The sequence below is a fragment of the Ranitomeya imitator genome, chromosome 6, assembly GCF_032444005.1.
Source record: "Ranitomeya imitator isolate aRanImi1 chromosome 6, aRanImi1.pri, whole genome shotgun sequence".
NCBI classification, from domain to species: Eukaryota; Metazoa; Chordata; class Amphibia; order Anura; family Dendrobatidae; genus Ranitomeya; species Ranitomeya imitator.
In genome coordinates, this window is record NC_091287.1 from 23,747,590 (window position 1) to 23,819,678 (window position 72,089).

At 46.2% G+C, this 72,089-nt stretch overlaps 1 protein-coding gene across 4 annotated transcripts; it reads right to left on the reverse strand.

Moving 5' to 3' along the window:
• Positions 1-8,905: 8,905 nt before the first annotated feature.
• C6H7orf78 (chromosome 6 C7orf78 homolog) lies at positions 8,906-31,527 on the reverse strand. 4 transcript variants are annotated; one of them, XM_069729321.1, is made up of 6 exons: positions 31,404-31,527; positions 29,061-29,510; positions 19,392-19,476; positions 11,060-11,202; positions 10,363-10,437; positions 8,906-9,135 (listed from the first exon to the last, which is right to left on the reverse strand). In XM_069729321.1, exons 2-6 carry the CDS (start codon positions 29,502-29,504, stop codon positions 9,112-9,114), a joined length of 771 nt encoding a protein of 256 aa, XP_069585422.1. In that variant the 5' UTR covers positions 29,505-29,510; positions 31,404-31,527; the 3' UTR covers positions 8,906-9,111. The 4 variants fall into 4 exon arrangements, with proteins under 4 accessions (XP_069585422.1, XP_069585423.1, XP_069585425.1 ...); XM_069729322.1 differs by having other exon boundaries at positions 31,164-31,527; XM_069729324.1 differs by having other exon boundaries at positions 29,061-29,448; positions 31,404-31,482.
• Positions 31,528-72,089: the final 40,562 nt, after the last annotated feature.

The window sequence follows — 72,089 nt, forward strand, 5'->3', positions numbered from 1 at the left end:
GTCCTCAGGTGTCCCACCGCACAGCCTCACTGTGGTCTGGCCTCTTATTCTTCGTTCTGGTCACCTACGTGGTCTTTATTGGGTCATCTTTGTCGTCTTCTGAGGATGGCCCCTTCAGCTTCGCCGATGATGACCAGGTCACAATGTTGTGATATCAAGTGGCGTATGTTACGGTCTACTCATCACTGGAGATTTTCATGTTAATGGTCACTGGAAGACAACAAAGATGGTCCAGTGAAGACCCTACTGGTGACCAGTCCAAGGAAGACAGGTGAGTAATTTTCGACATCAGACTTCAGCTTTCTCCAAGCAGTGGCGTATCCAGGGGGGGGCAGCCGGGGCATGTGCCCCGGGCGCAGCCAACAAGGGGGCGCCAGCAGGCCACCTGATGCGGTGGTCCAAGGAGGAGGCTCCCCGTCCACGGAATTCTCAAACATGCAGCCCCTGAGGCAAGCATCTGCGGCCCGAGGTGCACGCTAGAAAAGGAGGCGGCACAGAGCTCTGGGACTTTCGCAGCTGCTGGAGACGAGAGCTGCCCACAATGCGTCGCCATGGATACGCAGTGACTTCCGACCCTGTCCAGTGCCCGGAGAATGAGCCGTGCATCGCTAAACAGGAAGTGTGCACTGTGCAGCACCTGGAGCAAAGGATTGCGGGGGCTGGGGGGATGCAGAGCCTGGCTGGAAGGACAAGGTATGGGCTCTAATATACTGCGTGGGCTGCTATATACTACATGGCTGCTATTTATTACGTGGGCTCTGCTATATACTACGTGGACTGCTATATACTACATGGCTGCTATTTACTACGTAGGCTGCTATATACTACATGGCTGCTATATACTACATGGGCTCTGCTATATACTACATGGGCTCTGCTATATACTACATGGGCTCTGCTATATACTACATGGGCTGCTATATACTACATGGCTGCTATTTATTACGTGGGCTCTGCTATATACTACGTGGGCTCTGCTATATACTACGTGGCTGCTATATACTACATGGACTGCTATATACTACATGGCTGCTATTTATTACGTGGGCTGCTATATACTACGTGGGCTGCTATATACTACATGGGCTGCTATTTACTACGTGGGCTCTGCTATATACTACATGGGCTGCTATATACTACATGGGCTGCTATTTACTACGTGGGCTGCTATATACTACATGGCTGCTATTTACTACGTTGGCTGCTATATACTACGTGGGCTGCGCTATATACTACGTGGGCTCTGCTATTTACTACGTGGGCTGCTATATACTACGTGGGCTGCTATTTACTACGTGGGCTGCTATTTACTACGTGGGTGCTGCTATTTACTACATGGGCGCTGCTATTTACTACGTGGGCTGTGTTATATACTACGTGGGCTGCTATATACTACGTGGGCTGTGTTATATACTACGTGGGCTGCTATATACTACGTGGGCTGTGCTGTATACTACTGTGTGGGCTGTGCTGTATACTACTGGGTGGGCTGTGCTGTATACTACTGTGTGGGCTGTGCTGTATATTACTGTGTGGGCTGTGCTGTATACTACTGTTTGGGCTGTCCTATATACTACTATGTGGTCTGTGCTATATACTACTATGTGAGCACTGAAACAATGCCAGGGGGCTGGATGGGTGCAATGTCGTGATTTCTGCCCCCATAATGTGCTCAGATTTCTTCTGCCCCCCCTAATGTCCTGATTTCTGCCCCCATCCCTCCATATGTTCCTCAGATTTCTCCACCACATGCAACTGCACCCGGGAAGGGAGGGGATGGAGGCAGGAATCAGGACATTATGGGGGCAGAAGAAATCTGAGGAGATTATAGGGGGCAGAAATCTGAGGGGGGGGCGCCAAACTGATCTTTTGCCCCGGGTGCAGGAGGAGCTAGATACACCTCTGTCTCCAAGCACGAAACACAAAAGACGTGGAAACGGAAACATAATGTGAAGTCAAAGCAGACTAAGAAGTAGCCACCAGTCATGATCTGTCCATCACTTCCCCATGACTGATGACATAGATCAATGACAGTTATTGTCCCCGGAGAATCATTTTAGAGTTGTGTACATTACTACGAAGTATGTTTTGGTAACGACACTATTGGCAACCAGGAACGCTAACAGTCTGTGAGAAGGACATATAAGCGGCAGGAGATCTTCAGGAGCTTAGTCTGGTTGAGGTCAGGTGTCTATGGTGTGACCAAGCAGAAGGAAATGTTCCAGCTGATGGGTCTTGTGGGAGCAGTTCTCTGACTGAGACCCCTCAGTAACCTGTCATGGAGCTGCTCTTACAAGTGCTGTCTGCGGTTTATCCAGATTCGTCAGAAGCTTCATCACCCATCTCGTACATGAGACGGAATATCTTCTTCATGGTCAATCAAAGAAGGTAAAATTTGTCCATCAAAGTAATAATAATAATAATAATCTTTATTTTTATATAGCGCTAACATATTCCGCAGCGCTTTACAGTTTGCACACATTATTATCGATGTTTCAGATGGGGCTCACAATCTAAATTTCCTATCAGTATGTCTTTGGAATGTGGGAGGAAACCGGAGTGCCCGGAGGAAACCCACGCAAACACGGAGAGAACATACAAACTCTTTGCAGATGTTGTCCTTAGTGGGGCTTGAACCCAGGACTCCAGCGCTGCAAAGTATCAACATTTTTGGCTGTTTTGTCTTTAGGTGACAACTAATTTTGTAAGCCAAAAATGTGCAAAGAGCAGTTGTCACTTCCCTTCCCCCTCTCCACAGCTTATAGCTATATTGTATGTTAGCAATGTTGGAGCATAACTATTATTTCACGTGAACTTTCAGGATAAGCTGTCATGTGTATACATGAAGATTAATGCAATAGCTGGCCATTATATGAGCTGTATCCTGCATTTTTTATCAGTTTTTTCTTTGTCTCCTTCTCTAATTTTCAGTTGTCTCTGAGCTCATGGGTGGAGATTATCTGTTATGATGTCTCCCATACACAACACACACGGGAATGAGGGATTCCTGCTCTCCAGTCTCTGTGTAGCACATGTTCAGAAGCAGTAATAGCCTACAGGATATTATAAAGCAGTAGTGAGCAGTGTAGCTGAGATTCTAATTCTGAAATTAGATAATCACTTAATAGAAAGTGGAAGCAAGGAGGACATGATACAGCAACATTGTGCAGTGTAGCTGGGAATCCATCTCTGAGATAACATAAGCAGAGATGGGCAAACCAAAGCAGTAAAGTTCAGCGTCCATACCGAACAACTACTGTTCGAGCAAGGACTTCACCAGTGTGTTACTGTTCGGGTTCGGCTCCCTTAACACCAGTTGTTTGTCGTGCTGCCATGTGCATGACATCTCGGCAAACACCGCTTCTGATTGGCAGTTAAATCATCACCACTGGTCACAGAGCCGCAGTTCAAATGACAGCATGAACCCACAGCTACAGTATGATCGGAGGTATAATGTTTACCTCCAGTCACTGGTGTCGGCTTATCAGACTACTGATCCCATCAGCCGACGTCTGCTTCCACTAATAGCAGTGAAAGCAGGAGCGGCTGATGGGAGTATTCATCAGCTGATGCCTGCGCTGTAAATAAATAATTAAAAAACCCGGAGTGGGTTCCACTGTATTTTTGATAACCAGCCAGGCAAAACTCACAGCTTGGGACTGCAACCCTCCGCTGTCAGCTTCAGCAAGGCTGGTTAGGCTGGTTATCAAGAATAGAGGGGTCCCCAGGCTGTAATTTTTTAATTATTTAAATGAATAATTAAAAAAAATGGTGTGGGGTCCCCCCTATTTTTGACAACCAGACTTGTTAAAGCAGACAGCTGGGGGCTGGTATTCTCAGGCTGGTAGTGGGCCAGCCATAAATATGTATTTTTTTTTAATTGATGTAATTTCCAGTGTTCTCCTGAATCTGGCAATATTTTACTTTTCTTCCTGCTTCTCTCTCTTCCTGAGATAAGTTTGCTCTTCCTTGTATATAAATTTATTTTTTCTTCCAAGTGGGTGTCCTCCTCAAGAAATTGAGGACCACACCTATTTGGCACAAATACTATATTCATATTCATAGACTGTACTGGGAATAGAGGCCATACCTCAGGAACAGAGAGGAGCAGGAACAAAAGAGAAACATCATTGGGCTTGGAAGAAAAGTGACATTTACACCCGCTAGCAAATTACATAATATTATGTGTTACTCCTACTATTCTACCTTTCTACAGAGATATAGACTTTAGTCCAGAGAGCCTTGCAGCGCTGAAGTCCTGGGTTCTAATCCCACCCTGGACAACATCTGCAAAGAGTTTGTATGTTCTCTCCGTGTTTGCGTGGGTTTCCTCCCACATTCCAAAGACATACTGATAGGGAATTTAGATTGTGAGCCCCATCGGGGACAGCAATGATAATATGTGCAAACTGTAAAGCGCTGCGGAATATGTTAGCGCTATATAAAAATAAAGATTATTATTATTATTCATATTAGGTTTCCAGAGAAATGTAGACTGTATAAGAGAGGATTGGCATTAGGTCCTGGCAATGAGAAACGCCTTAACGTGGATGCCAGGTACACATGAATTGGCCAATTCATGAGCTAGGCATTCTCAATTTTTCATATTTCTAGTGCAATCATGCAATTCAATTTTAATATTTTATGTTTGCATGCTATAACACTACAGAGTGCTGCCTTTCCTGATTTATTTCATTCACTCCTACCATACTGACATCTGTTGTTATTGGAAACCACCAGCATGTAGGCTGAGTTGCACCACCTTGCTCACATTTTCAGCCACACTGCTACTCCCTGTTTGCCATCTGGTCATTTTTTTACCCACCCTTGTGCAATGCATTCCCTTCCTCTTCACTATAGGCTTGAACTCGAGGTCTTGGAGGTCACGAGGCCATGGTGCATGTCTTCACTTCAAGATGTCACGATCTTAAAAAGCAGTGACCTCAGAGGTCCTGGAAATGGCCTTGGCGAATGTCCTAGCTTATGTGAAGAGATTGGATATGTGGTGCAGAAGGGTGGAAAGAAGAGGACAGTGAGTGGCAGGGGGGTGGGAAAGGTGAGCAATGAGGTATTATTTTTTTTTTTTACCATTTGCCGAATCTGTTACAACTTAGTACATGTGATCAGGCAGACGATTCTGTGCAGAATACTAGCTTAAACTGATGGTATCGCTGTCAGAGGTAACATCACCGTGCTGTGACTGAGAGGAGTGATGTTTGGACAGCGCAGTGGCTCAGTGATTAGCACTGGAGCCTTGCAGCTCTGGGGTCCTGGGTTCAAATCTCACCAAGGACAACATCTGCAAGAAGTTTGTACGTTCTCCCCGTGTTTGCATGGGTTTCCTCCAGGTATTCTGGTTTCCTCCCAAATTGCAGAGACATACAGATAGGAAATTTAGATTGTGAGCCCCATTGGGGACAGTGATGATAATGTGTGCAAAACTGCAAAGCTCTGCGGAATATGTGGGTGCTCTATAAATAAAAAAATATTATTATGTGTCATTTATTCCATAACGTCCTACACTAATATGCGTGCTGGAGGTAAAGGACACCAATTCTGCATTTGGTAATACTACCGCCTAGACAGCTGCTGCGTGTCGGTGATTCTACTGCTGCTGCTAGCGGCTCTCACATTCTTAGCCATGATATGTTTTCTATTTCTTTAACACTACTCAATTCATTGCCACTTTTCAATACATCTTGTACAACGCTATAATTAACTTTTGACAATCTTTTCAATCTCAATTATTAAACCCTTCGAAAATAAGACATAACAAGAAATGTGCGGTAGATAGTTATACACTGCTCAAAAAAATAAAGGGAACACTAAAATCCCACATCCTAGATATCACTGAATGAAATATTCCAGTTGTAAATCTTTATTCACTACCACGTGGAATGTGTTGAGAACAATAAAACTTAAAAAATGATCAAAGTAAATCACAACTAATATCCCATGGAGATCTGGAGTTGGAATGATGCTCAAAATCAAAGTGGAAAATGAAGTTACAGGCTGATCCAACTTCAGTGGAAATGCCTCAAGACTATGAAATGATGCTCAGTAGTTTGTATGGCCTCCAAGTGCCTGTATGATCTCCCTACAATGCCTGGCCATCCTCCCAGGTGGGTGGTCTCCTGAGGGATCTCCTCCCAGACCTGGACTAAAGCATCCGCCAACTCCTGGACAGTCTGTGGTGCAACGTGACGTTAGTGGATGGTGCGAGACATGATGTCTCAGATGTGTTCAATCGGATTCAGGTCTGGGGAATGGGCTGGCCAGTCCATAGCTTCACTGACAGTATATCAGAAGAAAAAATATGGCACTCACCCCTAGAAATGCTGTGATGAAGTCCTTTATTTGCTACGGGTCCTGGACCCGTTGAAGCGCTTTGCGCAAAACGGCCGTAGTCCTTACCGGTTCCCCGCACCCTCTCCTGTTCACGTCCTGCCGCCTCTCCATGTGTACCTGATTGCTGTTTGTAGCAAATAAAGGACTTCATCACAGCATTTCTAGGGGTGAGTGCCATATTTTTTCTTCTGATATACCGTCAGTGAAGCCTTTGGTCCTCTGTGGATTGTTCTGTGAGCACCACCCTGAGCTGTTTTCTCTGGATAGTGTTGCAGCCGACGCTGCCGCCGCTCATCCACACACCTGTGAAAAGTTGTGGTTCTAGTGCCGCACGGCTACCATTCTTTGGTTTGGTTCCAGTCCATAGCTTCAATGCCTTCATCTTGCTGACACACTCCAGCCACATGAGGTCTGGCATTGTCCTGCATTAGGAGGAACCCAGGGCCAACCGCACCAGCAAATGGTCTCACAAGTGGTCTGAGGATCTCATCTCGGTACCTAATGGCAGTCAGACTACCTCTGGCGAGCACATGGAGGGCTGTGCGACCCTCCAAAGAAATGCCACCGCACACCACTACTGACCCACTGCCAAACCGGTCATGCTGAAGGGCGTTGCAGGTAGCAGATCGCTCTCCACTGTGTCTCTAGACTCTGTCACATCTGTCACATGTGCTCATTGTGAACCTGCTTTCATCTGTGAAGAGCACAGGGCGCAGTGGCGAATTTGCCAATCCTGGTGTTCTGTGGCAAATGCCAAGCGTCCTGCACGGTGTTGAGCTGTGAGCACAACCCCCATCTGTGGACGTTGGGCACTCAGACCATCCTCATGGAGTCGGTTTCTAACCATTTGTGCAGACACATGCACATTTGTGGCCTGCTGGAGGTCATTTTGCAGGGCTCTGGCAGTGCTCCTCCTGTTCCTCCTTGCACAAAGGCTGAGGTAGCGGTCCTGCTGTTGGGCTGTTGCCCTCCTATGGCCCCCTCCACGTCTCCTGGTGTACTGGCCTGTCTCCTGGTTGCACCTCCAGCATCTGGACACTACACTGACAGACACAGCAAACCTTGCCACAGCTCGCATTGATGTGCCATCCTGGATGAGCTGCACTACCTGAGCCACTTGTGTGGGTTGTAGAGTCCGTCTCATGCTACCACGAGTGTGAAAGCAAAACCAACATTCAAAAGTGACCAAAACATCAGCCAGAAAGCATTGGTACTGAGATGTGGTCTGTGGTCCCCACCTGCAGAACCGCTCCTTTATTGAGTGTGTCTTGATAATTGCCAATAATTTCCATCTGTTGTCTATTCCATTTGCACAACAGCATGTGAAATTGATTGTCAATCAGTGTTGCTTCCTAAGTGGACAGTTTGATTTTACACAAGTTTGATTTACTTGGAGTTATTTTCTGTTGTTTAAGAGTTCCCTTTATTTTTTTGAGCAGTGTACATACAGAAAGCAAAATGTGGCAGCAGTTATGGTGTGTAATGCATGAATGTCAAATAAGACTTGTTAAATCGGTCTGCAGAAACAGACATGCAGAGTTAAATAACTACTTTTTTTAAGGTTTTTCTTTTTCTTTTTTCAGTTTTTTTTCTTTTTGCAAAATTCAACCCTCTTCTCAAAAATGACATTATAAGAAATGTTAGGTAGGTACACATAACAAAATCCAGCATCTGCAACAATCTACTGTGCGACAAGTACAGATGCAAAATTTGACTAGTAAAACCGATGTGCGAAAATAAAAATTTCTTGATACTCTGTGCAATAGACAGCCTGGATTTTCAGTAATTTTCTTTTGTATTTTGTGAAAACAAGTATTCCCCCTTATCAAAAATAAAGGAATGCGTAAGAAATCCATAAACCTAGTACAGTCACTTGTGGCAAGCAAACACATCATCTGACTGCTTTGTGATTTTTTTTTTTCTGTCAAAAATTTTGTGCTGCCTTGCTGTTGCATTCTAGTGCATCAAGAATGAAGAAAATAGGAAATTGTAAATCAAGTGCAGCAAAACAACCTGCCAGCCCCACCATATCCCTGATTAATCACATGAAGTATTTCACTGCTGATGGCAACTCTCCTGTTTCTCTCCTATATCAATTGAATCTCTGTAGCATTCATAGACTATCACACTCGCAAGACATCACTGTCTGGTGTATTTGTGCAATGCTTTATGGCATTTTCTTCCTATCTCTATTTGCTGAGCTCTGACAAACTCCCACTACTCTAAATCTCCTTATAATGGCTGCTGCATTCCCTGCCTTTGCTTTTATACAGGGTATGAAAGGACCTTCTGATTGGCTATGCTACATCATATGATGGGATGGTTGCAAGGTATTATGGGAAAGACCACGGTGTTGTGCCCGAGGTCATGTGAGTCTTCACTGACTGATGTAATTTTCTGCAATGTGTAAAAATTAGGTGGCAAATGGTTCGAATGCAAAGGGACCTGAGAATTTCACAAATTTTAACTCAAGTTTAATTATTTCATCTGTAATAATTGCAGCTATCAATTTTTATGAAACAGAACGTATTAAATTATGATGGCTAAGCAGGGGTGGAACCTTCTAATGACTATTTATTCATTGAGACTGAAAGAACAGATAATCTCACATAGCGCAACATCTATTATCTCTCAACATTCCATCCACAGAATCCGATTGGCTTCTTTCAAGACTGAAGATTCTTCTGGTTGTCTTAGGATCAGTTCTTCTCATTGTCAGACAATTGACCGACCAGCTGCCCCACTAACCGTCCTTGGGTCCTTTCAGTTCCCACAATGAACTTCTTCCTTATGGGAAGAAACCAACAGAATTGTAGTTTTAGCTTTAGATGTGACGGGAAAATAATCTTTGATTGTAACTTAGGACAATGTGAGAAAAACAAAACTTTTGGAAAATTGTTAAACATTTTCTGTACATTTTCTCCGATAGCTGAGTTTTCCCAATTTTATACATGAATATCTCCACTGGAGCAATATGGCGTACTTCTCGGTTGCCATGTTCTAGCAAAACAAATGTACTCCATTCACTGACTGGAGTACATTTCCGCCCAAATTTATACCAATTTTGTGGTAACGCCTCTCTCTCTAAGCTCCACCCTCTCCTCAAAAGTTGGCGAAACTGGATTAAAAACGACATTTACAATATTTGCCCAACTCTAAGCTAGGTAAAAATTCTGCAGACAGTTTTATGCCAGAATTTCTAAAACAAACTGATGAATGGGCCCTGGTATACATATATATATAAAATTTCTTTATGAACATTTTCACCATTTCTTCGGACTTGCATTAAGTTAGATTTCTAAAACAAAAAAAAAATTACAGTAAAAACAGTTAACATTAAAGAAGCAGAAAAAAAGAAACCTATTCATATCCTGCAATGAGCAAGACTTCTGACGGAGTTCATGGACATGGACACCTTCAGAAGAAGAGTTTTATATTTTACTTGAATTCACATATTTTTGGCTAAAAATTATGTTTGCAACTCTGATCCATTAATTATTTTGCACCTTTTTTCTTTTTAAGTCCCTTTTTTTCTGGCAGCAGAATGAATTAACTGAGAATCAGTCAGTGAGCTCCCTCTGTCGGGAGAAATCTCTTAGATACATGATATAGATGATCCGGCTGCAAACCGATTGATAACATTTTTAGTTTATTTTCGTAAGCTGGTAAAATAAAGACTTAAGTTGAACTATCTTGCGTCACTGCCTCATTACCGCTCTGTTGTGCAAGATGCTGCCTTTCACTGGTCATAAATTATCTTAAAAAAAAATTGTTGAGAAGATAAATAAGGAATACAGAAGTGAGAGCGAGCTCATAGGTACAGTAACTCACTCTGCAGTTTGCCATGTACAGTGATACACAGAGGATGTAGAAACCAAGTGGCGCAAAGTTGCTAATGAAATTTTCATGTAACAATGATTTTTAGACAAAATTATGCACATGTAGCTGAAAAAAGTATCTCCGACAGTATCCATATCCTTTAAACAGCCCATAAATTGGGGTTCTGATACTCACTTGATTCCTGGCAGTGAATTTTTCTTCCACCCGATCCATGAATGCGCTGTACACACCGCGCCTTCTTCTATGTCTCTGGAATCAGGATATAATGATGAGAGTTGTAGTAGTAGAGGCGGGTGATGCCTCATGAATATGCAGCTATTCTATCATTCCATATTGTGAAGAAACATGCAAAAGTGCGATATTATGTGACGCTATCAATTCAGAAAACAGAACGTCATCCTGTACCTGAAATAAACAACCGGATGACAAAACCATCTGGCCGGTATTATAAACCTGACCGTTAAGGGATTTTCTCGCCATCATTAAAGGGTAAAATTGCAAAGTGCTATGAAAAATAAGAAACTTTGCAATTTATCGTTTGTTAAAAATTCTCTCAGTTCTCAAGAAAGGAAAGATTTTAATTCTCTAGTTCACCGCTTGATGTCTACCAGAGGTGGCCGACTCCCTAGGCGATGAGCGCTGCGCTTACAAGCTCTCTGAATCTGCGCGGATCGCTGGAACCAACTTCATTGTGTATCTCCGAAGTTAGATCTCGTCTTGCGCCATCGGAGTGTGGACAGTTCGGTTCAGTGGCTCAACCATGCGACTGTCCTGAACTGTCCGCCATTAGGAGCACAGCGGAGGCAGAGGAGCGGTGCGCTCCGGAAGAACAGAGATAAGAACGACTGCAGACATAGCAGCAGGGACTCACAGTGTAAGACGCGGACTTGGGCGGCCAGGGACTCCTGGGTAAAATAAGTCCTGAATCCCACTGTGCCTCGGCAGGCTTATGCAAGGAGAAGCGTTTCACCTTCACCCTCCTCTTCGTGGCATCTATGGGTGGAAGCTGACACGCTGGAAGACCGGATGAAAAATCGGGTTTATAGTCCATATCTCTGCTCATAACGAGCAAAAACATACAATCTGATACAATCACATGGACTGAGGGGAAGCACCACTTTGGTTAATTGGTAATATTGGACACTGTGCAGAGATGCAATACCAGCTCCATCCTATGGACAAGAGGGGCGCAATATTAACTAGCCTTGTCATTTTCATCCCACATAATCCATGGACAACCAGCAAAGATTGACAACTAATGTATAATGGTAGAAATGACATAAAAGTATCAATAGAGGACGGGGCGATCCTCTAATATTACTATGTAATATTACACAAATCATCGCAATTACACCATATAATACAGGGTTAATGTACACACATCTATATATATAATTGTCTAAGGGTCTGTTTGTCTGTAACTGAAATCCCGCGTCACTGATTGGCCTCGACCAATAAGCATTCATAAATAAACTACATACATACACTAGAACGAGAATAGCACGAAGGACATTCTGCGAAGGAGAGAATAACATGGAGGTCAGTTTTTGAGGGTGAGAATAACATGGAGGACAGTGTGTGAGGGAGAGAATAACATGGAGGACAGTCTGTGAGGGAGAAAATAACATGGAGAACAGTCTGTGAGGGAGAGAATAACATGAATGACAGTCTATGAGTGCGAGAATAACATGGAGGACAGTGTTTGAGGGAGAGAATAACATGGAGGACAGTCTGTGAGGGAGAAAATAACATAGAGGACAGTTTGTGAGGGAGAGAATAACATGGAGGACAGTCTGTGAGGGAGAGAATAACATGGAGGACAGTGTGTGAGGAAGAAAATAACATGGAGGACAGTCTGGGAGGGAGAGAATAACATGGAGGACAGTCTGTGAGGGAGAGAATAACATGGAGGACAGTCTGTGAAGGAGAGAATAACAAGGAGGACAGTCTGTGAGGGAGAGAATAACATGGAGGACAGTCTGTGAGGGAGAGAATAACATGGAGGACAGTCTGTGAGGGAGAGAATAACATGAGGACAGTCTGTGAGGGAGAGAATAACATGGAAGACAGTCTGTGAGGGAGAAAATAACATGGAGAACAGTCTGTGAGGGAGAGAATAACATGAATGACAGTCTATGAGTGCGAGAATAACATGGAGGACAGTGTTTGAGGGAGAGAATAACATGGAGGACAGTCTGTGAGGGAGAAAATAACATAGAGGACAGTTTGTGAGGGAGAGAATAACATGGAGGACAGTCTGTGAGGGAGAGAATAACATGGAGGACAGTGTGTGAGGAAGAAAATAACATGGAGGACAGTCTGGGAGGGAGAGAATAACATGGAGGACAGTCTGTGAGGGAGAGAATAACATGGAGGACAGTCTGTGAAGGAGAGAATAACAAGGAGGACAGTCTGTGAGGGAGAGAATAACATGGAGGACAGTCTGTGAGGGAGAGAATAACATGGAGGACAGTCTGTGAGGGAGAGAATAACATGAGGACAGTCTGTGAGGGAGAGAATAACATGGAAGACAGTCTGTGAGGGAGAAAATAACAAGGAGGACAGTGTGTGTTTGAGAGAATAACATGGAGGACAGTCTGTGAGGGAGAGAATAACATGGAGGACAGTGTGTGAGGGAGAGAATAACATGAGGACAGTGTGTGAGGGAAAGAATAACATGGATGACAGTCTGTGAGGGCGAGAATAACATGAAGGACAGTCTGTGAGGGAGATAATAACATGGAGGACAGTCTGTGAGGGAGAGTATAACATGGAGTACAGTCTGTGAGGGAGAGAATAACATGAGGACAGTCTGTGAGGGAGAGAATAACATGGAAGACAGTCTGTGAGGGAGAAAATAACATGGAGGACAGTGTGTGTTTGAGAGAATAACATGGAGGACAGTGTGTGAGGGAGAGAATAACATGGAGGACAGTGTGTGAGGGAGAGAATAACATGGAGGACAGTGTGTGAGGGAAAGAATAACATGGATGACAGTCTGTGAGGGTGAGAATAACATGAAGGACAGTCTGTGAGGGAGATAATAACATGGAGGACAGTCTGTGAGGGAGAGTATAACATGGAGTACAGCCTGTGAGGGAGAAAATAACATGGAGGACAGTCTGTGAGGGAGAGAATAACATGGAGGACAGTCTGTGAGGGAGAGAATAACATGGAGGACAGTCTGTGAGGGACAGAATAACATGAGGACAGTCTGTGAGGGAGAGAATAACATGGAGCACAGTGTGTGAGGGAGAGAATAACATGAAGGACAGTGTGTGAGGGAGAGAATAACATGGAGGACAGTGTGTGAGTGAAAGAATAACATGGATGACAGTCTGTGAGGGCGAGAATAACATGAAGGACAGTCTGTGAGGGAGATAATAACATGGAGGACAGTGTGAGGGAGAGTATAACATGGAGTACAGTCTGTGAGGGAGAGAATAACATGAGGACAGTCTGTGAGGGAGAGAATAACATGGAAGACAGTCTGTGAGGGAGAAAATAACATGGAGGACAGTGTGTGGGTGAGAGAATAACATGGAGGACAGTGTGTGAGGGAAAGAATAACATGGATGACAGTCTGTGAGGGTGAGAATAACATGAAGGACAGTCTGTGAGGGAGATAATAACATGGAGGACAGTCTGTGAGGGAGAGTATAACATGGAGTACAGCCTGTGAGGGAGAAAATAACATGGAGGACAGTCTGTGAGGGAGAGAATAACATGGAGGACAGTCTGTGAGGGAGAGAATAACATGGAGGACAGTCTGTGAGGGAGAGAATAACATGAGGACAGTCTGTGAGGGAGAGAATAACATGGAGGACAGTCTGTGAGGGAGAAAATAACATGGAAGACAGTGTGTGTTTGAGAGAATAGCATGGAGAACAGTGTGTGAGGGAGAGAATAACATGGAGGACAGTGTGTGAGGGAGAGAATAACATGGAGGATAGTGTGTGAGGGAAAGAATAACTTGGAGGACAGTCTGTGAGGGCAAGAATAACATGAAGGACAGTCTGTGAGGGAGATAACATGGAGGACAGTCTGTGAGGGAGAGTATAACATGGAGTACAGTATGTGGGAGAGAATAACATGGAGGACAGTCTGTGAAGGAGAGAATAACATGGAGGACAGTCTGTGAGGCAGAGAATAACATGGAGGACAGTCTGTGAAGGAGAGAATAACATGGAAGACAGTCTGAGAGGGAGAAAATAACATGGAGGACAGTGTGTGTTTGAGAGAATAATATGGAGGACAGTCTTTGAGGGAGAGAATAACATGGAGGACAGTCTGTGAGGGAGAGAATAACATGGAGGACAGTCTGTGAGGGAGAGAATAACATGGAGGACAGTGAGGGAGAGAATAACATGGAGGACAGTGTGTGAGGGAGAGAATAACATAGAGGACAGTCTGTGAGGGCGAGAACAACATGGAGGACAGTCTGTGAGGGAGAGAATAACATGGAGGACAGTCTGTGAGGGAGAGAATAACATGGAGGACAGTCTGTGAGGGAGAGAATAACATAGAGGACAGTGTGTGAGGGAGAGAATAACATGGAGGACAGTCTGTGAGGGACAGAACAACATGAAGGACAGTCTGTGAGGGACAGAACAACATAAAGGACAGTGTGTACGGCTGCCGTCACACTAGCAGTATTTGTTCAGTATTTTACATCAGTATTTGTAAGCCAAAACCAGGAGTGGGTGATAAACGCAGAAGTGGTGCAGATGTTTCTATTATACTTTTCCTCTAATTGTTCCACTCCTGGTTTTGGCTACAAATACTGATGTAAAATACTGACCAAATACTGCTAGTGTGACGGCAGCCTAAGTGAGAGAAAAATTTTTTTTAGCATTTTTAAGTTTATCATATGGTAAAATAAATGGTGTCTTTGAAAACTATAAGTCATCCTGTAGAAAACAAGCTGTCATACAGCGATAGAAGACTAATAAAGTTTTGACTCTTAAAATAAAGACAGGAGAAAAACAATGGCAGTGTGTCCAATGAGTTAAAACATAAATGTATGATACAGGAAAGATATATATCTTGGTACTGTGTTAGCCAGTAGATAGAAAAATATTTAGAAATGAGAGTCCTCAGGGGTTGATACCTTTTAATGGCTAACTGAAAAGATGGTAACAAATTGCAAGCTTTCGAGACTACACAGGTCTCTTCATCAGGCAAAGACTAAAACAAATTCTGAAGAATCACATATTTATGCACAACATAGCACAGAAAAAAAAGGGAGAAACCATGGATTTAGATAGGATATGCTATGTTGTGCATAAATATGTGATTCTTCAGAATTTGTTTTAGTCTTTGCCTGAAGAGACCTGTGTAGTCTCGAAAGCTTGCAATTTGTTACCATCTTTTCAGTTAGCCGTTAAAAGGTATCAACCACTGAGGACTCTCAATTCTAAATATTTTTCTAACATAAATGTAAGCACCAATGTTTATATGAATACTAGATGGTGGCCCGATTCTAACACGTCGGGTATCTACTATATAATTGTCTAATTCTGTCTGTTTGTCTGTAATGGAAATCCCGCGTCGTTGATTGGTCTCGCCAGCTGCCGGCGACCGATCAGCGACAGGCGCAGTCCGGCCGTGAATTGGCACGGGATTTGAACCACGCTTCGCTAATTGGCTTTGCCTGGCCGGCGGCGACCAATCAGCGATATTGGCGCAGTCCGGCCGCGAATTGGCCTGGGATTTGAACCACGCTTCGCTGATTGGTCGCACCCGGCCGGCCACGACCAATCAGCGATATTGGCGTGGGATTTAAACGGCACTTCACTGATTGGTCGCACCCGGCCGGCCAGGCGAAACCAATCAGCGACAGGCGCAGTCCGGCCGCGAATTGGCACGGCATTTGAACCACGCTTCGATGATTGGTCGCGCCCGGCCGCGACCAATCAATGATATTGGCGTGAGATTTAACACCGCATCACTGATAATGTATATATTTTCCCTGGAAAATCCTGTGTATTCATTGCATTATTCTTATATCTTCATAAATAAACTACATACATATTCTAGAATACCAGATGCGTTAGAATCGAGCCACCATCTAGTACATGTTATAAAGGGCATAACTGGTAATAAACGGCTTCATAAACGAATAACTGTCAATTAGTAGAAGAATTTACGAAGATGATTGATATTAAAAGTATGAGATGAACTTTACCCAATAGATAGTGATGAGGAAATCTGAGCCCAACTGTACAGTAAGATCCAAATATAATCTGTGTATAAACCTGAGTCACTGTATAATAGATTACATTACTGATCCTGCATTATACCCCAGAGCTGCACTCACTATTCTGCTGGTGCAGTCACTGTGTACATACATTACATTACTGATCCTGAGTTACCTCCTGTATTATACCCCAGAGCTGCACTCACTATTCTGCTGGTGCAGTCACTGTGTACATACATTACATTACTGATCCTGAGTTACGTCCTGTATTATACCCCAGAGCTGCACTCGCTATTCTGCTGGTGCAGTCACTATGTACATACATTACATTACTGATCCTGAGTTACATCCTGTATTATACCCCAGAGCTGCACTCACTATTCTGCTGGTGCAGTCACTGTGTACATACATTACATTACTGATCCTGAGTTACGTCCTGTATTATACCCCAGAGCTGCACTCACTATTCTGCTGGTGCAGTCACTATGTACATACATTACATTACAGATCCTGAGTTACATCCTGTATTATACCCCAGAGCTGCACTCACTATTCTGCTGGTGCAGTCACTGTGTACATACATTACTGATCCTGAGTTACCTCCTGTATTATACTCCAGAGCTGCACTCACTATTCTGCTGGTGCAGTCACTGTGTACATACATTACATTACAGATCCTGAGTTACCTCCTGTATTATACTCCAGAGCTGCACTCACTATTCTGCTGGTGCAGTCACTGTGTACATACATTACATTACTGATCCTGAGTTACATCCTGTATTATACTCCAGAGCTGCACTCACTATTCTGCTGGTGCAGTCACTGTGCACATACATTACATTACAGATCCTGAGTTACATCCTGTATTATACCCCAGAGCTGCACTCACTATTCTGCTGGTGCAGTCACTGTGTACATACATTACTGATCCTGAGTTACCTCCTGTATTATACTCCAGAGCTGCACTCACTATTCTGCTGGTGCAGTCACTGTGTACATACATTACTGATCCTGAGTTACCTCCTGTATTATACTCCAGAGCTGCACTCACTATTCTGCTGGTGCAGTCACTGTATACATACATTACATTACTGATCCTGAGTTACATCCTGTATTATACTCCAGAGCTGCACTCACTATTCTGCTGGTGCAGTCACTGTGTACATACATTACATTACTGATCCTGAGTTACATCCTGTATTATACTCCAGAGCTGCACTCACTATTCTGCTGGTGCAGTCACTGTGTACATACGTTACATTACTGATCCTGAGTTACATCCTGTATTATACTCCAGAGCTGCACTCACTATTCTTTTCAGTGTTATATTGAACAATCATACATAACTCTAGACCCCAGAGGTCTAATGAATGATCTGTGTGAAGAAGACATTGATGAATCAGGAATTGTGCTGAGATTTCACTTCTGAACCTTGTGAATGAAGCTTCGTACATTGGATAATTTGTAACTAAACACATGATTCTCAAAGTACTAAACCAAAAATCACAGACAGATTCCAAACTGCACAACCTGCTTGTTGATGGTCTCCACCTTACGGCAGTAGGTTCTCTACAGTGGTGCGGAGAGGAGAGCGATGGAGACAATGAAGGAGCCGTTTTCATTGTCTTATTGTAGTCGCCGTCTTATGTGTTTACTAGATGGCAGCCCGATTCTAAAGGATCGGGAGTCTAGAATCCATATATACTTTATTTATTCAAATGTAAGAATAATACAATTAATAAATAATAGTAAGAAAGAACAAAAAATGGCTGCACTCACCAGCTCTTGACAATTCTTGTTATTTAAGGTACAGTTACACAGGATCCATGAACATGCTTATGAGGGGAGGGATGAAAGACATCAGACTTAGCACGCTGTTTGCGCTTACGTGCGGCATCGGCGGCTTTTCGCTCTGCATCATTACCATACTTTATATCAGACCTGATCTTACGTGCGCCATCATAAGCTTTGGACTCTGTGTCATTAGTATACTTAACAGTGTCCATGCACTTGCATCTATCCTCTGTACTCTTGTTAGCACGCTGTTTGCGCTTACGTGCGGCATCGGCGTCTTTTTGCTCTGCATTATTAGTATACTTTCTATCAGACCTAATCTTACGTGCGCCATCAGCAGCTTTGGGCTCTGTGTCATTAGTATCCTTACTATTAGAGCTCATGTTGGCTAAGCTAAACAGCTTTAAGCGTGGTGGTGGCAAACAACAGGTTAATAAGAGGCAGTGTCAGGTAGTAGGAAAATAGCCAGTTAATAATAGGCAATAGTTCTTTGCAGGAATGCAGATATTAATAAATAGGCAGTTTACATTGCAATATACCCAATGTGGCAAAGAAGAGGTTAATAAACGGCAGTCTCTCAGTATAACAGTCAGTGAATAATAGGCAGTATATGGAGAAAACACCAAACAAAAGTTCAAAATTGGTGTGAAAATGTCACTGAACCACTTCACAACTAAATATATATAGTTTTGGTAAATGGTATTATCATTTTTTTGACGAAATTCGGCAGGAGCTTGAAGAGAAACGTCACTGGGCCCGCCTCCACGCAGTAGAAACTTGCTGTGAGGTAAAAATTCAAAAATCACACCAAAATGGCGGGCGGAGTGTGTCACAGTACGGCACGTTTCTGATTGGTCGCTCGCAGCAGGCGGCAACCAATCAGACGCTGGACACTGTTGACGTCAGTTATCTCCGGACATTAGCTCCGGACATTATCTCCGGACATTATCTCCGCACATTAGCTCCGGACATTATCTCCGGACATTATCTCCGGACATTATCTCCGCACATTAGCTCCGGACATTAGCTCCGGACATTATCTCCGGACATTATCTCCGCACATTAGCTCCGGACATTAGCTCCGGACATTAGCTCCGGACATTAGCTCCGGACATTAGCTCCGGACAAAGCCACGGAAGTTGGCACAAATTGCAGGAAGTAGTATTCTAGGCAATTATATATTAGATACAGCAGATGTAACAATACTTACAAGAACTCAGAACTTGGGCTTTAAATTTAAGGTTGAACGGATCCCGGGAGAAGCTCGTGATAAAATCCGGAATGTCCGTCTCATACTGCAGGAGAGAGAGACGTCGGCCATTAATGCTAATCAGGGAGTGGGACATTTAAGAGCAAAGAAAGAAAGTTTTGCACCATCAGGAGTTAAGAGAGTTCTAGACAATAATCCTCAGAAATGCAGAATCTGCACAGAAAATTCCACAGTCAAATCTGCAACGTGTGAACATAGCCTAACAGAGACAGTCACAAGATGGCTACAGGTGCGGGGGTAGGGGAGGACAATTTCAGCGTTTGTAATGACCAGAGGTCCGAATAAGATCCAGTGAGTCACAAACCAAGACCAAGGCAGAAATCTCCAACGGTATTTACTCAAAGGCAAATTAATCAAGGTAATATGGAGAATATTAAGGCAGATGCACCCCAAAGATACACTAGCTCAGCAGCAGCTGAAATCACTGTGCCACTCAAAGGTCTCCTGAGAACTGTGTACTACAACAGACTAGTAAGAAATTTACCTAACAGGCAACTAAAAACAGGAACAAGTGTAAATTGAATGTAGTGTTATTAAGGGAGCCCCTGGAATGGCACATTGAGTATAACTTACACAACTCTAATATAAGATACACCTCTAAAGTAACAATTTAACACTCTGAGCAGAGATACCCGGGTATCTATAACTATGGTACCGTATCCTGAGATGGATTTCCTCTCAGGCAGGAATCCGCAGAGGCTGTAGCCAGTTCATATCTTCAGCGCCAATAAGTTACAGCAAGCTCCTCTTGTCTTGTCGGCCGATGCCGAGCCCAAACGCCGGGGACTTAGTTAGTGGTCTCACGATGTAGTCTCTGCTTCTGTAGCTCCTAGGAATGGTTCCACGACAATCCGTCCGTCTCTGTATCAGCAGTCTGTCCAGACTTGTTTCTCCACTCAATGCACAGGGAATCCACAGACTTCCAAATTCGTACTGGGTTCTTAGCAAAGTCTCCGTCTTTTCTTAGATAAAGGGTTAGCTCCTCTCCAGGAAACGTTAGCAACACAAGTCTCTCACAGAGTTAAACAAAAGGTTAGCTCTTCTCCAGGGGAACGTTAGCAACAAAAAGTCTCTCAAAAGCTTCTTTTCCTCCAAAAACACTTGCAGTAAATCCACACAGTCTCTTTTTAAGATCTCACAGCAGCTTCTGCCTTTGCTTCCCGCCTTTTCTCTCTCAGCCCTCACTTCCTACTTTCACTTTACACTCGAGACACTAGACCCCACCCCGCAGCACACATTGTCTCTGGGAGGTCTGTCCTCTGCTGCAACAGGCAAAAACCACAGGGTCCTAGTGCCCTCTCAGTGGGACTACAGTTCACCCTCTTACATGCCACCCCACTAGAGGTTGGCGTCCTCGACATACCTTCCCACTCAAATTCATCTTGAGCATATCGCTGAGGCGGTATTCCTGCCGTAGATCGTGTAGTTCTCCTGAGTCCTACATCAACAGGTGCAACCTTAGAGGGAGCTAGAGTCTCTTCCGTGGTCGTGTTAGTGGGCGTAAGTGGAGTTGTCTCCTCCTGCGGCTCGATGTCCTGTGATACAGCGTCAGGACCAAGCAGTTGACCTGATGCACTCTCCTCAACAACATCCTCCATATCCCCAACATTCTCATCACCCGAGGCCAGATCGGTCACAGGGGGCAAATAAGCAGGCGCAGGAGTAAGCACACCATCAAACTCAAGATCATTCAGAGCTTCCGCCCCTTGGAACATGGCCTCTGGCTCTAGGGGGGTAGGCGCCGAATCTTCAAACCAGCACCGTTGTAACATGTTACGATGCAAATTACGGGTTGGCCCCCCTGTCCCCACCGGTTCGACCTCGTACACTGGAATCTCAGGGTTCACCTGTTTTTTTATCAGATACGGTATCGCCTCCCATCGGTCACTCAGCTTTCCTGACCGTCGTTTTGTCCTCACCAACACTCTGTCCCCCGGAGAGAACAGCTCTGTTTGTACAGGTCGCGTGTCCTTATGGACCACCTGTCGAAGGCGGTCACCCACCACCTGATGCACCACCCTCAACCGCCGCCGATGCTCTCGTACCCACTCGGATGCAGTCCGAAGGGGGGCGGAGGAGGGATCTGGCATGTTCAAATCCTCAATGTCTCGGCCAGGTCTACCAAACATCAACATGTGTGGTGAGTAACCAGTAGTACTGTGCATCCTGTTATTGTAAGCCCACATCAATTCGGGGAGATACTCAGGCCAGCATGTCTGTTGCTGACTCTCTAAGGACCTCAACATTTGCAACAGGGTCTGATTAAAACGCTCACACGCCCCGTTACCCTGAGGGTGGTAAGGCGTTGTTCTCGACTGCTCGATACCATAGAGCTGGTGCAACTCTTTCATCAGCGTCCCCTGAAAGCAGGCCCCTTGATCTGAATGTATTCTCTGCGGACACCCGAACACTTGGAAGAAATGTCGGCACACTGCCTCAGCCGCCAACTTGGCCTATCTGATCTCTTGTCGGCACCGCTACAGCATACTTGGTAAAGTGATCTGTCATCACCAGGCAATAGGAGTACCCTGACGTAGAGTACCCTATCAACACGTAGTCAATCATGAGTAGCTCCAGTGGAGCTGAAGTCTTAATAGACTGTGTGGGAGCCCGCTGCTCAGGGCTTTTGTTGAGCCCACAAATTCGGCACTGCCGACACGCGTCGGCCACCATCCCTCCCAACTCAGGGCAGTAGAGGACTCGCTGCAACCACTGAAGTGTCTTTTCACTTCCAAAATGGGCCCCCTTCTCATGCGCCTCACGAGCGACCACTGGCCCCATCCCCACAGGAATTATCAGTTGGTACCGATGCTGCAGCTCCGATGGCAGGTACACCTTACGATACAAAAGACCTTGCTCCACACACAATTTATCCCATTGTCGAAGGAGTTTCATTCCTTCCATGGACAACTGAGCCTTGTCCTCTGCACTGGGCCAGGCCTTGTTTTGTACCCAACGGTGCACAAGTGCAATGTCCGGACACTCATCCTGGACTCTTGTCCAATCTGAGGGTGTTTTACCCAGGACACAGGGCATCCCGGTGGCCACCCCACTTGAGTGTACCACACTTTGGAAGATAGGTATCTGCCCCAAAGCTGGAGTTTCAGTATCCTCAAGTTGTTCGTCAACATCTTCCCCGGATGACCCAAGGGGCACCCTTGACAATGCATCTGCATTGCCGTTCTCTCGACCAGAGCGAAATTTAATGCGGTAATTGAACTTGGCCAGTCTGGCGACCCACCGCTGCTCCAACGCCCCCAGTTTTGCATTCTCTAAGTGAGCTAGCGGGTTGTTATCTGTCATGACTAGCACCTCAGCCCCTGTTAGATACTCGGCGAAGCGTTCTGTCATTGCCCACACCAGGGCCAGCAATTCCAGCCGAAATGAGCTGTAGTTAGCCGGATTTCGCTCGGAGTCTCTTAAAGATCTGCTGCCATAAGAAATCACTCGTTCTCGGCCGTCCTGCACCTGTGCTAGTACTGCCCCCAACCCATGAAGACTACCATTGGTATACAACAAAAAAGGGGTGTCAAACCGGGCGTTGGCCAGCAATGGGGCACTCGTTAGGGCGGTTTTCACTCCATCAAATGCCTTTTTCTGTAGGGGCCCCCATGGAATGGGGCGATTTTGAGGACCCAGCGCTGTCCCTCTCAAAAGTTCATTCAAGGGACTCACCACTTGTGAGAATTTAGGCACAAACCGCCGATAGTATCCTGTTAGGCCCAGGAAGGCCCGCACTTCTCGCAGGTCACAAGGAGGTGGCCACTCTTGTACCGCCTTAATCTTACTGGCTAAAGGTAGTACCCCGTCCGGGGTCACCAGATGCCCCAAATATTCAATCTGGTTTCGTAACAGTTGACATTTTTTTGGCTTTATTTTCAGGCCGTAGCTCTTGAGCCGCCGGAGAACTTGACGCAGCTTCTCCAGATGATCTTCAAATGAGGTTCCGAACACCACAATGTCGTCTAGATATATCAGGACTGATTCAAAATTTAGATCGCCCAAGCAATGTTCCATCAGGCGTTGGAAGGTTCCTGGGGCGGTAGCGAGGCCAAAGGGCATCCGGTTGAACTCAAAGAGCCCCATTGGCAAGACAAACGCCGTCTTGGCCCGATCTTTTTCAGCCATTGGGACCTGCCAGTACCCGCTTGCCAAATCCAACGTTGAGAAATACTTGGCCCGACCCAGGGCCGACAGGGATTCTTCAATACGGGGTAAAGGATATGCGTCCCGTACGGTGTGGGCATTCAATTTCCGATAGTCCACACAAAATCGGAGTGTCCCATCCTTCTTGCGGACCAAGACTACAGGGGCCGCCCAGGGACTCCGGCTCTCTCGGATCACTTGGTTGTCCAGCATACTGGCCACCATGCTCTTCACCTCTTGATAGAGCGCCGGAGGAATTTGACGATATCTTTCTCTAATGGGTGGAGTATCCCCCGTTGGAATCTCATGCTCAATCGTCTGGGTACACCCGAAGTCCTCTCCATGTCGGGAAAATGTCTCTTGATGTTCCCACAAAACTCTCTCCAACTGCTCCAACTGCACGGGGGTCAGCTTCTCCCGATCCACTCCCATCTGCTCCATGATCACATGAACATTCCATTCCTCCGTAGGAGGTTCAGTCCGGCCTACCTCGACCGCGAATGTCCAGGATGACTGTTGGTCTGGTCGCAATTCGAACCCTGCATTTTCCGGCACCTTCTCTGCCGGCACGAACAGTTCAGCCAGTATGGTCCCAGCGGGAATTGCAACAGCTTCATCTAAAACATTGATGCATCGGACCGGCACTCGTCCATTCTTCACAATCGCCAAAGACCGGGCCACATGTACCTTGGCAAATGAGGAACCCTCTCGGGCGGGCTCAAGTAGCACTTCAAGCCCATTCAATCTCTGTGCAGCTCCCACAGGCAGCATTAAGAGTTCCTCTTGTCTGGGTCCCAGCAGGATCGGGGCCCTCGAAGTCACTCGGACCCGGCCCACCCGGCCACCTGGGACCGCACTTTTCAGCAAGTCGCAACTCAGCACTAGACGGTGTTGAATTCTCTGTGTGGGTCGGTGTCTTGTCGCACGGGCCCAGTATCGGGGTCCTTCACTGGCATACATCTGGTGATTCAAATCTCGCAGCACGTTCATTCCGAGCGTCACTTCCATCCCTCTTCTAGGGGGGTGATCCACCAGTACTACCCCTTTCTGCCCCAGCTCTTGACCAAACATTTTTAGTTGCATCCACACGATCCCTTTGACTGACAATTGACCATTATTTGCGGCGGTCAGTCGTATCACTCGGCCATCCTCTGGAATCACTAGTCGACTGAAGTATCTCTCATATACTTCTAGAGGCATTATAGTACATTCGGATCCCGTGTCAACCAAGCACCTCATCTTCCGCCCTTCAAACTCTGCTTCTATCACTGGACTACATGCAAACAAATCTTGTTCATTCCGTCGAGGGCTTTGTGTGGGTGGGGCCGCTGCTGCTTGCCCTCTCATGGCAGCGGCCGGAAGTTTAAAGCCGGCGACGGGGTTTCTGGGGCTGTAAGCGCCCGGCAGTAACGCGAGATGTGTCCCAGGCGGCCACACTTCCAGCAGGTGATTGTTCCTCGTGGGCGAGGGCTTGACTCATTCTGATAGGACGACCTGGCCATTTGCGGGGTCACCGTTCCAGGGGGTGGGGCAGGAGGTTCCCGTGAGGTGGTAGAGGCGGGATCAACTGTCAGTTGAGACAATTTCAGCTTCAACTCCTTCACCTCAGCACGCAAAGCTTGTACCACGCTTACAAGCCCCTCTCCCCCCGACCCTGATGACACACCTTCCTCCAGCTGGGCACTGTTCACTGACCCCTCGGGAACATAGGCTGATTTCTCTTCCCTTTCCACTGCAGCTCGGTAAATCTGCCAGAAAGATAACTCTGGTGCAACCCGGGCCATTTCCAACAGCCCGGAGAAGTCTATGGGCTAAACCGGTGATGAATTGGTCCCGGAGCAAGCGGTCTACCTCCCGGAACGCCCCCATGGCCCCCGGGTCTAGTCGCTGCATCTCATTCAACATCTCTTGTAAAATATTAGAGTACTGCATCAGGGACTCACACTCTCTCTGGGGACGATTAAAGAATAGGGACCGAAGCTGGGCCACACGCGCTCGGCCCCCCAAACTCCCCTCTAACAGTTCCAAAATCTTTTCTAATGTATCCCTCTCTGATTCTGGGCGCACCATCACCATAGGCCTAATATCACCCTCCAGTGCATTTAATGCCAGCTCAGCGCGTAACGCGGGGGTCAAATTACACATGCGCAGAATACTCCGGATTCTCTCAGCCCAATCTTGCAACGCCATATTGCGCCCATCGTATTTCGGCATGTGCTGAAGTAAAGCTCCTACAGGCACATACCCTCCCGGAGTCGCAGCGGCTGCCAGGGGAACCCCAACCCCCGAGGAGGATGCGGATACAGCGGGGTCATTTCCACCCTCGCCCTCGTCCATGACAAACACTGGATCCTGCCGACTACGCCAAAAATGTAATGACCAGAGGTCCGAATAAGATCCAGTGAGTCACAAACCAAGACCAAGGCAGAAATCTCCAACGGTATTTACTCAAAGGCAAATTAATCAAGGTAATATGGAGAATATTAAGGCAGATGCACCCCAAAGATACACTAATTCAGCAGCAGCTGAAATCACTGTGCCACTCAAAGGTCTCCTGAGAACTGTATACTACAACAGACTAGTAAGAAATTTACCTAACAGGAACAAGTGTAAATTGAATGTAGTGTTATTAAGGGAGCCCCTGGAACGGCACATTGAGTATAACTTACACAACTCTAATATAAGATACACCTCTAAAGTAACAATTTAACACTCTGAGCAGAGATACCCGGGTATCTATAACTATGGTACCGTATCCTGAGATGGATTTCCTCTCAGGCAGGAATCCGCAGAGGCTGTAGCCAGTTCATATCTTCAGCGCCAATAAGTTACAGCAAGCTCCTCTTGTCTTGTCGGCCGATGCCGAGCCCAAACGCCGGGGACTTAGTTAGTGGTCTCACGATGTAGTCTCTGCTTCTGTAGCTCCTAGGAATGGTTCCACGACAATCCGTCCGTCTCTGTATCAGCAGTCTGTCCAGACTTGTTTCTCCACTCAATGCACAGGGAATCCACAGACTTCCAAATTCGTACTGGGTTCTTAGTAAAGTCTCCGTCTTTTCTTAGATAAAGGGTTAGCTCCTCTCCAGGAAACGTTAGCAACACAAGTCTCTCACAGAGTTAAACAAAAGGTTAGCTCTTCTCCAGGGGAACGTTAGCAACAAAAAGTCTCTCAAAAGCTTCTTTTCCTCCAAAAACACTTGCAGTAAATCCACACAGTCTCTTTTTAAGATCTCACAGCAGCTTCTGCCTTTGCTTCCCGCCTTTTCTCTCTCAGCTCTCACTTCCTACTTTCACTTTACACTCCAGACACTAGACCCCACCCCGCAGCACACATTGTCTCTGGGAGGTCTGTCCTCTGCTGCAACAGGCAAAAACCACAGGGTCCTAGTGCCCTCTCAGTGGGACTACAGTTCACCCTCTTACACGTTCTCAATACACTCCTCATATAACGGGGTAAATAATGAGCAGTAACTGCAATTGTCTGATCATTTAAAGCAAACAAATGCAAAAAAAACGTCTCCCCAACATCTTCTGTATAAGGACGGCCCCTTTGTCCCTTTATTGAATGTGTGGATTGCGGGGGTCTACTCCAGAGAACGCCATTTCAGCAGAGCCCCCCGCCAGCACTGTCCACAGGTTTCACCTCTGCTATAAAATAATTGGGGTTTTCCCTTATAATGACAATGTGGGGCGAACTCCTGACCAGCGACGGCCTCCAGAGCAGCGCTCCGACTGCGTCCATTATTGTCAGACGCATGACGGTCAGAATATAAAGGGGTCACTTATTCCTGAGGGGCCGCACTATGTAGGAGAACGTGACAGGTAAATCTTGGAGGAAAACTGCCCAAATCCCACCTTGAAGGTTCAGACTAATCTTCAATGAGGAAACGGCTGGAACGCAGCCGACACCTCGGAGGATTAATCATCAATTCCAGAAGACGATTAGAAATGACTTAGTCACGGGGAGTTTGTCGCTGATTCTTCATCAAATGCAACTTTTTAAAAAGTTGCAACATTTTGGCTCAAAATGTTTCCAGTTCCCCCTGAAGCGATTTTTATGATTTATTGAAAATTATATTGAAACGTGTGATTTTTTGCTTTCAAGCGTCCAACAAAAAAAAGAAACAAAAAAAAAACGCAAATAAACAATGTAAAATTCATGAACCACGTGCGCTATTCAGAAGACTTTTGTAGAAAGAAAACCCCAACGAATACCACACGACAAAAAAGAAAAGTGACTTACCCACCCCCACACACGATGCGAATGATGTCCTAAGTGTTAGGTGGTGAGTGTGTTGATTTTGCAGCAGAAAGTGACCTGTCCATTCATTTATGTTAGTAAGGACAGATCACAGAACGACAAGAGTCAGGGAATAGGAAGAAGTAGTGATGGATGTGGAGATATAAGAAGGAGCAGAGTTCTATAGCAGCACATTGTTTTAGTTGGTGAGTCTGTTGATTTTGCAGCAGAAAGTGACCTGTCCATTTATTTCTGTTAGTAACAACAGATCATCGAATGACAAGAGTCAGGGAATAGAAAGAAGTAGTGATGGATGTGGAGATATAAGAAGGAGCAGAGTTCTGTTGCAGCACAGTGTTTTAGTTGGTGAGTGTGTTGATTTTGCAGCAGAAAGTGACCTGTCCATTCATTTATGTTAGTAAGGACAGATCACAGAACGACAAGAGTCAGGGAATAGAAAGTAGTGATGGATGTGAAGATATAAGAAGGAGCAGAGTTCTGTAGCAACACAGTGTTTTAGTTGGTGAGTGTGTTGATTTTGTATCAGAAAGTGACCTGTCCATTCATTTATGTTAGTAAGGACAGATCACAGAACGACAAGAGGCAGGGAATAGAAAGAAGTAGTGATGGATGTGGAGATTTAAAAAGGAGCAGAGTTCTGTAGCAACACAGTGTTTTAGGTGGTGAGTGTGTTGCTTTTGTATCACAAAGTGACCTGTCCATTCATTTGATGTTAGTAAGGACAGGACTACATTGCCAAAATTCAATAAGAAGGGAACAAAAACAAAGGTGACAGCTTGAAAGATGAAAGTTAGAGACTCCAGAGTGTTTCAGGTTGATGATTGTGTTGATTTTGTCGGCAGCAGTGACCGGTGCACTCATTAGATGATGTTTATGAGGACAGGGATGGATGTGAGAGGGACAGTATCCTGACGTTAGGAGATTAAGGGAGATCTAGACTGAAAAATCAAAAGGAAAAGGAGCATGCACCAGCAGCACAGAGTGTTTCAGGCTGATGAGTGTGTTGATTTTGTGAGAGACACTGACCTGTCCTATCACACAATGATGTAAGTGATGAATGTGACAGAATCATAATGCAAATAGGAAAGTGAAGATAATGGCGTCACTGGCTGGGATTGACCTAGTGGAAGGAGCAGGGTGCCCAGCAGCACAGAGTGTTTCAGGATAGGAGTGTGTTGGTGCGTCTTGTGATATTTTCCTACTTGTCTGAAGTCGTGCGGCTTCGGATCCTCGTATTTGTCTTTCGGGTAGACGCCATTTTTCACATACAATAAGTTGGCTTCAAATGGTTCCATGAGCCTAAACCTTGTAAGAAACGTCCCCGACTCCTCGGATTTCCTCGGCCGCGGGGGAGGGGAGTCTCTTATCATCTCCAGTTCATTTATTTTTAGAATCTGATTTCTGTTCCTTCTTTCCTTCATGTTAGATTCCTCCGACCTTCTTGGTAAATTCAGAGATTTGTACAATCTGACGCTGAAGTCCGGAGGCTTCTTCTTCCAGATGTTATTCTCCGGAATTCTCTTTGGACCCATAAAGTGCTGCTGACTTCTCTCTGCGGCCAGCTTCACATTGGCATTAAACTTCACTTGTCTGGAGAACAAGAAACGACGTTCGTTATCATCTGGAAGTCCGATATCGACGGACATCGTTATCTAATGAGACACAGCAATAATAGGAAAGGTTACTGAGGGCAGAGAGCTCAATGCCAAGAGGCTGCTGCTAAAGCCACATCTGTACAACGGAGCATGGAGGTCTCTACTGGGAGACAAACCCAACGAGACCAGATAAACTGCCTAACACTTGTGGAACTTCACTATAGGAACATCCGTCTACGCCATCTCCATATCAATCTATCTACAAAAAGCTGCCAGACACCGGCCAATACATGAGAGCCTAGAAGCCCTGACAAGATGAACGCTCTAGTCCTGGCTGATGGGCTCTCATGAATTGTCCAATTTGTGCAATATTGTGCTGTATTCTTTTCTAGCTCTCTATCTATCTATCTATCTATCTATCTATCTATCTGTTATCTATCTATCTATCTATCTATCTATCTATCTATCTATCTATCTATCTGTTATCTATCTATCTATCTATCTATCTATCTATCTATCTGTTATCTATCTATCTATCTATCTATCTATTATCTATCTATTATCTATCTATCTATCTATTATCTATTATCTATCTATTATCCATCTATCTATCTATCTATCTATCTATCTATCTATGATCTATCTATCTATCTATTTATCTATCATCTATCTATTATCTATCTATCTATCTATCTATCTATCTATCTATCTATCTATCTATCTATTATCTATCTATCTGTTATTTATCTATCTATCATCTATCTATTATCTATCTATCATTTATCTATCTATTATGTATCTATCTATTATCTATCTATCTATCATCTATTATCTATCTATTATCTATCTATCTATCTATCTATCTATTATCTATATATTATCTATTATCTATCATCTATCTATTATCTATCTATCTATCTATCTATCTATCTATCTATCTATCTATCTATCTATCTATCTATCTATTATCTATCATCTATCTATCTATCTATCTATCTATCTATCTATCTATCTATTATCTATCTATCTATTATCTATCTATCTATCTATCTATACATTATCTATCTATTATCTATATGTTTATCTATTATCTATCTATTATCTATCTATTATCTATCTATTATCTATCTATCATTTATCTATCTATTATGTATCTATCTATTATCTATCTATCTATCTATCATCTATTATCTATCTATTATCTATCTATCTATCTATCTATTATCTATATATTATCTATTATCTATCATCTATCTATTATCTATCTATCTATCTATCTATCTATCTATCTATCTATCTATCTATCTATTATCTATCATCTATCTATCTATCTATCTATCTATCTATCTATCTATCTATCTATCTATTATCTATCTATCTATTATCTATCTATCTATCTATCTATCTATCTATCTATCTATCTATCTATACATTATCTATCTATTATCTATATGTTTATCTACTATCTATCTATTATCTATCTATTATCTATCTATTATCTATCTATTATCTATCTATCTATTATCTATCTATCTATCTATCTATCTATCTATCTATCTATCTATCTATCTATCTATCTATCTATCTATATATTATCTATCTCTCATGTTCCTGATCACTATCTGTATCTTTGTCACATCTTTCATTGCTAGCACTCGTTAATGCTGTATTTCATTCTGTACGTGTCACACACACACGTCACATACGTACACACGGACGCGGACCACAGATCTCAGCAGTTCTCGCTTTTCCAGTACAGGAATCCCCAGGACGTGTGACGGAGACATTCAATAACCCAACAACTGAGGCTTTGCAGTGAATTTTGTCCGGCAGGTTTCCTCTCCTCTTTACCAGGCATTGTTCTGTACTGTTCCATGTCGGTTTGATACGTCTGATAATGCGGCGCCTTCCATCACGGTCGGATGTGAGATGGTCGGTGCGGTCTCTTACCTCGGACTCTTCTGGTTACGTCTCTGTGAGGAGCTGAGGTCGGTGGTGTCACCTCGCAGGACGCGCGCTGCCGCCTGTCTGTGCAGGTCCCGAAGTTGCCTGGAGACTAAGTAATTGGCCTTTCACAAAATACCAAGTGCAAATCTTCTGTGTTTACTGTAAAAGGCACAATCAATGGAACTTAGCAACAATGTATCCACCATTGTCCCTGCCTGAAGAGTGCTGAGCAACCATTGTGTCCATAGAGGAGACACGGAGCCCGGGGACAAAGTCGTGACTGGGGCCCCTGAGGAGAGAGGAAATCAATGCAGCCGGGGCCCCTGAGAACAAGGGAAATGAATGCAACCGGGGCCCCTGAGAACAAGGGAATCAATGCAACCAGGGCCCCTGAGAAGAGGGGAAATGAATGCAACCGGGGCCCCTGAGAACAAGGGGAATCAATGCGACCATGGCCCCTGAGAACAAGGGAAATCAATGCAACCGGGGCCCCTGAGAAGAGAGGAAATGAATGCAACCGGGGCCCTGAGAACAAAGGAAATCAATGCAACCGGGGCCCTGAGAACAAGGGAAATCAATGCAACCGGGCCCCTGAGAACAAGGGAAATCAATGCAACCGGGGCCCCTGAGAACAAGGGAATTCAATGCAACCGGGGCCCCTGAGAACAAGGGAAATCAATGCGACCATGGCCCCTGAGAACAAGGGAAATCAATGCAACCGGTGCCCTGAGAAAAAGGGAAATCAATGCAACCGGGCCCCTGAGAACAAGGGAAATCAATGCAACCGGGGCCCTGAGAACAAGGGAAATCAATGCACCCGGGGGCCCTGAGAAGAGAGGAAATGAATGCAACCGGGGGCCCTGAGAAGAGAGGAAATGAATGCAACCGGGCCCCTGAGAACAAGGGAAATCAATGCAACCGGGGCCCCTGAGAACAAGGGAAATCAATGCAACCGGGGCCCCTGAGAAGAGAGGAAATGAATGCAACCGGGGCTCCTGAGAACAAGGGAAATCAATGCAACCGGGGCCCCTGAGAAGAGAGGAAATGAATGCAACCGGGGCCCCTGAGAACAAGGGAAATCAATGCAACCGGGGCCCCTGAGAACAAGGGAAATCAATGCAACCGGGGCCCCTGAGAACAAGGGAAATGAATGCAACCGGGGCCCCTGAGAAGAGAGGAAATGAATGCAACCGGGGCTCCTGAGAACAGGGGAAATCAATGCAACCGGGGCCCCTGAGAACAAGGGAAATTAATGCAACCGAAGCTCCTGAGAACAAGGGGAATCAATGCAACCGGTGCCCCTGAGAAGAGAGGAAATTAATGCAACCGGGGCCCCTGAGAACAAGGGAAATCAATGCAACAGGGGCCCCTGAGAAGAGAGGAAATGAATGCAACCGGGGCTCCTGAGAACAAAGGAAATCAATGCAACCGGGGCCCCTGAGAACAAGGGAAATCAATGCAACCGGGGCTCCTGAGAACAAGGGAAGTTAATGCAACCGGGCGCCTGAGAACAGGGGAAATCAATGCAAATTGGGCCCCTGAGAACAAGGGAATTCAATGCAACCGGGCCCCTGAGAACAAGGGAGTTCAATGCAACCGAGCCCCTGAGAACAGGGGAAATCAATGCAACTGGGCCCCTGAGAACAGGGGAAATCAATGCAACCGGGCCCCTGAGAACAAGGGAAATCAATGCAACCGGGGCCACTGAGAACATGAGAAATCAATGAAACCGAGCCCCTGAGAACAAGGGAAACAATGCAACCGGGACCCCTGAGAACAAGGGAAATTAATGCAACAGGGGCCCCTGAGAACAAGGGAAATTAATGCAACTGGGCCCCTGAGAACAAGGGAAACAATGCAACAGGGGCCCCTGAGAACAAGGGAAATTAATGCAACTGGGCCCCTGAGAACAAGGGAATACAATGCAACCGGGACCCTGAGAACAAGGGGAATTCAATGCAACCGAGCCCCTGAGAACAAGGGAATTCAATGCAACCGAGCCCCTGAGAACAAGGGAAATCAATGCAACCGGGGCCCTGAGAACAAGGGAAATCAATGCAACCGGTGCCCCTGAGAACAAGGGAATACAATGCAACCGGGACCCTGAGAACAAGGGGAATTCAATGCAACCGAGCCCCTGAGAACAAGGGAATTCAATGCATCCGAGCCCCTGAGAACAAGGGAAATCAATGCAACCGGGGCCCTGAGAACAAGGGAAATCAATGCAACCGGTGCCCCTGAGAACAAGGGGAATCAATGCAACCGGACCCCTGAGAACAAGGGAAATCAATGCAACCGGGGCCCCTGAGAACAAGGAAATTCAATCCAACCGGGGCCCCTGAGAACAAGGGAAATCAATGCAACCGGGGCCCTGAGAACAAGGGAATTCAATGCAACCGGGGCCCTGAGAACAAGGCAAATTAATGCAACCGGGCCCCTGAGAACAAGGGAAATCAATGCAACCGGGGCCCTGAGAACAAGGGAAATCAATGCAACCGGGGCCCTGAGAACAAGGGAATTCAATGCAACCGGGGCCCTGAGAACAAGGGAAATTAATGCAACCGGGCCCCTGAGAACAAGGGAAATTAATGCAACCGGGCCCCTGAGAACAAGGGAATTCAATTCAACCGGGCCACTGAGAACAAGGGAAATCAATGCAACCGGGGCCCCTGAGAAGAGAGGAAATAAATGCAACCGGGCCCCTGAGAAGAGGGGAAATCAATGCAACCGGGCCCCTGAGAAGAGGGGAAATCAATGCAACCGGGCCCCTGAGAACAAGGGAAATCAATGCAACCGGGGCCCCTGAGAACAAGGGAAATGAATGCAACCGGGGCCCCTGAGAAGAGAGGAAATGAATGCAACCGGGGCTCCTGAGAACAAAGGAAATCAATGCAACCGGGGCCCCTGAGAACAAGGGAAATCAATGCAACCGGGGCTCCTGAGAACAAGGGAAGTTAATGCAACCGGGCCCCTGAGAACAAGGGAGTTCAATGCAACCGAGCCCCTGAGAACAAGGGAATTCAATGCAACCGGGCCCCTGAGAACAAGGGAGTTCAATGCAACCGAGCCCCTGAGAACAGGGGAAATCAATGCAACTGGGCCCCTGAGAACAGGGGAAATCAATGCAACCGGGCCCCTGAGAACAAGGGAAATCAATGCAACCGGGGCTCCTGAGAACAAGGGAAGTTAATGCAACCGGGCCCCTGAGAACAGGGGAAATCAATGCAACTGGGCCCCTGAGAAAAAGGGAATTCAATGCAACCGGGCCCCTGAGAACAAGGGAGTTCAATGCAACCGGGGCCACTGAGAACAAGGGAAATCAATGCAACCGGGGCCACTGAGAACATGAGAAATCAATGAAACCGAGACCCTGAGGACAAGGGAAACAGTGCAACAGGGGCCCCTGAGAACAAGGGAAATTAATGCAACTGGGCCCCTGAGAACAAGGGAATACAATGCAACCGGGACCCTGAGAACAATGGAAATCAATGCAACCGGGGCCCCTGAGAGCAAGGGAATTCAATGCAACCGAGCCCCTGAGAACAAGGGAATTCAATGCAACCGAGCCCCTGAGAACAAGGGGAATCAATGCAACCGGGCCCCTGAGAACAAGGGAAATCAATGCAACCGGGGCCCTGAGAACAAGGGAATTCAATGCAACCGGGGCCCTGAGAACAAGGCAAATTAATGCAACCGGGCCCCTGAGAACAAGGGAAATCAATGCAACCGGGGCCCTGAGAACAAGGGAAATCAATGCAACCGGGGCCCTTGAGAACAAGGGAAATTAATGCAACCGGGGCCCCTGAGAACAAGGGAAATCAATGCAACCGGGGCCCTGAGAACAAGGGAATTCAATGCAACCGGGGCCCTGAGAACAAGGGAAATTAATGCAACCGGGCCCCTGAGAACAAGGGAAATTAATGCAACCGGGGCCCCTGAGAAGAGAGGAAATAAATGCAACCGGGCCCCTGAGAAGAGGGGAAATCAATGCAACCGGGCCCCTGAGAAGAGGGGAAATCAATGCAACCGGGCCCCTGAGAAGAGGGGAAATCAATGCAACCGGGCCCCTGAGAACAAGGGAAATAAATGCAACCGGGCCCCTGAGAAGAGGGGAAATCAATGCAACCGGGGCCCCTGAGAATTGAGGAAATAAATGCAACCGGGCCCCTGAGAAGAGGGGAAATCAATGCAACCGGGCCCCTGAGAAGAGGGGAAATCAATGCAACCGGGCCCCTGAGAAGAGGGGAAATCAATGCAACCGGGGCCCCTGAGAAGAGAGGAAATGAATGCAACCGGGGCTCCTGAGAACAAGGGAAATCAATGCAACTGGGGCCCCTGAGAACAAGGGAATTCAATGCAACCGGGCCCCTGAGAACAATGGAAATCAATGCAATCGGGGCCCCTGAGAACAAGGGAATTCAATGCAACCGAGGCTCCTGAGAACAAGGGAATTCATTGCAACCGTGGCCCCTGAGAACATGAGAAATCAATGCAACCGGGGCCCCTGAGAACAAGGGAATTCAATGCAATCGAGCCCCTGAGAACAGGGGAAATCAATGCAACCGGGCCCCTGAGAACAGGGGAAACAATGCAACAGGGGCCCCTGAGAACAAGGGAAATTAATGCAACTGGGCCCCTGAGAACAAGGGAATTCAATGCAACCGAGCCCCTGAGAACAGGGGAAATCAATGCAACCGGGCCCCTGAGAACAGGGGAAACAATGCAACAGGGGCCCCTGAGAACAAGGGAAATTAATGCAACTGGGCCCCTGAGAACAAGGGAATTCAATGCAACCGAGCCCCTGAGAACAGGGGAAATCAATGCAACCGGGCCCCTGAGAACAGGGGAAACAATGCAACAGGGGCCCCTGAGAACAAGGGAAATTAATGCAACTGGGCCCCTGAGAACAAGGGAATACAATGCAACCGGGCCCCTGAGAACAATGGAAATCAATGCAACCGGGGCCCCTGAGAACAAGGGAATTCAATGCAACCGAGCCCCTGAAAACAAGGGAAATCAATGCAACCGGGGGCCTGAGAACAAGGGAAATCAATGCAACCGATGCCCCTGAGAACAAGGGGAATCAATGCAACCGGGCCCCTGAGAACAAGGGAAATCAATGCAACCGGGGCCCTGAGAACAAGGAAATTCAATCCAACCGGGGCCCCTGAGAACAAGGGAAATCAATGCAACCGGGGCCCTGAGAACAAGGGAAATCAATGCAACCGGGGCCCTGAGAACAAGGGAAATCAATGCAACCGGGGCCCTTGAGAACAAGGGAAATTAATGCAACCAAAGGCCCTTGAGAACAAGGGAAATCAATGCAACCGGGGCCCTGAGAACAAGGGAAATCAATGCAATCGGGGCCCTGAGAACAAGGGAAATTAATGCAACCGGGCCCCTGAGAACAAGGGAATTCAATGCAACCGGGCCCCTGAGAACAAGGGAAATCAATGCAACCGGGGCCCCTGAGAAGAGGGGAAATCAATGCAACCGGGCCCCTGAGAAGAGGGGAAATCATTGCAACCGGGCCCCTGAGAAGAGGGGAAATCAATGCAATCGGGGCCCCTGAGAACAAGCGAAATCAATGCAACCGGGCCCCTGAGAACAAAGGAAATCAATGCAATCGGGGCCCTGAGAACAAGGGAAATTAATGCAACCGGGCCCCTGAGAACAAGGGAATTCAATGCAACCGGGCCCCTGAGAACAAGGGAAATCAATGCAACCGGGGCCCCTGAGAAGAGGGGAAATCAATGCAACCGGGCCCCTGAGAAGAGGGGAAATCATTGCAACCGGGCCCCTGAGAAGAGGGGAAATCAATGCAATCGGGGCCCCTGAGAACAAGGGAAATTAATGCAACCGGGCCCCTGAGAACAAGGGAAATCAATGCAACCGGGGCCCCTGAGAAGAGGGGAAATCAATGCAACAGGGCCCCTGAGAAGAGAGGAAATGAATGCAACCGGGGCTCCTGAGAACAAGGGAAATCAATGCAACCGGGGCCCCTGAGAAGAGAGGAAATTAATGCTACCAGGGCCCCTGAGAACAAGGGAAATCAATGCAACCGGGGCCCCTGAGAAGAGAGGAAATGAATGCAACCGGGGCTCCTGAGAACAAGGGAAATCAATGCAACCGAGGCTCCTGAGAACAAGGGGAATCAATGCAACCGGGGTCTTGAGAACATGAGAAATCAATGCAACCGGGCCCCTGAGAACAAGGGAAATCAATGCAACCGGGGCCCCTGAGAACAAGGGAAATCAATGCAACCGAGGCTCCTGAGAACAAGGGGAATCAATGCAACCGGGGTCTTGAGAACATGAGAAATCAATGCAACCGGGGCCCCTGAGAACAAGGGAAATCAATGCAACCGGGGCCCCTGAGAACAAGGGAAATCAATGCAACCGAGGCTCCTGAGAACAAGGGGAATCAATGCAACCGGGGTCTTGAGAACATGAGAAATCAATGCAACCGGGCCCCTGAGAACAAGGGAATTCAATGCAACCGAGCCCCTGAGAACAAGGGAAATCAATGCAACAGGGGCCCCTGAGAACAAGGGAAATCAATGCAACCAGGGCCCCTGAGAGCAAGGGAATTCAATGCAACCGGGGCCACTGAGAACATGAGAAATCAATGCAACCGGGCCCCTGAGAACAAGGGAAATTAATGCAACCGGGCCCCTGAGAACAGGGCAAATCAATGCAACTGGGGCCCCTGAGAACAAGGGAATTCAATGCAACCGGGCCCCTGAGAACAATAGAAATCAATGCCACCGGGGCCCCTGAGAACAAGGGAATTCAATGCAACCGAGCCCCTGAGAACAAGGGGAATCAATGCAACCAGGGCCCTTGAGAACAAGGGAAATTAATGCAACCGGGGCCCCTGAGAACAAGGGAATTCATTGCAACCGGGGCCCCTGAGAACATGAGAAATCAATGCAACCGGGGCCCCTGAGAACAAGGGAATTCAATGCAATCGAACCCCTGAGAACAAGGGAAATCAATGCAACCGGGCCCCTGAGAACAAGGGAATTCAATGCAACCAGGCCCCTGAGAACAAGGGAAACAATGCAACCGGGACCCCTGAGAACAAGGGAAATCAATGCAACCGGGGCCACTGAGAACATGAGAAATCAATGCAACCGAGCCCCTGAGAACAAGGGAAACAATGCAACCGGGACCCCTGAGAACAAGGGAAATTAATGCAACTGGGCCCCTGAGAACAGGGGAAATCAATGCAACCGGGGCCCCTGAGAACAGGGGAAATCAATGCAACTGGGCCCCTGAGAACAAGGGAATTCAATGCAACCGGGCCTCTGAGAATAATGGAAATCAATGCAACTGGGGCCCTTGAGAACAAGGGAAACAATGCAACCGGGACCCCTGAGAACAAGGGAAATCAATGCAACCGGGGCCACTGAGAACATGAGAAATCAATGCAACCGGGGCCCCTGAGAACAAAGGAAATCAATGCAACCGGGACCCCTGAGAATAAGGGAAATTAATGCAACTGGGCCCCTGAGAACAGGGGAAATCAATGCAACCGGGGCCCCTGAGAACAGGGGAAATCAATGCAACTGGGCCCCTGAGAACAAGGGAAATCAATGCAACCGGGCCCCTGAGAACAAGGGAATTCAATGTAACCGGGCCTCTGAGAATAATGGAAATCAATGCAACTGGGGCCCTTGAGAACAAGGGAATTCAATGCAACCGAGCCCCTGAGAACAAGGGAAATCAATGCAACTGGGGCTCTGAGAACAAGGGAAATCAATGCAACCGAGCCCCTGAGAAGAGGGGAAATCAATGCAACCGGGGCCACTGAGAACATGAGAAATCAATGCAACCGAGCCCCTGAGAACAAGGGAAACAATGCAACCGGGACCCCTGAGAACAAGGGAAATTAATGCAACTGGGCCCCTGAGAACAAGGGAAATCAATGCAACCGGGGCCCCTGAGAACAGGGGAAATCAATGCAACTGGGCCCCTGAGAACAAGGGAATTCAATGCAACCGAGCCCCTGAGAACAAGGGAATTCAATGCAACCGAGCCCCTGAGAACAAGGGAAATCAATGCAACCGGGGCCCCTGAGAAGAGGGGAAATCAATGCAACCGGGGCCCTGAGAACAAGGGAAATCAATGCAACCGGGCCCCTGAGAACAAGGGAAATCAATGCAACCGGGGCCCCTGAGAAGAGGGGAAATCAATGCAACCGGGGCCCTGAGAACAAGGGAAATCAATGCAACCGGGCCCCTGAGAACAAGGGAAATCAATGCAACCGGGGCCCTGAGAACAAGGAAATTCAATGCAACCGGGGCCCCTGAGAACAAGGGAAATCAATGCAACCGGGGCCCTGAGAACAAGGGGAATCAATGCAACCGGGGCCCTGAGAACAAGGGAATTCAATGCAACCGGGGCCCCTGAGAACAAGGGAAATCAATGCAACCGGGGGCCTGAGAACAAGGGAAATCAATGCAACCGGTGCCCCTGAGAACAAGGGAAATGAATGCAACCGGGGCTCCTGAGAACAAGGAAATTCAATGCAACCGGGGCCCCTGAGAACAAGGGAAATCAATGCAACCGGGGCCCTGAGAACAAGGGGAATCAATGCAACCGGGGCCCTGAGAACAAGGGAATTCAATGCAACCGGGGCCCCTGAGAACAAGGGAAATCAATGCAACCGGGGGCCTGAGAACAAGGGAAATCAATGCAACCGGTGCCCCTGAGAACAAGGGAAATGAATGCAACCGGGGCTCCTGAGAACAAGGAAATTCAATGCAACCGGGGCCCCTGAGAACAAGGGAAATCAATGCAACCGGGGCCCTGAGAACAAGGGGAATCAATGCAACCGGGGCCCTGAGAACAAGGGAATTCAATGCAACCGGGGCCCCTGAGAACAAGGGAAATCAATGCAACCGGGCCCCTGAGAACAAGGGAAATCAATGCAACCGGGGCCCTGAGAACAAGGGAAATTAATGCAACCGGGGCCCCTGAGAACAAGGGAAATCAATGCAACCGGGGCCCTGAGAACAAGGGAATTCAATGCAACCGGGGCCCTGAGAACAAGGGAAATTAATGCAACCGGGCCCCTGAGAACAAGGGAAATCAATGCAACCGGGGCCCTGAGAACAAGGGAAATCAATGCAACAGGGGCCCTGAGAACAAGGGAAATCAATGCAACCGGGGCCCTGAGAACAAAGGAAATCAATGCAACCGGGTCCCTGAGAACAAGGGAATTCAATGCAACCGGGGCCCTGAGAACAAAGGAAATCAATGCAACCGGGGCCCCTGAGAACAAGGGAAATCAATGCAACCGGGGCCCCTGAGAACAAGGGAAATCAATGCAACCGGGGCCCTGAGAACAAGGGAATTCAATGCAACCGGGGCCCTGAGAACAAAGGAAATCAATGCAACCGGGGCCCTGAGAACAAGGGAAATCAATGCAACCGGGGCCCCTGAGAAGAGGGGAAATCAATGCAACCGGGCCCCTGAGAAGAGGGGAAATCAATTCAATCGGGGCCCCTGAGAACAAGGGAAATCAATGCAACCGGGCCCCTGAGAACAAGGGAAATCAATGTGACTAGGGCCCCTGAGAACAAGGGAAATCAATGCACCGGGCCCCTGAGAACAGGGGAAATCAATGCAACCGCAAAAAAAACACATATAACATTGACGTTCAAAGACACGAGGAAGGTGCAAAGAAAATCAGGCAAAAAAACAACAAAAACTAGAAAAAAAAAGAGCAAATGCAAGATTGAATTGGGCCTGAAGAAATAAAAGCGACATAAAAAAAATCCCAGCAAATGATGGATCGTGCCCCTTGTCTTTTTGCAGCGCTAGAGTTTCCCTAACTCTTCACAATTTCAGGATGTCGTTAGTATTTTACATACATAAAGAAGCCGACACTGAGCAGCCGCAGTCTGTACGGCAAAGCACAGGGGCTGTACAGCTACACACAGTACCAAAGGGGCAGCGCACCTGGACCACATGGTGGCCATATCGGGAACAACATTTCATTATTCTCCAATATACCAAGCTATAGTTTGTCATATTGAACATCGCTTTTTTCATGTTTCCTCAATTACAGACCAAGATTATAGTTCTGCGGTTTCTAAGTGCAGACACAGGACACGTTCCACAATTCCTGATCTTATACATTGATGATGTGGTCTCATGGGACTGTAGCTGTCAGCCCGGTGCGGCCCCTGGTGATAACCAGCCCCACACATCCCGCGGCCATATGTAGCCGGTGTTAGTGTGTGAGGTGAAGATGTGTCTACAGGGAGGATGGAAATCCAGATGTAAGAACAGGGCGTGTAGTACCGGATGTGATCACTAGATGGCGGCGTACTGCCAGAATAAAGACAGAATCTCAGGATACAGTCAGCTACACTGGTGTATCTAAGCCTGTTATGTGTGATACTGTCTGCTGAGTGTGTGCATCTAATTCTAACATGTGTGATGATAATATCTGCTGAGCCACTGTATCCAAGCTTATCACATATGATACAGCCCCTGTATCTAACTCTATATTTAGTGATATTGTCGGTTGAGCCATTGCATCTAAGCCTTTCATATGTGATACTACCCTTGTATCTAAGTCTTTCATGTGTATCTGCTGAGCCATGCATCTAAGCCTCTCCTCTGTGATACTGTCTGCTGAGCTGTGTATCTAATGCTCTCCTGTGTGATACTGACTGCTGAGCTGTGTATCTAATCCTCTCCTGTGTGATACTGTCTGCTGAGCCGTGCATCTAATCCCATCCTGTGTGATACTGTCTGCTGAGCCGTGTATATAATCCTATCCTGTGTGATACTGCTGAGCCGTGTATCTAATCCTATCCTGTGTGATACTGTCTGCTGAGCAGTGTATCTAATCCTATCGTGTGTGATGCGGTCTGCTGCGCCGTATATCTAATCCTCTCCTGTGTGATACTGACTGCTGAGCCGTGTATCTAATCCTATCCTGTGTGATACTGTCTGCTGAGCAGTGTATCTAATCCTCTCCTGTGTGATACTGTCTGCTGTGCCGTATATCTAATCCTCTCCTGTGTGATACTGACTGCTGAGCCGTGTATCTAATCCTATCCTGTGTGATACTGTCTGCTGAGCCGTGTATCTAATCCTATCCTGTGTGATACTGTCTGCTGAGCTGTGTATCTAATCCTATCCTGTGTGATACTGTCTGCTGAGCTGTGTATCTAATCCTATCCTGTGTGATACTGTCTGCTGAGCCGTGTATCTAATCCTCTCCTGTGTGATACTGTCTGCTGAGCCGCATATCTAATCCTATCCTGTGTGATACTGTCTGCTGAGCCGTGTATCTAATCCTATCCTGTGTGATACTGTCTGCTGAGCTGTGTATCTAATCCTCTCCTGTGTGATACTGTCTGCTGAGCTGTGTATCTAATCCTATCCTGTGTGATACTGTCTGCTGAGCTGTGTATCTAATCCTATCCTGTGTGATACTGTCTGCTGAGCCGTGTATCTAATCCTCTCCTGTGTGATACTGTCTGCTGAGCCGCATATCTAATCCTATCCTGTGTGATACTGTCTGCTGCGCCGTGTATCTAATCCTCTCCTGTGTGACACTGACTGCTGAGCCGTGTATCTAATCCTATCCTCTGTGATACTGACTGCTGAGCCGTGTATCTAATCCTCTCCTGTGTGATACTGTCTGCTGAGCCGTGTATCTAATCCTCTCCTGTGTGACACTGTCTGCTGAGCCATGTATCTAATCTTGTTCTGTGAGATACTGTCTGCTGAGCCGTGTATCTAATCCTCTCCTGTGTGATACTGTCTGCTGTGCCATGTATCTAATCCTGTCCTGTGTGATACTGACTGCTGAGCCGTGTATCTAATCCTTTCCTGTGTGATACTGTCTGCTGATCCGTGTATCTAATCCTATCCTGTGTGATACTGCTGAGGTGTGTATCTAATCCTATCCTGTGTGATACTGTCTGCTGAGCCGTGTATCTAATCCTCTCCTGTGTGATACTGTCTGCTGAGCCGCGTATCTAATCCTATCGCGTGTGATGCTGTCTGCTGCGCCGTGTATCTAATCCTCTCCTGTGTGACACTGACTGCTGAGCCGTGTATCTAATCCTATCGTCTGTGATACTGTCTGCTGAGCCGTGTATCTAATCCTCTCCTGTGTGATACTGTCTGCTGAGCCGTGTATCTAATCCTCTCCTGTGTGACACTGTCTGCTGAGCCATGTATCTAATCTTGTTCTGTGTGATACTGTCTGCTGAGCCGTGTATCTAATCCTCTCCTGTGTGATACTGTCTGCTGTGCCATGTATCTAATCCTGTCCTGTGTGATACTGTCTGCTGAGCCGTGTATCTAATCCTTTCCTGTGTGATACTGACTGCTGAGCCGTGTATCTAATCCTTTCCTGTGTGATACTGTCTGCAGAGCTGTGTATCTAATCCTATCCTGTGTGATACTGTCTGCTGAGCAGTGTATCTAATCCTATCCTGTGTGATACTGTCTGCTGAGCCATATATCTAATATTATCCTGTGTGATACTGTCTGCTGAGCCGTGTATCTAATCCTCTCCTGTGTGATACTGACTGCTGAGCCGTGTATCTAATCTTCTCCTGTGTGATACTGACTGCTGAGCCGTGTATCTAATCTTCTCCTGTGTGATACTCTCTGCTGAGTTGTGTATCTAATCCTGTACTGTGTGATACTGACTGCTGACCCGTGCATCTAATCTTATCCTCTGTGATACTGACTGCTGAGCTGTGTATCTAATCCTATCCTGTGTGATACTGACTGCTGAGCCGTGAAGACACAAAAGAGCATGGTAGAACCGAAAACACTCAGTTTCAAAAAATCACAGTAATCCGCAAGTGCTAGTAAAAAGATGTAAAAAACAGGGTATTTGGTTGATACGTTTTTTGCAAAAAATGTATACTAAGCTGCTCCACCAAACGTCAAGGTATACCCATATCAGAGCAGTCCTAACTAATGTATGCAATCCCTATCTGATGTATTTAAAAACCTGATCATCTGTATATTACCTGTGTGAACAGGGTTCAGAGAGGAAAAATCCATGTGGACATGCTGAGTGGAACATCTAATCCTATCCTGTTTGATACTGACTGCTGAGCTGTGTATCTAATCCTATCCTGTGTGATACTGTCTGCTGACCCGTGTATCTAATCCTATCCTGTGTGATACTGACTGCTGAGCCGTGTATCTAATCCTCTCCTGTGTGATACTGACTGCTGAGCCGTGTATCTAATCCTCTCCTGTGTGATACTGACTGCTGAGCCGTGTATCTAATCCTATCCTGTGTGATACTGTCTGTTGAGCCGTGTATCTAATCCTATCCTGTGTGATACTGTCTGTTGAGCTGTGTATCTAATCCTATCCTGTGTGATACTGTCTGCTGAGCCGTGTATCTAATCCTATCTTGTGTGATACTGTCTGCTGAGCCGTGTATCTAATCCTTTCCTGTGTGATACTGTCTGCTGAGCAGTGTATCTAATCCTATCGCGTGTGATGCTGTCTGCTGCGCCGCGTATCTAATCCTCTCCTGTGTGACACTGTCTGCTGAGCTGTGTATCTAATCTTATCCTGTGTGATACTGTCTGCTGAGCCGTGTATCTAATCCTCTCCTGTGTGATACTGTCTGCCGTGCCATGTATCTAATCCTGTCCTGTGTGATACTGTCTGCTGAGTCGTGTATCTAATCCTTTCCTGTGTGATACTGACTGCTGAGCCGTGCATCTAATCCTCTCCTGTGTGATACTGACTGCTGAGCAGTGTATCTAATCCTGTCCTGTGTGATACTGTCTGCTGAGCCGTGTATCTAATCCTCTCCTGTGTGATACCGTCTGCTGAGCCGTGTATCTAATCCTCTCCTGTGTGATACCGTCTGCTGAGCCGTGTATCTAATCCTCTCCTGTGTAATACCGTCTGCTGAGCCGTGTATCTAATCCTCTCCTGTGTGATACTGACTGCTGAGCCGTGTATCTAATCCTATCCTGTGTGATACTGTCTGCTGAGCTGTGTATCTAATCCTCTCCAGTGTGATACTGACTGCTTAGCCGTGTATCTAATCCTCTCCTGTGTGATACTGTCTGCTGAGCCGTTTATCTAATCCTATCGTGTGTGATGTTGTCTGCTGAGCCGTGTATCTAATATTATCCTGTGTGATACCGACTGCTGAGCCGTGTATCTAATCCTATCCTGTGTGATACTGACTGCTGAGCCGTGCATCTAATCCTCTCCTGTGTGATACTGTCTGCTGAGCTGTGTATCTAATCCTCTCCTGTGTGATACTGTCTGCTGAGCCGTGTATCTAATCCTATCCTGTGTGATACTGACTGCTGAGCCATGTATCTAATCCTCTCCTGTGTGATACTGACTGCTGAGCCGTGTATCTAATCTTCTCCTGTGTGATACTGACTGCTGAGCCGTGTATCTAATCTTCTCCTGTGTGATACTGTCTGCTGAGCCGTGTATCTAATCCTCTCCTGTGTGATACCGTCTGCTGAGCCGTGTATCTAATCCTCTCCTGTGTGATACCGTCTGCTGAGCCGTGTATCTAATCCTCTCCTGTGTAATACCATCTGCTGAGCCGTGTATCTAATCCTCTCCTGTGTGATACTGACTGCTGAGCCGTGTATCTAATCCTATCCTGTGTGATACTGTCTGCTGAGCTGTGTATCTAATCCTCTCCTGTGTGATACTGTCTGCTGAGCCGTTTATCTAATCCTATCGTGTGTGATGTTGTCTGCTGAGCCGTGTATCTAATATTATCCTGTGTGATACCGACTGCTGAGCCGTGTATCTAATCCTGTCCTGTGTGATACTGACTGCTGAGCCGTGCATCTAATCCTCTCCTGTGTGATACTGTCTGCTGAGCCGTGTATCTAATCCTATCCTGTGTGATACTGACTGCTGAGCCATGTATCTAATCCTCTCCTGTGTGATACTGACTGCTGAGCTGTGTATATAATCTTCTCCTGTGTGATACTGTCTGCTGAGCCGTGTATCTAATCCTGTCCTGTGTGATACTGACTGCTGAGCCGTGCATCTAATCCTCTCCTGTGTGATACTGTCTGCTGAGCCGTGTATCTAATCCTATCCTGTGTGATACTGACTGCTGAGCCGTGTATCTAATCTTCTCCTGTGTGATACTGACTGCTGAGCCGTGTATATAATCTTCTCCTGTGTGATACTGTCTGCTGAGCTGTGTATCTAATCCTGTACTGTGTGATACTGACTGCTGAGCCGTGCATCTAATCTTATCCTGTGTGATACTGACTGCTGAGCTGTGTATCTAATCCTATCCTGTGTGATACTGTCTGCTGACCCGTGTATCTAATCCTATCCTGTGTGATACTGACTGCTGAGCCGTGTATCTAATCCTCTCCTGTGTGATACTGACTGCTGAGCCGTGTATCTAATCCTCTCCTGTGTGATACTGTCTGCTGAGCTGTGTATCTAATCGTATCGTGTGTGATGTTGTCTGCTGAGCCGTGTATCTAATCCTCACCTGTGTGACACTGTTTGCTGAGCCATGTATCTAATCTTGTTCTGTGTGATACTGTCTGCTGAGCCGTGTATCTAATCCTCTCCTGTGTGATACTGTCTGCTGAGCTGTGTATCTAATCCTATCCTGTGTGATACTGACTGCTGAGCCATGTATCTAATCCTATCCTCTGTGATACTGCCTGCTGAGCCGTGTATCTAATCCTCTCCTGTGTGATACTGACTGCTGAGCCGTGTATCTAATCCTCACCTGTGTGACACTGTTTGCTGAGCCATGTATCTAATCCTATCCTGTGTGATACTGACTGCTGAGCCGTGTATCTAATCCTCTCCTGTGTGATACTGTCTGCTGAGCTGTGTATCTAATCCTATCCTGTGTGATACTGACTGCTGAGCCATGTATCTAATCCTCTCCTGTGTGATACTGACTGCTGAGCCGTGTATCTAATCCTCTCCTGTGTGATACTGACTGCTGAGCCGTGTATCTAATCTTCTCCTGTGTGATACTGTCTGCTGAGCTGTGTATCTAATCCTGTACTGTGTGATACTGACTGCTGAGCCGTGCATCTAATCCTATCCTGTGTGATACTGTCTGCTGAGCCGTGTATCTAATCCTCTCCTGTGTGATACTGACTGCTGAGCCGTGTATCTAATCCTCACCTGTGTGACACTGTTTGCTGAGCCATGTATCTAATCCTATCCTGTGTGATACTGACTGCTGAGCCGTGTATCTAATCCTCTCCTGTGTGATACTGTCTGCTGAGCTGTGTATCTAATCCTATCCTGTGTGATACTGACTGCTGAGCCATGTATCTAATCCTCTCCTGTGTGATACTGACTGCTGAGCCGTGTATCTAATCCTCTCCTGTGTGATACTGACTGCTGAGCCGTGTGTCTAATCCTCTCCTGTGTGATACTGTCTGCTGAGCCGTGTATCTAATCCTCTCCTGTGTGATACTGACTGCTGAGCCATGTATCTAATCTTGTTCTGTGTGATACTGACTGCTGAGCCGTGTATCTAATCCTATCCTGTGTGATACTGTCTGCTGAGCCGTGTATCTAATCCTCTCCTGTGTGATACTGTCTGCTGAGCTGTGCATCTAATCCTATCCTGTGTGATACTGTCTGCTGGGCCGTGTATCTAATCCTATCCTGTGTGGCACTGCTGCACCGTGTATCTAATCCTGTCCTGTGTGATACTGTCTGCTGAGCCATGTATCTAATATTATCCTGTGTGATACTGTCTGCTGAGCCGTGTATCTAATCCTTTCCTGTGTGATACTGACTGCTGAGCCCTGTATCTAATCCTCTCCTGTGTGATTCCATCTGCTGAGCCATGTATCTAATCCTCTCCTGTGTGATACTGTCTGCTGAGTCGTGTATCTAATCTTCTCCTGTGTGATACTGTCTGCTGTGCTGTGTATCTAATCCTGTACTGTGTGATACTGACTGCTGAGCCGTGTATCTAATCCTCTCCTGTATGATACTGACTGCTGAGCCGTGTATCTAATCCTATCCTGTGTGATACTGACTGCGGAGCCGTGTATCTAATCCTCTCCTGTGTGATACTGTCTGCTGAGCCGTGTATCTAATCCTATCCTGTGTGATACTGACTGCTGAGCCGTGTATCTAATCCAATCCTGTGTGATACTGACTGATGAGCCGTGTATCTCATCCTATCCTGTGTGATACTGACTGCTGAGCCGTGTATCTAATCCTATCCTGTGTGATACTGACTGGTGAGCCGTGTATCTAATCCTCTTTTGTGTGATACTGTCTGCTGAGCCGTGTATCTAATCCTATCCTGTGTGATACTGTCTGCTGAGCCGTGTATCTAATCCTATCCTGTGTGATACTGACTGCTGAGCCGTGTATCTAATCCTCTTCTGTGTGATACTGTCTGCTGAGCTGTGTATCTAATCCTATCCTGTGTGATACTGACTGCTGAGCCGTGTATCTAATCCTATCCTGTGTGATACTGTCTGCTGAGCCGTGTATCTAATCCTATTCTGTGTGATACTGACTGCTGAGCCGTGTATCTAATCCTATCCTGTGTGATACTGTCTGCTGAGCCGTGTATCTAATCCTATCCTGTGTGATACTGACTGCTGAGCCATGTATCTAATCCTATCCTGTGTGATACTGACTGCTAAGCCGAGTATCTAATCCTATCCTGTGTGATACTGACTGCTGAGCCGTGTATCTAATCCTATCCTGTGTGATACTGACTGCTGAGCCGTGTATCTAATCCTCTCCTGTGTGATACTGACTGCTGAGCTGTGTATCTAATCCTCTCCTGTGTGATACTGTCTGCTGAGCCGTGTATCTAATCCTCTCCTGTGTGAAACTGACTGCTGAGCTGTGTATCTAATCCTATCCTGTGTGATACTTTCTGCTGAGCGCTGTATCTAATTCTATCCTGTGTGACTGTGTGATACTGACTGCCTGGCCGTGTATCTAATCCTCTCCTGTGTGATACCGTCTGCTGAGCCATGTATCTAATCCTCTCCTGTGTGATACTGTCTGCTGAGCTGTGTATCTAATCTTCTCCTGTGTGATACTGTCTGCTGTGCTGTGTATCTAATTCTCTCCTGTGTGATACTGTCTGCTGAGCCGTGTATCTAATCTTCTCCTGTGTGATACTGTCTGCTGTGCTGTGTATCTAATCCTGTACTGTGTGATACTGACTGCTGAGCCGTGTATCTAATCCTCTCCTGTGTGATACTGACTGCTGAGCCGTGTATCTAATCCTCTCCTGTATGATACTGACTGCTGAGCCGTGTATCTAATCCTCTCCTGTGTGATACTGTCTGCTGAGCCGTGTATCTAATCCTATCCTGTGTGATACTGACTGCTGAGCCGTGTATCTAATCCAATCCTGTGTGATACTGACTGCTGAGCCGTGTATCTAATCCTATCCTGTGTGATACTGACTGCTGAGCCGTGTATCTAATCCTATCCTGTGTGATACTGTCTGCTGAGCCGTGTATCTAATCCTATCCTGTGTGATACTGTCTGCTGAGCCGTGTATCTAATCCTCTTTTGTGTGATACTGTCTGCTGAGCCGTGTATCTAATCCTATCCTGTGTGATACTGTCTGCTGAGCCGTGTATCTAATCCTATCCTGTGTGATACTGACTGCTGAGCCGTGTATCTAATCCTCTTCTGTGTGATACTGTCTGCTGAGCTGTGTATCTAATCCTATCCTGTGTGATACTGACTGCTGAGCCGTGTATCTAATCCTATCCTGTGTGATACTGTCTGCTGAGCCGTGTATCTAATCCAATTCTGTGTGATACTGACTGCTGAGCCGTGTATCTAATCCTATCCTGTGTGATACTGACTGCTGAGCCATGTATCTAATCCTATCCTGTGTGATACTGACTGCTAAGCCGAGTATCTAATCCTCTCCTGTGTGATACTGTCTGCTGAGCCGTGTATCTAATCCTATCCTGTGTGATACTGACTGCTGAGCCATGTATCTAATCCTATCCTGTGTGATACTGACTGCTAAGCCGAGTATCTAATCCTATCCTGTGTGATACTGACTGCTGAGCCGTGTATCTAATCCTATCCTGTGTGATACTGACTGCTGAGCCGTGTATCTAATCCTCTCCTGTGTGATACTGACTGCTGAGCTGTGTATCTAATCCTCTCCTGTGTGATACTGTCTGCTGAGCCGTGTATCTAATCCTCTCCTGTGCGATACTGACTGCTGAGCTGTGTATCTAATCCTATCCTGTGTGATACTTTCTGCTGAGCGCTGTATCTAATTCTATCCTGTGTGACTGTGTGATACTGACTGCTGGGCCGTGTATCTAATCCTCTCCTGTGTGATACTGTCTGCTGAGCCGTGTATCTAATCCTCTCCTGTGTGATACTGTCTGCTGAGCCATGTATCTAATCCTCTCCTGTGTGATACTGTCTGCTGAGCTGTGTATCTAAGCCTTTCATATGTGATACGGTCCCACAGTAATCCTGCTTGTCAGTCTTGGTATCACATCGGGTACACGCAGATCGCTCTGCTGACGCAGGCTTGGATACACTCCAGCGCGGTACTAGGTGAGCTCTTTGAAGCCACATCTGTCTCTGGTCAGACCTGCAGCGTTTTGCTGAACTTCACTTGCCTTTATTAATGTTTTGACCTGCTGTATCTCATCCGGTGTGGGGTACGTATCGGGGAATAGCTGGGATACGTACGAGGGCTGGAGCAGGAACATGAAGAGCTTGTGATGCAATAAGGAAAGCTGGTGCATCAGCTGATGCTCCCTGTCCCATCATTTCCCCTCTGCATCTGATGTCTCAGCGTAGCGGGTGTGATGACGTCACCACATGCTCGCTGCACTGAGGTGGTGACCATAATACTGTATAGAGGACTATAGGGGGCATTATACTGTATGGAGGACTATGGGGTGCATTATACTAAATGGAGAACTATGGGGTGTGCATTACGCTGTATGGAGGTCTATGGGGAGTCCATTATACTTTATGGAGGACTAAAGACGATGCATTATACTGTATGGAGGACTATGGGGATTGCATTATACTTTATGAGGACTATGGGGTGTATTATACCATATGAGGACTATGGGGTGCATTATACTATATGAGGACTATGGGGTGCATTATACTATATGAGGACTATGGGGTGCATTATACTATATGAGGACTATCGGGTGCATTATACTATACGAGGACTATGGGGTGCATTATACTATATGAGGACTATGGGGTGCATTATACTTTATGAGGACTATGGGGTGCATTACACTATATAGAGGACTATGGGGAGTGTATTATACTGCATGGAGGACTATGGGGAGTGCATTATACTGTATGGAGGACTTTGCAGAGTATATCATACTATATGGAGGCCTATAGGGAGTGTATTATACTATATGGAGGCCTATGGAGAGTGTATTATGCTATACAGAGGACCATGGGGAATGTATTATACTATATGTAGGGCTATGGGGGTGAATTATATTGTATGGAGGACTATGTGGTTCACTATACTATATGGAGGACTATGGGGCCCATTTTTCCATATGGAAGGCTATGTGGGAGCCTTTATACTTTATTGCAGGCTATTTGGGGGCCATTTTAATATTTGCAGGGCTATGCAGGGGCCATTATAATATACGGAGAGCTAAATGTTGATCATTATAATATTTGGGGGACTATGTAGGGGTAATTGGAACTTTTGCAATGGAGCCACATGATTTCTATGTTCGCCCCTGCCTTCAGCTGTGAGAGGTATAAAGTCTATATGGGGTGTCAGACTTTACATTCAATAATGTCAATTCTCATGCTGACAGCTAGCAGTGATCTTGAGAAATAGATATATAAAGTATATTACAAAGTTGTAGAACTCTGACAAAGATTAATCTTTATTTCCATAGAACTGGAAACCCCTTTCATTGAATACAATGGTGGCTTCTGAGTCTGGGGTATATATATATGTATCTATTTCAGTCATGCCTGTGACCCCTGACACTGTATCTCCTGGAATCACCGAGGACCAAGCAAAATACTGATTTCACTTATTTTTCTGAAGGAAAAGGATACAACGGAGGAAATGTCCTGCAGTGATTAGGAAATTAATTCCTACTTGCAATTCCCAAGGGATCTACAAAGAAACTTAACAAAAATGGTGCTCAACCTGCGGCTCGCGGGCGTCCGGATGTCAGGACATGATTGGAGCTGTAATTTGGAGAAACGCAAGTTCGGAGACCACCGTGCAAGGATCTGGCTCCTAGGGGGCACGGTATTATCTGTAGCAATTTCCTTTCTGATGATGTCGCTTATGATATAGAAGGGTTAATAGTTTGCCTTTAAGTGCCATTTGCCATTAATTGCTAAAATTACTAGAATCTGTTGATGCAGTAGTCTGATGGTCTCCTTTCAAGGAGACTACACTTCTTAACATGTATGTTCTCAATAGTCAGTCACAACATGCTCCGGGTACGTGAGAGAATAAAGGTTAGTATGACCCTGGGTGATGGTGGGGGCTACATGAATTACATTGAGAGTTACATTTGTTGTAAATGGTATAAAATATTGCTTCTTGCTCTATTACTTCAGATAAAAGTGACTTGCTCACAGAATGTGTGAGGTGTCTTTTTGTCTCCAAGCGCGCTTGTAAAATGACGGGCGTAACTCCACAATTTGGCCTCACTGGTGATCTGTCAGCTGACATTGGGTCAGAACGAAAAAAGCTACGACACTTATGATGGAGGGGTCTCTGCTGGGCCCAGAACCTGGGGGGGGCTCTATATCGCTTGGTACTTAACGCCCCCGGATGAACTAAATTGGAGGGGAACGAGACAAGGGACAAAGCCCAATGAGAAGGACCATCATGTACACATAGGCAGATAAACATTAACCCCTTAATCCCATATGACGTACTATCCCGTCCAGGTGACCTGGGACTTAATTCCCATGGACGGGATAGTACGTCATATGCGATCGGCCGCGCTCACGGGGGGAGCGCGGCCGATCGCGGCCGGGTGTCAGCTGCCTATCGCAGCTGACATCCGGCACTATGTGCCAGGAGCGGTCACGGACCGCTCCCGGCACATTAACCCCCGGCACACCGCGATCAAAGATGATCGCGGTGTGCCGGCGGTGCAGGGAAGCATCGCGCAGGGAGGGGGCTCCCTGCGGGCTTCCCTGAGACGATCGGTACACGGTGATGTGCTCACCGTGTACCGAGCGTCTTCTCCCTGCAGTCCCCGGATCCAAAATGGCCGCCGGGCTGCATCCGGGTCCTGCAGGGAGCACTTCCGGGTCAGGATCAGGCTGCAGCTGCAGCTCTAATCCTGCCCGGCTGTATGTTAGATCACCGATCTAACAGAGTGCTGTGCACACTGTCAGATCGGTGATCTGTGATGTCCCCCCCTGGGACAAAGTGAAAAAGTAAAAAAAAAAATTTCCACACTTGTAAAAAAAAAAATAAAAAAAAAATTCCTAAATAAAGCAGAAAAAAAAAAATATTATTCCCATAAATACATTTCTTTACATAAAAAAAAACAAAAAAACAATAAAAGTACACATATTTAGTATCGCCGCGTCCGTAACGACCCGACCTATAAAACTGGCCCACTAGTTAACCCCTTCAGTGAACACCGTAAGAAAAAAAAAAAAACGAGCCAAAAAACAACGCTTTATTATCATAACGCTGAACAAAGAGTGGAATAACACGCGATCAAAAAGACGGATATAAATAACCATGTTACCTCTGAAAACGTCATCTTGTCCCGCAAAAAACGAGCCGCCATATAGCATCATAACCAAAAAAATAAAAAAGTTATAGTCCTCTGAATAAAGCGATGCCAAAATAATTATTTTTTCTATAAAATAGCTTTTATCGTATAAAAGCGCCAAAACATAAAAAAAATGATATAAATGAGGTGTCGCTGTAATCGTACTGACCCGAAGAATAAAACTGCTTCATCAATTTTACCAAACGCGGAACGGTATAAACGCCTCCCCCAAAAGAAATTCATGAATAGCTGGTTTTTGGTCATTCTGCCTCACAAAAAAATCGGAATAAAAAGCGATCAAAAACTGTCACGTGTCCGAAAATGTAACCGATAAAAACGTCAACTCGTCCCGCAAAAAACAAGACCTCACATGACTCTGTGGACCAAAATATGGAAAAATTATAGGTCTCAAAATGTGGAGACGCAAAAACTTTTTTGCTATAAAAAGCGTCTTTTAGTGTGTGACGGCTGCCAATCATAAAAATCCGCTAAAAAACTCGCTATAAAAGTAAATCAAACCCCCCTTCATCACCCCCTTAGTTAGGCTAGGTTCACATTGCGTTAATGGGTTAACGCTAACGGACAGCGTTGCACGGCGAAAATGTCACAATTAACGCCGTGCAACGGGTCCGTTAGCACAACCATTGACAGCAATGTGATTTTCAGGTGTAGCGCATCGCTAGAGCGTGCCATTTTCGGCTCGCGCTAGCAAGGTGCCATTCTTTTGTGGCGCGCCTCAGACGCTGCTTGCAGCGTCCGCGGCGCGCCCGAGGTCCGATCCCCGATCTTCCAGAGCGGGGACGTTAACGCGACCACTAAACACGACACCTAAAAAGACTTTGCGTTAGCGCAATCCGCTAGTGCTAAACGGATTTCCCTAACGCAATGTGAACCTAGCCTTAGGGAAAAATAATAAAATTAAAAAAAATGTATTTATTTCCATTTTCCGGTTAGGGTTAGGGTTAGGGCTAGGGTTGGGGCTAGGGTTAGGGTTTGGATTACATTTACGGTTGGGATTAGGGTTGGGATTAGAATTAGGGGTGTGTCTGGGTTAGGTGTGTGGTTAGGGTTACAGTTGGGATTAGGGTTAGTGGTGCGTTTGGATTAGGGTTTCATTTATAATTGGGGGGTTTCCACTGTTTAGACACATCAGGGGCTCTCCAAACGCGACATGGCGTCCGATCTCAATTCCAGCCAATTCTGCATTGAAAAAGTAAAACAGTGCTCCTTCACTTCCGAGCTCTCCCGTGCGCCCAAACAGGGGTTTACCCCAACATATGGGGTATCAGCGTACTCGAGACAAATTGGACAACAACTTTTTGGGTCCAAGTTCTCTTGTTATCCTTGGGAAAATAAAAATTTGGGGGGCTAAAAATCATTTTTGTGGGAAAAAAAAGGATTTTTATTTTCACGGCTCTGCGTTGTAAACTGTAGTGAAACACTTGGGGGTTCAAAGTTTTCACAACACATCTAGATAAGTTCCATGGGAGGTCTAGTTTCCAATATGGGGTCACTTGTGGGTGGTTTCTACTGTTTGGGTACATCAGGGGCTCTGCAAATGCAACGTGACGCCTGCAGACCAATCCATCTAAGTCTGCATTCCAAATGGCGCTCCTTCCCTTCCGAGCTCTGCCATGAGCCCAAACAGTGGTTCCCCCCCACATATGGGGTATCAGCGTACTCAGGACAAATTGAACAACAACTTTTGGGGTCCAATTTATTCTGTTACCCTTGTAAAAATACAAAGCTGGGGGCTAAAAAATCATTTTTGTGAAAAAAAAAAGAATTTTTATTTTCACGGGTCTGCGTTATAAACTGTAGTGAAACACTTAGGGGTTCAAAGTTCTCACAACACATCTAGATAAGTTCCATGGGAGGTCTAGTTTCTAATATGGGGTCACTTGTGGGGGGTTTGTACTGTTTGGGTACATCAGGGGCTCTGCAAATGCAACGTGACTCCTGCAGACCAATCCATCTAAGTCTGCATTCCAAATGGCGCTCCTTCCCTTCCGAGCTCTGCCATGCGCCCAAACAGTGGTTCCCCCCCACATATGGGGTATCAGCGTACTCAGGACAAATTGGACAACAACTTTTGGGGTCCAATTTATTATGTTACCCTTGTGAAAATACAAAACTGGGGGCTAAAAAATTTTTGCGAAAAAAAAATAAATTTATTTTAACAGCTCTGCGTTATAAACTGTAGTGAAACACTTGGGGGTTCAAAGCTCTCAAAACACATCTAGATAAGTTCCTTAGAGGGTCTAGTTTCCAAAATGGTGTCACTTGTGGGGGTTTTTAATGTTTAGGCACATCAGGGGCTCTCCAAACCAACATGGCGTCCCATCTTAATTCCAGTCAATTTTGCATTGAAAAGTCAAATGGCGCTCCTTCCCTTCCGAGCTCTGCTATGCACCCAAAAAGTGGTTTACCCCCACATATGGGGTATCGTCGCACTCAGGACAAATTGCACAACAACTTTTGTGGTCTAATTTCTTCTCTTACCCTTGGGAAAATAAAAAATTGGTGGCGAAAAGATTATTTTTGTGAAAAAATAAGATTTTTTATTTTTACGGCTCTGCATTATAAACTTCTGTGAAGCACTTGTTGGGTCAAAGTGCTCACCACACCTCTAGATAAGTTCCTTAAGGGGTCTACTTTTCAAAATGGTGTCACTTGTGAGGGGTTCCAATGTTTAGGCACATCAGGGGCTCTCCAAACGCAACATGGCGTCCCATCTCAATTCCAGTCAATTTTGCATTGAAAAGTCAAATGGCGCTCCTTTCCTTCCGAGCTCTGCCATGCGCCCAAACAGTGGTTTACCCCCACATATGGGGTATCGTCGCACTCAGGACAAATTGCACAACAACTTTTGTGGTCTAATTTCTTCTCTTACCCTTGGGAAAATAAAAAATTGGTGGCGAAAAGATTATTTTTGTGAAAAAATATGATTTTTTATTTTTACGGCTCTGCATTATAAACTTCTGTGAAGCACTTGTTGGGTCAAAGTGCTCACCACACCTCTAGATAAGTTCCTTAAGGGGTCTACTTTCCAAAATGGTGTCACTTGTGGGGATTTCAATGTTTAGGCACATCAGGGGCTCTCCAAACGCAACATGGCATCCCATCTCAATTCCAGTCAATTTTGCATTGAAAAGTAAAATGGCGCTCCTTCCCTTCCGAGCTCTGCCATACGCCCAAACAATGGTTTACACCCATATACGGGGTATCAGCGTACTCAGGACAAATTGGCCAACAATTTTTGAGGTTCAATTTCTTCTCTTACTCTTGGGAAAATAAAAAATTGGGGGCGAAAAGATCATTTTTGTGAAAAAATATGATTTTTTATTTTTACGGCTCTGCATTATAAACTTCTGTGAAGCAATTGGTGGGTCAAAGTGGTCACCACACATCTAGATAAGTTCCTTAGGGTGTCTACTTTCCAAAATGGTGTCACTTGTGGGGGGTTTCAATGTTTAGGCACATCAGTGGCTCTCCAAACGCAACATGGTGTCCCATCTCAATTCCTGTCAATTTTGCATTTAAAAGTCAAATGGCGCTCCTTCCCTTCCGAGCTCTGCCATGCGCCCAAACAGTGGTTTACCCCCACATATGGGGTATCAGCGTACTCAGTACAGATTGTACAACAATGTTTGGCATCCATTTTATCCTGTTACCCTTGGTAAAATAAAACAAATTGGAGCTGAAATAAATTTTGTGTGAAAAAAAGTTAAATATTCATTTTTATTTAAACATTCCAAAAATTCCTGTGAAACCCCTGAAGGGTTAATAAACTTCTTGAATGTGGTTTTGAGCACCTTGAGGGGTGCAGTTTTTAGAATGGTGTCACACTTGGGTATTTTCTATCATATAGACCCCTCAAAATGACATCAAATGAGATGTGGTCCCTAAAAAAAAATGGTGTTGTAAAAATGAGAAATTGCTGGTCAACTTTGAACCCTTATAACTCCCTAACAAAAAAAAATTTTGGTTCCAAAATTGTGCTGATGTAAAGGAGACATGTGGGAAATGTTACTTATTAAGTATTTTGCGTGACATATCTCTGTGATTTAAGGGCATAAAAATTTAAAGTTGGAAAATTGCGAAATTTTCAAAATTTTCGCCAAATTTCCGTTTTTTTCACAAATAAACGCAAGTTATATCGAATAAATGTTACTACTAAAATGAAGTACAATATGTCACGAGAAAACAATGTCAGAATCGCCAAGATCCGTTGAAGCGTTCCAGAGTTATAACCTCATAAAGGGACAGTGGTCAGAATTGTAAAAATTGGCCCGGTCATTAACGTGCAAACCACCCTCGGGGCTTAAGGGGTTAAGGAGGGAACAGTCTGGAAGAAAAATCAGGTCGCAACAGAAAATCTGGATGTAAATTCAGGAAAATAAAACCCCCATAACTGGCGATGAGACCAGCACAGGCAACTCTGCCAAAATAGTGTCCAGAAAGAGGGAGTCAGCAATGGAAGGCAGCGCAGGGTCAGTATGGTTTGGCCAATCCCTTCTCATCTCTTATGTTTTGCCTTGTTAAAATAAAAACAAATATACTGGTACTTGAGTTCCCAGGGCACACTTGAGGTCGTTATGTCACGTGAGCCTTGCACCCAATCAGCACTGGTCTCGCCGTCCCTAAAGTCTGAAGACACGCCCCAGAAGAGCCCGTGAGCCATGCCCTTTTGAAAAACCATAAAAAATAGAAGTAAATAAAAAGGTTCATATCTGTGGGACCGTATGGTGGATTTAAAAAAAATAAATAACATAAAAGTAACAAAAAAAAAAGAATATTTCCTGTTCTTACACACATGAATTAGGGAGGAGGGTCAACATGACCCTAAAACATATGGTACGTTTGTTTTCTTACAATCTTTGTTCTTGGTTTTCTATAGAAAAACTAGATCATCTTTCTTGATTTTTTTTTCATTATAGTTTTGACTTTATAGAAAAAAAAATTCTGTGACCACGTCCTCCCCTCCCGCTGACGTCCTCCCTGTTTCGCATGAAGACACGATCCTATAAACATCTCCGCAGTGATTACACTCCAGATGATTACAGGTCTCCCTGTAGATTTTAATCCTTAGCTCTGGACTGGACACCTGGTTTCTTTATCAGATTTTGGGAATTGATGAATGTTCCCACCGGTAGCTCAGAACTTGCAGTAGATTTCCAGCACTTCCTTTATCTGTTCCATCCATCTACACTAAAACTGAAGCCTGCAGGGACTAGACACTAAATCATGGAAGGAAGGAATAAAATAATTAAAGTCTCGGGGATAAAATCTGTTTTTGAAAGACTCGTTAACATATTTTGGAAAGAATCAACGAAGACAGGGCCGCCTCTCTCCAAGGGCCCCTCAGTTGTTTTGCAGTGTTTGGGGCTTATGTTTTGTATCAGGGGCCACATCTTGGTGTGTTCAGGGTTTGGTTGTTGATCTTTGACATGATATAAATGGACCTGGTAGCTTCTAGAGATGAACAAATTGATTAATAATTAAACAGATTTTTTAAAAATTTTACGAAAAATTCTGATTCATCAGGATCCGATTTTGGGGGTATTTGGCTTGCCCAACGGGGGCTATTTTGCTGGATTTTGAGAACCAGGAAAGGGTTAAAAATAAACTTTGATATTCCTTTCTCCTTGTCAATAGCTGTACTCATCCCACCTATTTTTTTCTGGAGCTGCCTTACTGGTTCTACCATCTCTCTTCCGGCACTGCCATTGACTAGGTCCCAAGAGTGGACACAACACAAGTCATTAACGGAACTCGTCAATGGCAGTGCTAGAAGAAAGAAGACCAAGAAGCAGCCGGAAGGAGATGTATGCCAAGAAGAATCTTATTGTAGCACCGGGCAGCGGTTCGATAAGTTTGGGGCGAGAAGAGGAGACAGGAGTATCATAGATTTTTTTTTTACCATTTCCCAGAAGATTCGATTTTCACCGGATTTCTTTAAAGAAAGTTAAAATCCTTCCCCATTTGATCCAATTTGCCAAAATTAAAACGGCCCAACAAAGAATTAGTGATAATTTACATACTCTATCCCAGGAAGCGTTGTCCATAAAACTCCTGGATCTCCTCGAGGAGAAGTGGTAGATACCAACAGAAATGTTCTCCTTGGGAATCAGTAGGGTTCTTCAATGTTCTAAAAACTCGAAAAATAGAGTCACAAGTTATAGATATTTACGAACATGTGATCAATGGGGGGTCAAACATCTAAGAACTCGGTGATTTGCTGAATAGAATAAATAGTTGATAATTATGAAGTCAAGTCAACCCCAAGAGTATATAATTATGTATCTTCTGGACACAGTTACGTAAGATGTCATCTCACTCCTCAACATCTGGTGGAAGGAAAGAAGCCGATGTAGGATAGATATGAGGTTACGGCAGACACCTCGCTCCTCCATGAAGAACATATTATTAGATTTGTGATTGATGTTTCCTGTCCTTTCATATGGATATAAGTGGAGGGAACATTCCATGAAACCATGAGAAATGTGGAAATAATAGAGAGAAACTAAGTTCTGAGAACAATATCCATCCGGGGTTCAGGTCAAACGTTGATGACCAAGTGATGGAGAGGAGACGTGTTCATTACTTCACCCATCAGACACAACTCCTTCAGCATGGAAGGACTCACAGCTTGTCAATCTCACATGGTCTGACCGCAAAAGATAAGATTTTTGGTAATGTTTTATTGTATCTTTCAAAATCTTTTCATGGTGGCCGGAGTTGTAGAGCTAGAGCAATCAATTCTGAGATCGAGAAAGAGTCAGATCCAGACGTCAGGAGAGAAAATACACGGAAGGACACTAGATGTGGGTGTCTGCATGTAGCGAGCTCGTGGACATGTTCTAATGTTATGTTAATGTCCTGTTTCTGGGCTGGTGCACGGTATGGCAGTATTATTTAGGCTGGAATCTCACATGCAGTTTTTTTTAATTTAGCCATAGCTAGAAATGAATTCAGAATGGATGACAAATATTAAAGAAGAAGAGCTCATACCTGTGACTGAGACCATCGAAAACTGCACTTGGGTTTCTGACCGCACCCCCACCGATCTGATATTGATGACCTTAATCGATATAAAAGTACTGGACAATCCCTTTAAAGGGGTATTCTGATCGTAAGTTTTCTGCTGCAATCGTACTGCGACAGGCTGCCTAAAGGGGGATTTTCATCTTAGCAAGTTATCATCTTTTCACAAGATAGATGATAACTCTCTGCTCACTGGGAGACTCACACTGTTGGGACCTTCTACGTATCTTCAAAAATTTGCTAGGGCTATACCCCAGGTTAAGCACAAAATCTTATGGCTTTCAAAGGCTTACATTTCTCAGCTTTCTCTAATTTTATAATTGAAGAGTGTGAAACATTTGCATCCGACCTGTGTGTGGACCCCCAATGTATCACAGAACAAGTCCTCGCTCTTTAGTCCGTGACTTCGTCCGACCTTTATTTCTCTTGAGTTTAAACTTGGACCAAATCAAACACAAACCACATCTCCACCCGGATATTTCCTCCCTGGGGGGCCGTGTTTCCAAATACATAGACACAGACCCCCTCAGTAATCTCAGGACAGATCTGGACTCTGGACATCTCCTAGGATTGGATTCCAGCCCAATGTGGCGACACTGATACAATCTGATACATTGTGCACACGGCTGATTCTTCCTAGAGATCTTCATAGTTGGGGGTCCATGAATGCAACAGTAGCATGCATCTAACCTTGGTGGGTATGTGCACACGTTGCAGATTTTCCTGCGGATTTTTCTGCACTAAATCCGCAGCAAAAATCATGTCAATACCCTGTAGCTAAAAAGAACTTTAATTATCTAATATATAAAGCTGAATGTGTGTGTGTATGTGTGTGTGTATGTCCGGGATTGGCATCTGAACCGTCGCAGCTACAGCCACAAAATTTTGCACAGTCACACGTCTGGACCCCGAGAGCGTCATAGGCTATGTTGTGAGGTGAAAATTTAACCCCGCGCTTTCCAATTCACCAAACAATTTTGCCCCTATCTACATAATGGAGAAAAAGTGAAAGGAAAAGTGTAGGAGGCAAATTGACAGCTGCCAGATGTGAACAAGGGGGACTTAAAGAGTGAGAACGATGGCACCAAAGAGTATATACCGTACAGTTGCTAAGGTGGGGCCCCGACATGGGATACTCACCACACACTGGGATATGAACACACACACACATAACGCGCCACACACTACCACGTGCTTGAACACATATTACCCTCAGCACACATTTCACCACAAATACACCAACCTCGCCACATAAAAGTCGAAACACAAAAGTCGCCACTCAAAACTCGCCACGCGCAAAACTCACCACATGCAAAACTAGGCTCACGCAAAACTCGCCACACGTGCAAAACTCACCTCATGGGAAAACTCGCCACACGCAAAACTTGCACACGCGGAAAAATTGCCACATGCACAAAAGTTGCAACACATGCAAAAGTTGCTTCACACAAAACTTGCACATACTCAAAAGGCACCGCACATAAAACTCGCCACGCGCAAAACTCGCCATGCGCAAAACTTGCTGCACACAACTTGCTACACTAACCTGTCACATGCAACTTGACACACAAAAAGTTGCTACACGCATGTCGCCACACAAAACTCATCTCACAAAAGTCGCTACATGCATGTCGCCACACACAACTCAACACACACAACTTGACACATGAAACTCGCCCTAAAACACACACAAGTCTGGTATTATCCTTCAAAAATAAAAATCTGATTAATAAGCAGGCAAAGTACAAGAGCAACAAATGTACCATATAGGAAATACGGCAGCTGTCAGTCACATGACCTGTCTATTATGTGTATGTGTGAGCTAATATATACTGCCAGGGGGAGGGCTTCCTGTTGGCTGAGGATTTATCAGGCTGCTAATTTAGCTTACAAATACTGAGGTAAAAATACTGAGCAAATAACGTGTGAACGAGGTCTAATACAGGAGGAGATGACACACAGATATATACTATGTACAGGGGAGATAACACACAGGTATATACTATATACAGGAGAGATGACACACAGGTATATACTATATAGAGGAGGAGATGACATACAGGTATATACTATATAGAGGAGGAGATAACACACAGGTATATACTATATACAGGGGAGATTACATACAGGTATATGGTATATACAGGAGATGACATACAGGTGTATACTATATATAAGGGAGATGACAAACATGTATATACTGAGGGGAAAATGAGAGGTGTGAGGTGAAGATGAGGGGTGTGAGGTGAAAATGAAAAGGTGTGAGTGCAAAATGAGAGGAGTGAGGGAAAATAATGGAGTGATCGGAAAATGACAGATGTGAGGTCGAAATGACAAGTGTTAGGGGGGAATGAGAGGAGTGAGGGGGAAAATAAGAAGAGTGAGGGGGAAAATGAGAGGTGTAAGGGAGAAAATGAGAGATGTGAGGGGGAAAATGAGAGGCATGATGGGAAAATAAGAGAAGTGAGGTGCTATAACTAACCACAGATATTTACTATGCCCAGGCAACGCCGGGCTCTTCAGCTAGTTAAAAATAAAGGCAAACCATACCACCCGTAGTCAGGGCCGCCATCAGGGCATTACAGCCGTGACTGGCGTATGGGGCCCGGTGAGCAGAGGGGGCCCGCATCGGCAGCCGCAGGCTGAACCGGGCCCTTAGCGGCGGCCGGCGCTACAGCTGTTTAACGCTATTGACGTGCGGGCCCGCACGTCAATAGTTAACAGCCGCCAGCCGCAGCGTGCAGGTCGCCGGCGTCTGACGTCATTGTCAGTCGCCGGCGAGTGCACGCTTCAGCTGCGTGGAGAGAGCAGGAGCGCGGCAGGTAAGCAGAACTTTTTTTTTTTATTATTGAGAGCGGCGATCCGGACACAGGGGGGGGCAGAAAGCTGGACACAGATGGGGCAGGATTGGACACAGATGGGGCAGAGTGCTGGACACAGACGGGGCAGAATGCTGGACACAGATGGGGCAGAGTGCTGGACACAGATGGGGCAGAAAGCTGGACACAGAGGGGGCAGAAAGCTGGACACAGGGGGGGGGGCAGAAAGCTGGACACAGAGGGGGCAGAAAGCTGGACACAGGGGGGCAGAAAGCTGGACACAGAGGGGGCAGAAAGCTGGACACAGGGGGGGCAGAAAGCTGGACACAGAGGGGGCAGAAAGCTGGACACGGGGGGCAGAAAGCTGGACACAGGGGGGGCAGAAAGCTGGACACAGGGGGGGGCAGAAAGCTGGACACAGGGGGGGGCAGAAAGCTGGACACGGGGGGGGCAGAAATCTGGACACTGGGGGGGCAGAAAGCTGGACACAGGGGAGGCAGAAAGCTGGACACGGGGGGGGGGGCAGAAAGCTGGACACAGGGGGGGGCAGAAAGCTGGACACAGGGGGGGGCAGAAAGCTGGACACAGGGAGGGCAGAAATCTGGACACAGGGGGGGCAGAAAGCTGGACACAGGGAGGGCAGAAAGCTGGACATGGGGGGCAGAGTGCTGGACACAGGGGGGGGCAGAGTGCTGGACACAGGGGGGGCAGAGTGCTGGACACAGATGGGGCAGAGTGCTGGACACAGATGGGGCAGAGTGCTGGACACAGATGGGGCAGAGTGCTGGACACAGATGGGGCAGAGTGCTGGACACAGATGAGGCAGGATTGGAAACAGATGGGGCAGAGTGCTGGACACAGATGGGGCAGGATTGGACACAGATGGGGCAGAGTGCTGGACACAGATGGGGCAGGATTGGACATAGATGGGGCAGAGTGCTGGACACGGGGCAGGATTGGACACAGATGGGGCAGAGTGCTAGACACAGATGGGGCAGAGTGCTGGACACAGATGGGGCAGGATTGGACACAGATGGGGCAGAGTGCTGGACACAGATGGGGCAGGATTGGACACAGATGGGGCAGAGTGCTGGACACAGATGGGGCAGAATGCTGGACACAGATGGGGCAGAGTGCTGGACACAGATGGGGCAGAGTGCTGGACACAGATGGGGCAGAGTGCTGGACACAGATGGGGCAGAGTGCTGGACACAGATGGGACAGGATTGGACACAGATGGGGCAGAGTGCTGGACACAGATGGGGCAGAGTGCTGGACACAGATGGGGCAGAGTGCTGGACACAGATGGGGCAGAGTGCTGGACACAGATGGGGCAGAGTGCTGGACACAGATGGGGCAGAGTGCTGGACACAGATGGGACAGGATTGGACACAGATGGGGCAGAGTGCTGGACACAGATGGGGCAGAGTGCTGGACACAGATGGGGCAGGATTGGACACAGATGGGGCAGAGTGCTGGACACAGATGGGGCAGAGTGCTGGACACAGATGGGGCAGAGTGCTGGACACAGATGGGGCAGGATTGGACACAGATGGGGCAGAGTGCTGGACACAGATGGGGCAGGATTGGACACAGATGGGGCAGAGTGCTGGACACAGATGGGGCAGGATTGGACACAGATGGGGCAGAGTGCTGGACACAGATGGGGCAGAGTGCTGAACACAGATGGGGCAGAGTGCTGGACACAGATGGGGCAGAGTGCTGGACACAGATGGGGCAGAGTGCTGGACACAGATGGGACAGGATTGGAAACAAATGGGGCAGAATGGAGACAGATGGGGCAAGATTGGAGACAGATGGGGCAGGATGGATACGATGGAGACAGATGGGGCAGGATGGGGAGATCATATGGGGCAGAATGGATACTCATGAGGGCAGGATGGAAGAACATATGGCTGGAGCCTGGAATGAGACACACAGGGGCTAGGATGGCGAATATTACCATAGGGGCCAATTAAGGGATATTATTATTGCAGTGATGTATTTATTTTATTTTTTGAGTATACTGTTTTAAATGGGGGGGCGGTCCTGTTACTGTGTAGAGTGATACTATGTTGCCTTCTTCATGTGGTGTAATGTAGAAGTTGGGAAAATTAAGTAATGTGTTCTACAAGCGGAACTCGAGATAACTGTTTTATTTCCTGCAGAGACGAGTCCTGGCTGGATGAAGTGATGGCGGTCTGTGCTGGATGAAAGATGAAGGACTTCACCTAGAGATGTCACTGGTGAGTCAGTGTTACCTATACACTGACACTATACACTGTATACTATATACAGAGGTCCTGTGTACAATGTCACCAGTGATCACTGTATTACCTATACATTATATACAGAGCTCCTGTGTGTAATGTCACCGGTGATCACTGTATTACCTGTACACAGACACTGCTTACTAATTACAGATCTTCTGTGCATAATGGCACTGATGGTGATAGTATTGTGGGTTTTTTTTTATTACTGATCATTATTGTAGTATTCAGTCATTGGTGGTAATATGTGGTCTGGTCATGGTGTAGCGGTATTTGTTCCTTGTATTATATACTATTCGATCTCTGTGGTGGTAATATGTCATCTGGTCATAGTGCTGTGGTATTTGTTCCTTGTATGTAGTATTATAGGTCATTTTAAAAATTGAAAAATAAATAAAAATATACCTAAATTGTATTGCATATTTTAACAAATATTTAATAGGTTACAGCAGAGTAGGGCCCAGGCAAAAGTGTCTACCGTGTTATGGTGGCGGCTTAAAAAATCTTTTGGCCAAAACAAAAGCTGCCGGCTATATGTGTGATCTGGTGATGGGAACTGTCAATGTGTGATAGGTGAGAAGTGGAGATTTTCCAAGAGAGAGCGGTGGGACTGTGGACAGTTCGTGGGGTGGAGCCTGGAGGCGGGGCTGGGGTGGAGCCTGGGCGGAGTTTCAAGGGGGCTCCACGATGGCTGACCCTAGGGGCCCTAATGTGCCCTGCAGCCACTAGTGAGAACCTCTACCCACAGACTGCAGGAACCCTGCCGCTAGACATAGGTGGTGCTGTCCTAAGGAAGACACTAGATCCCCAGAAGCATAAAAACAAACATGAACACAGGGCGATAAATGGTGTTTAGATAATTAATGTCTGCAGACAGTAGAACACACACATCCAAAAGAAGTGGTTGAAATTAGATGTATATAACACACCACATCAAAGGTTTGATATACCCAACTAGATTTCCATAATAACTTAATTCATGCCTTGAACAGTTACAGTCCGGGGATCCCCCCTAACTTCATAAAGACACATTAACCATCAGGTGATTCTCCTATGTGCACGCACCTCAGCGAGCCGGGTTCACACTTAATCATATCCAGTAAGATAAAATATCACAGTCCGGCGGCAAATTGGCCGCTCCTTCCTCCCCACAGTCAGTGCCCGCTCCGTACTCCCCTCCAGTCAGCACTCACACAGGGTTAATGGCAGCGTTAACCGACCGCGCTATGCCGCAGAGTAACGCACTCCGTTAACGCTGCTATTAACCCTGTGTGACCAACTTTTTACTATTGATGCTGCCTATGGAGCATCAATAGTAAAAAGATCTAATGTTAAAAATAATAAAAAAAATTAAAAATCATCATATACCCACCTTCCGGCGCCTTTCCCGCTCCTCGCGACGCTCCGGTGACCGCTCCATGCATTGCGGTCTCGCGAGATGATGACGTAGCGGTCTCGCGAGACCACTAAATCATCATCTCGCGAGACCGCAATGCACTCTTGGGACCGAAGTGTCGTGAGGAGCATCGGTAAACGCTTGCTGGATCCGAGGGCCGATGGAAGGTGAGTATATAACTATTATTTTTTTTTATTCTTTTTTTAACAGGGATATGGTGCCCACATTGCTATATACTACGTGGGCTGTGTTAGATACTGCGTGGGCTGTGCTATATACTACATCTCCGTGCTGTTTACTCTGCAGGCTGTGCTATATACTGTTGTGAATTCTGTTGTTGAACTCCCTCCTGTGGTCGTGAATGGTATTTCGGCGAGTTCTGTCCATGGACTCCCTCTGGTGGCTGTGAGTGAAGCTGCTGCTTCTGAGGTTCCTTACACAGGTGACGTGGTTTATCCTTTGGTTGGCTGCTCTATTTAACTCCACTCTGATCGTTACTCCATGCCAGCTGTCAATGTTCCTGTGCTGGTTCAGTTCGCTCTTGGATCTTTCTGGAGACCTGTCTCTTCCTGCAAGAAGCTAAGTCCCCGTTTGTTATTTTCTGTTCATGGTTTTCTAGTCCAGCTTGCTTTCATGATTTTGTCTTGCTAGCTGGAAGCTCTGGGATGCAGGGTGGCGCCTCCGCACCGTGAGTCGGTGCGGGGGTCTTTTTGCACACTCTGCGTGGTCTTTTGTAGTTTTTGTGCTGACCGCAAAGATACCTTTCCTATCCTCTGTCTATTTAGTTAGTCTGGCCTCCCTTTGCTAAAACCTGTTTCATTTCTGTGTTTGTGACTTTCATCTTAACTCACAGTTAATATTTGTGGGGGGCTGCCTTTTCCTTTGGGGAAATTTCTCTGAGGCAAGGTAGGCTTTATTTTCTATCTCTAGGGCTAGCTAATTCTTAGGCTGTGCCGAGGCGTCTAGGCCTGTTAGGTACGCTCCACGGCTATTTCTAGTGTGTGTGATAGGATTAGGGATTGCGGTCAGCAAAGTTCCCACTTCCCAGAGCTTGTCCTGTGAGTTTAACCATCAGGTCATTCCTGGTGCTCCTAACCACCAGGTCATAACAGTACAGCTGGCCCAAAGTATTAATGCATTTCAATAGAGGGATAAGAGAAGCTCTGAGACCATTTTTTTTTTCTTTGCACTGTGTTTTGTTTTTCTTTTCCCCTAGACCTTTGGGTGGTTCAGGACACAGGTGTAGATATGGACATTCAAGGTCTGTCCTCTTGTGTGGATCATCTCACTACAAGGGTACAAAACATTCAAGATTTTGTGGTTCAGAATCCTATGTTAGAGCCTAGAATTCCTATTCCTGATTTATTTTCTGGGAATAGATCTAAGTTTCTGAATTTCAAAAATAATTGTAAACTGTTTCTTGCTTTGAAACCCCGCTCCTCTGGTGACCCCGTTCAACAAGTAAAAATCATTATTTCATTGTTGCGTGGTGACCCTGAAGACTGGGCATTTTCCCTTGCGCCAGGAGATCCTGCATTGCGTGATGTTGATGCGTTTTTTCTGGCGCTTGGATTGCTTTATGATGAACCAAATTCAGTGGATCAGGCAGAGAAAATCTTGCTGGCTTTGTGTCAGGGTCGGGATGAAGCGGAGGTGTACTGTCAGAAGTTTAGAAAGTGGTCTGTGCTTACTCAGTGGAATGAGTGTGCCCTGGCGGCAATTTTCAGAAAGGGTCTTTCTGAAGTCTTAAGGATGTCATGGTGGGATTTCCCACGCCTGCTGGTCTGAATGAGTCTATGTCCTTGGCCATTCAGATCGATCGGCGCTTGCGTGAGCGCAAAGCTGTGTACCATTTGGCGGTATTCTCTGAGCATAGGCCTGAGCCTATGCAGTGTGATAGGACTTTGACCAGAGCTGAACGGCAAGAACACAGACGTCGGAATGGGCTGTGTTTTTACTGTGGTGAATCCACTCATGCTATCTCCGATTGTCCTAAGCGCACTAAGCGGTTCGCTAGGTCTGCCACCATTGGTACTGTACAGTCTAAATTTCTTTTGTCCGTTACTCTGATTTGCTCTCTGTCGTCCTATTCTGTTATGGCATTTGTGGATTCAGGCGCTGCCCTGAACTTGATGGACTTGGAGTATGCCAGGCGCTGTGGTTTTTTCTTGGAGCCCTTGCAGTATCCTATTCCATTGAGAGGAATTGATGCTACGCCTTTGGCCAAGAATAAGCCTCAGTACTGGACTCATTTGACCATGTGCATGGCTCCTGCACATCAGGAAGATATTCGCTTTTTGGTGTTGCATAATCTGCATGATGTGGTCGTTTTGGGGTTACGATGGCTACAGGTCCACAACCCAGTATTGGATTGGAAATCAATGTCTGTGTCCAGCTGGGGTTGTCAAGGGGTACATGGTGATGTTCCATTGCTGTCTATTTCGTCTTCCACTCCTTCTGAAGTCCCTGAGTTTTTGTCGGATTACCGGGATGTATTTGATGAGCCCAAATCCGGTGCCCTACCTCCTCATAGGAATTGTGATTGTGCTATTGATTTGATTCCTGGTAGTAAGTTTCCTAAGGGTCGACTGTTCAATTTATCGGTGCCAGAACACGCCGCTATGAGGAGTTATATAAAGGAGTCCTTGGAGAAGGGTCATATTCGCCCATCGTCTTCACCATTGGGAGCAGGGTTCTTTTTTGTGGCCAAGAAGGATGGCTCTTTGAGACCTTGTATTGATTACCGCCTTCTTAATAAAATCACAGTCAAATTTCAGTATCCTTTGCCGCTGCTGTCTGATTTGTTTGCTCCGATTAAGGGGGCTAGTTGGTTCACCAAGATAGATCTTCGAGGGGCGTATAATCTTGTGCGAATTAAACATGGCGATGAATGGAAAACAGCATTTAATACGCCCGAGGGCCATTTTGAGTACCTGGTTATGCCATTCGGGCTTTCTAATGCTCCATCTGTGTTTCAGTCCTTTATGCATGACATCTTTCGAGAGTACCTGGATAGATTCATTATTGTATATTTGGATGACATTTTGGTCTTTTCGGATGATTGGGAGTCTCATGTGAAGCAGGTCAGAATGGTGTTCCAGGTCCTTCGTGCAAATTCCTTGTTTGTGAAGGGGTCAAAGTGTCTCCTCGGAGTTCAGAAGGTTTCATTTTTGGGTTTCATTTTTTCCCCTTCTACTATCGAGATGGACCCTGTTAAAGTTCAGGCCATTTATGGTTGGACTCAGCCGACATCTGTGAAGATTCTGCAGAAGTTCCTGGGCTTTGCTAATTTTTATCGTCGCTTCATCGCTAATTTTTCTAGTATTGCTAAACCGTTGACTGATTTGACCAAGAAAGGTGCTGATGTGGTCAATTGGTCCTCTGCGGCTGTAGAGGCTTTTCAGGAGTTGAAGCGTCGTTTTTCTTCTGCCCCTGTGTTGTGCCAGCCAGATGTTTCGCTCCCGTTTCAGGTCGAGGTTGATGCTTCTGAGATTGGAGCAGGGGCTGTTTTGTCGCAAAGAAGTTCTGATGGCTCGGTGATGAAACCATGTGCCTTCTTTTCTAGAAAATTCTCGCCTGCTGAGCGCAATTATGATGTTGGCAATCGAGAATTGTTGTCCATGAAGTGGGCATTCGAGGAGTGGCGACATTGGCTGGAAGGAGCTAAACATCGCGTGGTGGTCTTGACGGATCACAAGAATTTGACTTATCTCGAGTCTGCCAAACGATTGAATCCTAGACAGGCTCGATGGTCGCTCTTTTTCTCCCATTTTGATTTTGTGGTTTTATACCTTCCGGGATCTAAGAATGGGAAGGCTGATGCCCTGTCAAGGAGTTTTGTGCCTGACTCTCCGGGTGATCCGGAGCCGGCGGGTATTCTTAAAGAGGGGGTAATTTTGTCTGCCATCTCCCCTGATTTGCGGCGCGTGCTGCAGAAGTTTCAGGCTGATAGACCTGACCGTTGTCCAGCGGAGAGACTGTTTGTCCCTGATAGATGGACTAGTAGAGTTATCTCTGAGGTTCATTGTTCAGTGTTGGCTGGTCATCCTGGAATCTTTGGTACCAGAGATTTGGTGGCTAGATCCTTTTGGTGGCCTTCTTTGTCACGGGATGTGCGTTCTTTTGTGCAGTCCTGTGGGACTTGTGCTCGGACTAAGCCCTGCTGTTCTCGTGCCAGTGGGTTGCTTTTGCCCTTGCCGGTCCCGAAGAGGCCCTGGACGCATATTTCCATGGATTTTATTTCTGATCTCCCTGTTTCTCAAAGGATGTCGGTCACTTGGGTGGTTTGTGATCACTTCTCTAAGATGGTCCATTTGGTACCCTTGTCTAAATTGCCTTCCTCCTCTGATTTGGTGCCATTGTTTTTCCAGCATGTGGTTCGTTTGCATGGCA

Coding starts and splice junctions, on each gene's coding strand:
- C6H7orf78 (XM_069729321.1), bottom strand. CDS start 29,504: ATGTCCGTCGATATCGGACTTCCAGATGATAACGAACGTCGTTTCTTG. Junction 19,477..29,060: donor AGCCGCACGACTTCAGACAA/GTAGGAAAATAT, acceptor TCTCTCCTGCAG/TATGAGACGGACATTCCGGA. Junction 11,203..19,391: donor AGCCCAAGTTCTGAGTTCTT/GTAAGTATTGTT, acceptor CCGGTCTTCCAG/CGTGTCAGCTTCCACCCATA.